Raw genomic sequence first — 72,089 nt, forward strand, 5'->3', positions numbered from 1 at the left:
GTCAGAAAGTAATAAGGGAGAACACTCATAACGTTATCACAGTAAACACGTTTCATCCCCAAAGCAATCGAGAGTAAGGGTCAATTGCGTGATATATATGGCAAGCCATCCAGAATCATATAAGAAACATTTGATGATTACGAGAGCGTTTAGTCTCTTTAGTTAAAGAGTAAAAATATGGAATAACCCAACAGTTATATCTCATGAGAACGTGATCTTATTAGAGAGTTGAACTAACATATCTAGCGTCCATAGTATAAGCACAAAAATCGGCTAACTGCAATAGTCGTAGTGGCTTCTTTATGTACATCTGACAGAACCATATGAGTGAAACAATACTGATATATAAGCACTGAGGTACGAATAGATGTCGGGATGCACCGATCGTAAAATGGCATCAGTTATCCTGAAATGAAATATGTTGTTAACACTATTAATGCTTTATATAAAATTAACATTTAAGTTCTTCGAAGCCCTATTCTATAAAAGAGAACCTGAAGATAGCTCAAGATCGACATACAGTAGTCTATATACAAAAGCAACAGACTCTCGCGATAGTAGAGACTCTTAGAGATTATAAATAGTTAGCAATGTGTGGAAATTTCAGAGTTTACAAAAAAATTCTTTAATATATCGTAAGGTATCTCCCAGAGTGAGAAAAGGTGATTGAATTAACTTTCGACTTTTGCGAGGAGGAATATAGAGTAACGTGACGCTCCACGATTATAATCAAGCTCGAGATCCTTTCGATACAAGATTATACCAATAACCACAATAGCAGAGGATCTATACATATCGCGAATAAACTATTAGTAGTATACCATGCGCTACATACCCTTGCACCTCGAGAAATAGAATTTGATCGATACTAATTCATGTGTCCGATCGTTTGATGGAGAGATATTATTCCAGAGAATATTGACACATGTTTGCAAGCACAACCGTTTTGAGAGCTAGAAAGAAGAATTAAGTTATAAAAGGAAGGGTTCAGATCCTACGACAGAAAGGACAAGTTTTTTTGGAGGAACAAAACGTATCGACTCTGAAGCCTTTGGAGTACACATCATCAGAAAGAGTAAGGTAGGCAACTTGTGGAGTTTATTAAAAGGAGATAATGACCAGTAGATGAGGATGAATACACCAGAAATCTATCAAACCTATAGGACTATTCTAGACCAATTTGTATCGTAAGGAGAGTGGTATAATTGATCTATAAAGGGGTGGAGGTAATTTTTTTTGTAAACTCCGTAATCTCTTTGTGATTATTGCGCGAGGGTTTTTTTCTTTCCTGACTACAGTGCTAGTATAGGAATTGTATTTCAGTTAAAGTATTCGTTCGTAGTGTAATTGCCTATTGTAATTGTTTGAAGAAAATGGCAAAACTTTTTCTGCTATGTGAATGTAGCTATCTGTTCTCTGGTTTCACCTACCTTTATCACACATTGTTCTTAATGGAAATTTCCTGTTGGTTGTATTCGATATAAATTGTTGTTTTTTTGTGTGTATAATATATTGAATAATCAATTTAAACAGAAAAATCTTTAAAACGAGGTAGATGAAGGAAGAAATAGATATCACAATAAGACGACAAAGCAAAGAGAAAAGAAAAGAAGCATGAATAAAAAGAGGAAAAGAAAAGGAAGAAGAAAGGAAAGGAACGGGAAAAAAAAGAAAGAAAGAAAAAAAAAAATTGAAAAAGAAGAAACGAATGGAATAGGAAGGGAATTTATTAGAGAAATAGAGAGAGAAAAAAGTGAAAAGAGAATATGATGAGGAAACGCGCATAGCTGGCAATGCATTATATAAGAGCGTTTTCAAACGTTGATATACCCGACTCTTATTGTTCATGCGCGCACTTCTACTTCTCCAATCATTTTTTCCTCCTCTATTCATATTTCTTTTCTCTTCACTCACGCAACAGTCTATTTATGAATTTGTCTTGAGTATGAAGATTAATTGGTTTTTGGTCTCATGAGATGTGGAAGTATGGAAGAAAAAAAAATTTATTGCTGCACTGTGTAGGTGAGAGGATTCTGAAAAAAAGGGATGTTTGAGAGAGAATTTAGCTCAGATAGCTCTGAATTATTGGATCCTACAAAAATATATATTTTAAATACTACAGTGTTTGAACACAAATATCTCCTTGTGAGTTCATAAAACACACTTTCGGTCTAAGAACCATCTTTTCAATATTTCGTTTTTTTTCTTTGGTTTTTTTTTTTTAAGTTTGTGTGTTTGGAGAGAAACTTTAATGAGGAACAATTACTTACTATTACAAAACGAAAACACAACAAAGCCTTTTATAGAAAGTTTAGAGACTTATGGTTGTAAATAACGTGTGAGAATATCATTGAAACACTTCGTATAATTTATTATCACATATATACAACACATATTTTCTAGAATTAGTAGAAACACAGCTTTGAGCTCATTTAATCGTTAGCAAAATATATAGCTTACATGGTTTGAGAGAGAAAACTAAGCGCACCATTAACTAATTCGTAAGCGAATATTATAGATAGGATCTCTTGTCTGTTTCTTATGTGGATTGTGTTCAAAGAATCAATCTCTCTTAGGGTGTTATTCAGTTTTTTCGATTCACTAAAAGATGATTATTTTCTTATTATAATATAAACCTAATCTGTGAATAGAATGTAATTCACTCATTAATTAATACCCTTATGTTACAAGCCTATGTTCCTAATAAGTACGGTTATTAAGGAATTAGAGAGACTAAATTCGTTCGAGCATCTAGCCCAACAACATGATACATGCACATGGAAAAGACAATAAAGTGAGTATTCAATTTATAAGTGTATGAGAAGTAGAGGGAGGATTCACGCTAGAGGAAAGACACTGATAGCTATCATATCACTAGTTCGAGACGCATACAATCTTTTCTTATGCAAAACTAATCCGTTGCGTGATCTATTCTCGATTTTTTTTCTTTCTCTTCTATTTTATAATGAAAGAATAGGTGTTATAAACTTATAAACGAAATTCATTGCATATAATACTTTGAGCATGATCCTTCCATACTTTTGATACTAAGCAATTAATTTTTTTGTGTGTCAATTCTTTACTGAGGAAGTCCTTATGTTGATGATCTTTGTCAATTTTAGGGTATTGTTATATTCTTGGTGGTATCTTAAATTTCTGTAAAATGTAGAGATCCCATTGTCAAAGTAAATTCGTTTTTGAATTATTATTAGCTTATCATACGAACAATTTAGAACACTTAGATCGTATGTGATAAGAGCCATGAGAGAATAAATGTGTATGAAAATGGCGTTATTATCTACACTAGTTCTTAGTATGATTGCTAAGAGATTTCTGTCTAACTTTAAATTTGATGAAATATAACCTTAGGCAATAGTCCCTAACAGGATTGATTTGTCATGTTAGTTAAAATGTTTTATATACTTGATATGCCTTGCTAGATTTTAATGACGTACTTGCGGAACATTTGAGAAAGCTTTTAGCATTACACATTTATGTTTAACGCTTTGATTGAACAGATTTATACGTTTAAAGGTTTATCACGTGTTCTGATTTGTGGATTTACAGTTTTAAATTTAGTCACTCACTGGGCTTCGTAGCTCACTCTTTCAAAAAAATTTCCCACTTTTCAAGTAGAGATCGAGCTCCCGGTGCTTGATAACTGCCAAAGTCTGTTTTTCTCCTAAAAGCTTCCAGATCAAGCTTCATACGTGTTGGAGTTGTACATTGTGTCTGTTTATATTGTAAATGTCTTTGTAAGAACTGGATAGTTTATGGTTGTGTAAGCAATAGATGTCGTGGTTGTGTAAACCCCAGTTGGATGTGTTTTTGGTTGTGATATCTCTATCAGGTTATTTTCCAAATCGAGTTATGTCAGGATTGCACTTCATGTGTGTTTAAAGGTTTTCAGGGGTTCCGCTGTGTTGTGTTACATGTAAAGTATTTTATATCTAAGATTAGTATGTTTATCAGGTTCAACGATTTAGCAGGATCAATAGGTATCGTTAGAGGAGGACGATGTCGGTTGGCTTCACACTATCTCCCTGACTAAGCTAGCAGGTAGTTATGGAGGGGGTGCGACAACTTGGTATCAGAGCGGATAGCTCCATGGGAAATGAGACAGAGCAGTTAGTGCTTAGAAGATTCTAGGAAGTAAATAGTTAGACGTTCAGTCTGTTCAGATAGAACTTGCATAGTATGGTCCAAGTATGAATAAGAATGAGTCCAATCAGGACTAGAATATGGGTAGAAGTTTAGTATCATGCATCTTAGTTAAGTATCTATAACATGTTTGATGTGTTGATATGTTATAGGAGTCATGCCACCATGTACCAGCAAACGACGTAGGCAGAATCAGGATGGGACGCAGGATCCTGCCCAAGGTCAATCTGAAAGAGGAACCAGTACCTCGAGAGTTCAGACTGGAGTAGGAAACGAGCAGTTTTTTAGATTTGCATAGGAGGTTGGTAGGCCAGAAAGAGCAGGGCCAAGTGATCTGGAAAAGATGTATGGCATATAACGACTGAAGAAATTAGGAGCCACAGTGTTTGAGGGTTCCACAGATCCAGCTGACGCTGAGGTTTGGTTAAATATGCTTGAGAAATGCTTCGATGTGATGAGCCGTCCTGAGGAGCGAAAAGTAAGATTGGCCACATTCCTGCTGCAGAATGAGGCAGAGGGATGGTGGAAATCCATATTAGCCAGGCGCAGTGATGCACGTACGTTAGACTTGCAGACTTTTAGAGGCATATTCAAAGACAAGTATTATCCCAGCACATACTGTGAGACAAAGAGAGATGAGTTCCTGGGGCTGAAGCAAGGGTCACTTTTAGTGGCTGAGTATGAGAGAAAGTATACCGAGCTTTCACGGTATGCTGATGTGATTGTGGCATCTGAGAGTGACAGGTGTCGAATGTTTGAAAGAGGGCTGCGTTTTGAGATATGTACGCTAGTTACAGCTATTGCTAAGTGGACGGATTTTTCTTAGTTAGTAGAGACTACCCTACGTGTGGAGCAGAGTATAATAGAGGAGAAGTCAGTAGTGGAGCCTAGTCGTGGCGCTTCAACAGCTAGTGGTTTCTGAGGTTGTGAGCAGCAGAGGTTCACACCTGGAGTGAATTTTTCAGGCCATCAAGATTTTAAGTGTCGGTCTGGTGGCCAGTCATTGAGGCAGATGAGTTCAGGTAGTGCCTATCAGAGGCAAAGCCAGAGAGCACCCAGTCAGTCTACTAGTTCAATAGCAAGACCGCGGATGGAGTCTTATTGGTGCCGGTGTGTACAGCCAGGGCATTTTTAGAGAGACTGTCCACAGCTGAGAGCAGCAGTTTAGAGGGACCAGGGCATTGAGTCCCACACAATTGAGCAGCCAAGAGTCTTAGCGACTGCAGGAGAGGGCACTAGTGTTACAAAGCAGAAGGGAGTTGTGGGGAGACCTAGGCAGCAGGGAACAGTCTACGCTATGACTCAACAGGAAGCGGAAGATGCACCAGACGTGATTACTCGTACGGTTTTTATTTGTAATGTACCTGCACGTGTTTTATTAGATCCAGGTGCTACACATTCCTTTGTTTCTAGTATGTTTCTAACTAAGCTGAATAGGATGCTAGAGCCTTTATCTGAGGGGTTAGTTATATACACTCCAGTTGGTGACGTTTTACTAGTGGATGAAGTGCTATGTGATTGTGAGGTTTTAGTAGAAGGTCTAGGTATGATAGTTGATCTCTTCCACTAGAGTTGTAGGCGTTGGATGTAATTTTGGGAATGGATTTCTTATTCACTCACTATGCTTCTATTGATTGCCATAGGAAGGAAGTGACTTTTAGGAAACCTGGTTTGGCTGAAGTGGTTTTTAGGGGTGAGAGGAAGATTATTCCTACGAGTTTGATTTCAGCTCTGAAAGCTAAGAAGTTGTTGAAAAAGGGTTGCACAGCGTTTCTTGCACACGTAGTAGAGGTGCAGGAAGAAAAGATGAAACCAGAAGATGTTCCTAGAGTGCACGAATTTCTTGATGTTTTTCTAGCTGATCTATCAGGTTTGCCACTTGATAGAGAGGTGGAGTTCATTATATAATTGTTAACAGGAACAACACCTATTTCACAGTCGCCATACAGAATGGCTCCGAGCAAGCTTGAGGAGCTGAAGATGCAGTTACAATAGTTGACAAGGGATACATCAGGCCTAGTGTATCACCTTGGGGAGCTTCAGTGTTATTCGTGAAGAAGAAAGATGGTACCCTCAGATTATGCACTGATTACAGGTAGTTAAACAAGGTCACGATACGTAACAAGTATCCTCTACCATGCATTGATGACTTGTTTGACCAGTTAAGGGGAGCAACAATGTTCTCTAAGATTGATTTGAGGTCAGGATACCACTAGTTAAAGGTTAGGGAATCAGATATTCCTAAGACAACATTCAGGACGAGGTATGGGCACTATGAGTTTTTAGTGATGCCATTCGGTTTAACGAATGCGCCAGTAGTTTTCATGGACCTCATGAATAGGATATTTCATCAGTACTTAGATCAGTTTGTGATAGTATTCATCGATGAAATACTAGTTTACTCAATTGAAAGGAAAGCCCATAAGGAACATCTGAGGATTGTTCTACAGACATTATGTGATAAACAGTTGTATGCTAAGTTCAGCAAATGTGAGTTCTGGTTGAAACAGGTAGTATTCTTAGGGCATGTAGTTTCAGTGGATAGAGTTAGTGTTGATCCGCAAAAAGTGGAAGCTATTGTCAACTGGGAGAGACCAACTAGTGCAATAGAGGTACGTAGTTTCCTAGGCCTGACCGGATACTACAGACGTTTGTTGAGGATTTCTCATGATTAGCATTACCCTTCACAGCTTTGACAAGGAAGAATGCTAAGTTTGAGTGGTTGGATAAATGCAAACAGAGTTTCCAGGACCTGAAGAAGAGATTAGTGACAACACCTATTCTGACACTTCGTGTAAAAGGGAAGGAGTATGTGATTTATTATGATGCTTCGAGGCAAGGATTAGGTTGCTTGCTTATGCAGGAAGGGAAGGTAATAGCTTATGCTTCAAGGCAGTTGAAGAAGCATGAGTGTAATTACCCTACCCATGATCTTGAGCTAGCAGCAGTTGTTTTAGCACTGAAGATCTGGAGACATTATTTATACGGTGAGAAGTGCCACATTTTTACAGATCATAAGAGCCTGAAGTATATGTTTGATCAGAAAGAGCTGAATCTGAGATAGAGGCCATGGCTAGAATTGATTAAAGACTATGATTGTACCATTGAATACCATCTGGGTAAGGCTAACGTAGTGGCCGATGCATTAAGTTGGAAGTCGAGGCTTCCAAAGAGTGCCTTGTGTGGTATTCGAGCAACCTTGCTAAGTGAGTTAAGAGGTTTCAGGGCGGTTGTGACTGCAGAGAGCTTAGGGAGTCTTTTAGCTCAATTTCAGGTTAGGTGTTCTCTAGTAGCAGAGATTGTGAGAAGACAGCCAGAAGATAGTAACTTATAGAAGATGCTTGCAAAGTCCAAGCAAGGCTCAGAAGCAGAATTTGAGTTGAGAGCAGACGGAGCCATAGTTAAGCAGAGAAGACTATGTGTTCCGAGTATTAGTGAGCTTAAGGGTGCTATACTAGAGGAAGCTCACGGTTCAGCTTACGCTATGCATCCAGGAAGCACCAAGATGTACAGAACTTTGAAGAAAACTTATTGGTGGCCTGGTATGAAGTGAGAGATAGTCGAATATGTTGATAAATGTTTGACCTGCCAACAGGTTAAACCAGTGAAACAGAGGCTAGGAGGACTCCTTAATCCATGCCAGTGCCAGAGTGGAAGTGGGAGCATATTACCATGGATTTTCTGTTTGGATTACCTCGTACAACTGGTGGACATGATAGTATATGGGTAATAGGAGACAGACTCACCAAGACAGCGTGGTTTTTATCGATTAAAGTGACGTCTACACCAGATCAGCTAGCTAAGCTATACGTCAACAGGATTGTGAGTCAGCATGGAGTGCCAGTATCTATAGTTTCAGATAGGGATCCGAGGTTTACTTCTAAATTTTAGCTTAGTGTGCAGAAAGTAATGGGAACAAAGTTGAAGTTCAGTACAACGTTTCATCCCCAGACAGATGGTCAGTCAGAGAGGACCATCCAAACATTAGAAGACATGATGAGAGCACGTATCCTTCAGTTTAAGGGAAATTGGGATACCCACTTATCACTTATGGAGTTTGCTTATAATAACAACTATCAGTCTAGTATTGGCATGGCACCATTCGAGGCTTTGTATGGCAGACCATGCAGAACTTCTGTATGCTGGAACGAAGTGGGAGAGCGAAAGCTAGTTAGTCCTGAGTTGGTACAAGTTATGTTAGATAACATTAAGTCGATTATAGAGAACCTGAAGATAGCTCAAGATCGACATAAGAGCTATGCAGATAAGCGACGAAGAGACTTACAATTCCAAGTTAGAGATCAGGTTTTCTTAAAGTTATCTCCGTGGAGAGGTGTTCTTCGCTTTGGGAGGAAAGGTAAGCTGAGTCCTAGATATATTGGTCCTTATCAGATAACAGAACGAGTTGGACCAACAACCTATAGACTTGAGTTGCTAGCAGAACTTGCCCGAATACATGATGTTTTCCATGTGTCCATTTTGAGGAAATATATTCCAGATCTGTCACATGTGTTGCAAGCACAACCGGTTGAGCTGAAAGAAGACTTAAGTTATAAAAAGGAAGTGGTTCAGATCCTCGACAGAAAGGAGCAAGTTTTGAGGAACAAAACGATCCCACTCGTGAAGGTCCTTTGGAGACATCACGGAGAGGAGGAGGCAACCTGGGAGTTAGAAGACCAGATGAGGAAGAGTTACCCGAAACTCTTCACCTAAGGACTTCTAAATTTCGAGGATGAAATTTCATAAGGGGGAGGTAAGTTGTAAACCCGAAACTCTTCTTGGATTATTCGCTCTTGTCACACATTGTAGGATGTTGGATTTAAGTTATTGTTGTTCCATTGTTGAAGAAAATGGCAAAACTTTTGGTTGAAGTAGTCTTTAATAATTTTGGAATTTATAAATAAAGAAAAGAAAAGAAAGAGAATAAAGAAAAAGAAAAGAAAAGGAAAGGAAAGGAACGGGAAAAGGGAAAAGGGAAAAGGGAAAAAAAAAAGAAAATGAAAGAAATTGGAAACCCATTCGGTGCTTAGGGTTTAAAGTGAGAACCCACTCATTTCAGCCCATTTCTCCATCATTTCCCATTATATTTTCAGAGCATTTCGAGAGAGAGAGTGAAGGAAGAGGAAGAAGAAGTTGCTGCAGGTTGGAGGTTGAAGAAGGGAGGAAAAGCTCATGCAAGTGCAACCATGGAAGAATTTGAGTTCAACCTACCTATCTCTGGTTTTTAAGTCGGTTTGAGCTACACAAGAAGAACTAAGAGGTGAGGCCTGTCTTTCTTGAAATTTAATCTACTTTCTAACAAATTTTAGGAAGGAAGCTTGAGCTAAATCTGATGTTAAGTTAATGGTTTTTGAAAAGGAAAACAGAGCACAAAATTTTCGTGCAAATCAGAAGGATCTCTGCTTTTCTTTGGTTTTTCGAACATTCTAGGGTGTACAGGTTGGATTATAAGCTCATTTTAGTATGGTTGGAAATATTATTCAATTTTCTATAACTTTTATGAAGAATTCGTGAACCAAAAATGACTAGAAGTAGGATTAATTTTAGGAGAAAGGTAGAGGGTAGCAGAGAAGCACGAATCTGTATTCACTGAGTTCGAGGGATTTCTAGAAAAATCCGTTGGGAATCTCGTTTTTCTTCCTTCATGTAAGTTGTAGAGGGTTCCAAAATTAAGAGTTTGATATATAGTAAATTATTTTTGGTCAATTATTGAGGAAGTTATGAGTGTTGGAATTTAGGGTATTGAATCTGAAAAATCTGGGAAGAAAATGTAAAGTGTGATTTTATATCTAGAATTTAGAATTCATGAGCATGGAAAGGAAAGACGATTTATAGTTCTGATGATTGGTTTCGGTTTTTTGATAGGCCAAGAGGAAATAGGCCGAGTCTACAGACCAGGGAACTAGCTAAGACTGTGAGTGACAAAACAAATTTCAAAAATGATTTCTAAATTGTAATTTATGCGTAAATGGTTTACATGCTTGAATATCAACTTATGAATGATACATTATTTATATGAATGGTTTCAAGCATAAGTTTTGAGCTTAGATCTTCTAATGAGGTTTATATACGAGCACATGATTATTGGCTTCCTGAAAAGTAGTTGAAACGATACCATTTAAGGTAAAGTATGTATTAGCGAGTACTGTTTAAAGATTTTTAGTTTTTCATGAGCAAGCCGAGTAAGCTTGAGTTTTACAAAACATAAAGATAAGCAGGCATGATTTAATGTTTTCATGTGGTTTTCTGAGACTTTTATTGACTACATGACTGAGATATTGAGCCGAGGCTATATGATACCGTGTGCACACAGGTTATATTCCGCTGTCGACGTTGAGTGTACTCCGTGACAACGATGGTGTCGGGAGTTCTGGGCGGGCCCCACTACGACAAAGACGATGGGAGTGCTGGGTAGGCCCTACTACATCGTAGAGCTAGTAAACATTGGTTATACTGGGCGTGCCCTACACAACGTTGATTTGTCATGTTAGTTAAAATGTTTTATATACTTGATATGCCTTGCTAGATTTTAATGACGTACTTGCGGAACATTTAAGAAAGCTTTTAGCGTTACACGTTTATGTTTAACGCTTTGATTGAACAGATTTATACGTTTAAAGGTTTATCACGTGTTCTGATTTGTGGATTTACATTTTTAAATTTAGTCACTCACTGGGCTTCGTAGCTCACTCTTTCAAAAAATTTTCCCACTTTTCAGGTAGAGATCGAGCTCCCGGTGCTTGATAACTGCCAAAGTCTGTTTTTCTCCTAAAAGCTTCCAGATCAAGCTTCATACGTGGTTGGAGTTGTACATTGTGTCTGTTTATATTGTAAATGTCTTTGTAAGAACTGGATAGTTTATGGTTGTGTAAGCAATAGATGTCATGGTTGTGTAAACCCCAGTTGGATGTGTTTTTGGTTGTGATATCTCTATCAGGTTATTTTCCAAACCGAGTTATGTCAGGACTGCACTTCATGTGTGTCTAAAGGTTTTCAGGGATTCCGCTGTGTTGTGTTACATGTAAAGTATTTTATATCTAAGATTAGTATGTTTATCAGGTTCAACGATTTAGCATGGTCAATAGGTATCGTTAGAGGAGGACGATGTCGGTTGGCTTCACAATATCTCCCTGACTAAGCTAGCAGGTAGTCTGGGAGAGGGTGTGACAGCAGTTACCTCTATACTCTAATCGATGGCAATCAATCAAGGAGCCATCCCCCAACAATCAGTGCAACTCACTGCGTCGGCTCAAGTGGCCGCAATCAGTTGTGTTAATTGTGGAGGGGCTCATGTAGCGAAAATGTGCCTATCGAATATCCAGTAAGTATGCGCCATCCAGAACAACCCCTTCAGCAACACATATAATCCAGGTTGGAGGAACCATCCTAACTTCCGTTGGGGAGGGAATCCTAACCAAGGAGGGCAAGCAACCATCAGGGAGGCAATTCAGGGAATCAGGGAAACCCTCCTCCCTTTCCCCATAATTCTAATCAAGGGCAACAAAGGCAATCACACAATTAGCAACCCTCATCTTCAAACACCTATGGAAGCTCATTGGACCCCTGCTCAAACAGTACATAGATAAAAATGACACAGTGATGCAGGCGCAGGCGTCTTCAATTCGAAATTTGGAGAAGCAAGTGGGGCAGCTGGCTTCTGAACTTAGAAATAGAGCACTTGGAATGTTGCCCAGCAACTCTGAAGCCTCTGGATCTCATGGAAAGGAGCAATGTCCCTGAAGACATTGAGCAGGCAAGCTGGACCGCCTACAGAGATGTGATTGCGCTCATTTAAAGAAAGTCATCTTCCGGTCCATATCTCACATCTATGTTTAAATGCTTTCTTTAATTTCTGTCTTTATGGATTTCTAAACTTTGTCTTTTACTAATTCATTTAATTTGTTTCATGACTTTATGCATTTATTCTTCAATTAACTCTCTTGAATTTATTTCTATGTTTTCTTTAATTCCTTTAACTTTTCTGTATTTAATGCGTTATTCTTTAACCTGGTGAATGATTGAGTAATGAGAAGAAATTTATTACCGCAAGTCATAGCAACTTGCGTTGATGAAAAAAGAAATTATATAATGAAATAAAACACATTCAGTGTGCATGGCGATAATGGACGCATCTTGAACCAACAAGATACACTTTGTGTTCACCCAACCCTAATGCATTGCGCTGAGGGGTGTGTTACACGCGTGTGTGTCCTTTGTCCATCCTTAGTGAAAATGCACTATGTTGAGGTAGTGTTTCGATGGTATAGTAATACCGTGCACCCGATCCTCCAGAAATGCATTTAGTTAAAGGGTGTGTTGTGGGGATGCATGCATTGTTGCCCGTCCTCTACAAAGATGCATTTGCATTGGTGAACTCATTGCGTTAAATCTTTACCTTCCATCCATTTGAATAAAACATTAAGGAGAATTCTTTTAGCAAAATTGAGAAGTCCAATCGTTCCGTATTCCAAAGAAATGATGAGTCTGCAGACGAAAGGATGTTTACTCTAAAACCTCATAAATGAGGGGAGTTCAAATGGCGGGCCTTTTGAGTGCCTCAAGGCCTGCCACCGCAACAATAGCATTGGGCCACTAAGGCCCAACCTATAAAAAAAGGACATCCCCTCGTCTGTGAGCACACTTTGCCTCATTTGCAATCTGAAACCCTAACGTCGCGCATACCGAGCTTTCTTCTTCCCTGAAACCCTAACGTTTTCCAGCTTTCTTTCACCCAGCATCCATGGCTGACCAAACTTCCAATCTTCCGCTTCACCCTCAACACCTTCGATAGACCAACCTCCATGCGAGAGGCAGCATTCCTTGCTACTAGTCGTCGTCTTACTGCTCAACCTCACACTGTTCCTAGAATCGCCAGAAGACCCCGACGAAACCCATTAGCCGTCAGACCATTTCAATTCAAGAGGGGGTAAAGCACTGAAAGCACCTCACTCCTAACTCCAGCAGTCTCCACTGAAAGCGAAAGGAAGAGACGGGATGACAAGGAGGTATTCAGAAACATTCTGAGTAACCTGGAGAAAGAAGGAGGACTGCCTGAGGTTCGGGTTGTAAACAAAGCACTACTTACGGAGGAGGTCACAGTGGCGATGACGGAGGAAGTGGTAATGATGGAGGAAGTGGCGGTGTCAGAGGAAGTGGTGGAAGAGGAGACAAGAAGAAGCACTCTAGCCATAAGAGATCCTGAGGAAACTACGCAAGTAGAATCTTATGAACAACCCATCAGAGTCGCATTGGACAAAGTCGCGGCAGAGAAGCAACCAGAGGTGGAAGAGGAGAAAAAGAAGAAAAAGAAGAGCAAGGGAAAAAAGGTTGGAGAAGGTGAGCCATTGATAACTTGTAGAAATACCAGTTATTTATGCTGCCTTATTCAGATATTGCAGCCAAAAGAGAAGAAATATGTGTCGATTGTATGAAAATTAGCTCATAAATACAATAAATATAAATTAACGCAATTACACCCACTAACATCATCAAGATGGTAGAAGAGGATATTTTTACTTTGTTTTGCAGAAAACCAAGTCACCGCTTGAGATCAAGGCTCAACGAGAAACTGAACAACGGATCTCTATCACATTGCGTCCATCAATCCACAATGAAAACGATTAACGCAATGATGGTGCAATGTGACAGTCGATCTAGAGCTGAATATCAACCACATACGGTAATAAAAACAACACCGCATGCGAGCAACCGATCGAAAGATGCACTTGAGCAACGCAAACACAAAGGATTGTGACACGTGTCCAACTAACCGTTGTGCAGATTTGACGGTCAGATTGCATAACAAAAAGAATATGTATTCCTCCATCTTCGAAATTTCCATAACAAGAAGTGGGGTCTACAATCCAAGAGTCGATGCTTTTCACCTATAAATACCCCCATGGAATATTGGATACGGGAATACTTGGTACAAGGGCTAATTTCTGCTTGATTTTTGAGAGAGAGGCTAAGCTGAGTATTGATCGGAAGAAATTCGGAAAGAGAAGAGACAAGGCCGAGAGGTGAGTCTCAGTGCGAATCTACCAGATCCCCACCGTGAAGCTCTGTGCTTAGATCCCTACTACCGATTGAGCAAGCCTGAGAGGGAAGCTCATCCTTCCGCACGATCCATCCACGTCGGCAAGCAACTTTCCATCTAAATCGGCGTCAAGACGTTGGCGTTTATTTGTATTTGTTTCTAACTCTATTTCATCAATTGTATTTCATTCTCTTAATCTCTTCATTCACAAATCATGTATTAGACATTAAATAGTGTTATTGAATGTCTCGATCATTTTCATTTCCACTTCTCTGTCTATTTCTGTTCCTCTATTAATCGATTTCTCCATGAAGTTTTCTTAATACCTTGGTAATTAATATGGATTAAACGAGTATCTTAATTTGTGCTAAAGAGATAAATTCATTTAGCTAAGGCATGCTAGACAACATCTTCACCTGTGAGAGCAGAAGTGAAGATGTCATTCTGATATGTTGAGAGAATGTTAGGAGAATGCGTTAACTAAAGCGAGTAGTACTTCCAGAGATGGAAACAACCTTGCGTTCATTACGTTCATCCATGTTTCACCACAGAGATGTGGGAACGTGGCCGATCACCGAGAGGTGTACGCCAAGGGAAAAGTGGAACAGTACTTATATCTTTAATGCAATTAGGAACTTGCACTGTTTATATTATCTTTTCTGATTCTGCTTCGCACATAAGACTTGTCACCGCATTACACGATATTTGCATAATCTTCATAGCCAGCCTTGACCTCAGTATCTTGTATCATGAAACTTGTATCTCATATCATCTTAGATTAGATTTACTTTATCGAAATTTACTTTAACGCAATTTATGTTATTATCTCATTTTTACAACTTTACTTTACTTTATCGCATGTTTAATTACTTGTACATAAATTCTTTTATAAATTGAAAAACCTCTGGTCGCATGTATCATAAACATAACACAATAACCTCAAACAGTCCCTGTGTTCGACCTCGGATCACATCGAGAAACTTGCGGTGAAATTATACTTGGTTTCAATGCAAGGAAACTTGTGACAACGCACAACATACTACAAAAACATTCGTTAATAACGCATATCTAGAAGTAGTATCACATATCATTGCATAAAATCTATGTCATCAAGCTTATGGCATGGACTTGCATCATGCTAAAAATACGCATGAACAACGATCCCATCATTGCAAAGAGAAAAAGAATATAGAAAAGAGAGAGGATGAAGAAGATGAGGAGGCCAAGCTAAGGAAGAGGAAAGAGAAGGAAGAAAGGAAAGAGCGCAGGCGTGAGGAAAGGCGCTTGAAGAAGGAAGGAGAAAAGAAGAAGAGGGTTGCAAGCCCAGAGATGGATGGTGAATCCACCTTCGTGAGGGAAGACATGGGGTAACCAGTGCAACTTAAGGAGCCGGCGCAACCTGAAACAACGCAATTGATTGTGACTGATAAAGGCGAAGAAGGAGAAAATACCCCCCTAATGCGGTGTCGCAAGAAGAATGCGCTGCAAGGGTCTACTGTTGACCCTTAAATTTTGATTAACGCATTAGAATAAGAGGAAATGAGGAGAAAGGAAGAGGAAGAGAGGCAGGATAAAATGGAGCGGGTGAAATTCATCATCGCAGAAGGTAATGGAAGAAGAAGACTGCATGATGAGGAGGTACACCGCAATAATGAGATTTCAAGACTCAAAGAAATAAGGCGGCTCTAAGAGGAACAACGCCTTTTGTTGGCCTCTGAGCAGTTTACAGAAGAGTTTGAAAAAGAAGAGAAAGAAGAGAAAGAAGAAGAAAAGAAAAATAAGGTAGAAGAAGAAAGGAGAACGAGAGAAGAGAAGGAAAGGAAGCACGAAGCCAACAGGTAGCGGTTAAGTAAGAATAAGGGCAAGGAACTTGCTGAACGTGAGAAGAAGGAACAATGCAAGGAACGGGAAAGAAAACAAAGGCAACAATCCCGCCTTGCGTTGGCCAAGGGAAAAGGCAAAGCAGTCGCAGAGAGCAGTAAGCCCGCGTTGGCAAAGGTGCGTCCATCAAGAAAAAAGAGAACGATGATTTGTTATGGAGATGGGTTTTTTCCCTGCGGCAACACCACTACCAGATCTGATCACGAGCATGATCGTAGAACATGGATGGGACACATTTTGCCAGTGGCAAACCATTGTTATTCCAAAGGTAGTGTGTGACTTCTACCATGGACGGCTACATGGCACCAAGGATGTGGTGAGCATAAAAGGGTGAACGGTGTCTTTTAGCGCAACGGACATGAATGAACTATACTAGATGAATGATAACTCGGATGCAATGGGAAACAAAATCATTGATGATCCCACTGAAGAGCAGATGGAAGATGCACTGTGAGTATTAACGCAACCAGGCACTAAGTGGTCGGTTTCTTTAAAAGGCATCAAGACCCTGGTGTCCAAGACTCTGCTTCCGGAGGGACGGCTTTGGGTTTATTTGGTAAAACGACAGTCGATCCCAACTTCCTATGACAAGACAATTTCAAGGGATCGAGTTATGGCCGCATATTGCATTGCGTGCGGCATTCCATCGATTGTAGGCCGATTGATCGAAGACAAATCAGGGGTTTTGTGGGGCAATAAGAAGGCTGTACTTTCTTCCCATGGACAGTTTCAAGTTTATGCCTATTACTAGGTGTGGGCATTGATGACGAGGCCAATGGCAGAAGTTCACGGCCTAATAAACGTCAAGATTTTGAGGTTGCTCCTCAAAGATTCCCCACACTGCCCTGAACTCCCTTTAAAGAAGCCTAACATAGATTTGAATGCGCCGCAGGAGCCCAGCTGAAGAAACAGTTCAGAGATGATAAGGGAAAAGGGAAAAATCCAAGAAGAAACAATGCAAGATCCAGAACCCTTAGACCTTTTACCCTTGATAATTCGCCCCTAAGCCCTCCCACATAAATTCTTCTTCCCTTCCTGAGCACTTTAACCAATCTTCTCTTTCCCCCAAATTCTCCAACTGAATACCAGCGCCCATCCTCACCTTTAGCATCATCCCGCAACTTCCCCTTTCCACCACTGCATATTTGATGACCACACGATTTGGGTGAAGGCACCTCTGCCCACCCAAAATGTTGTGGCGAGACATCGCAGGCACAACCCACTGTCGCCTCCTTAGTGCTGAGTTAGCAGAAATGCGGTCTCTCCTCTTCCCAACAGCAGCAACTTTTCCCAACAGCAGGACCTCTCTTCAAGCAACAAGCCTTCTTCCAACCAGAGAATTTATTGTGGTAATGGAGCAAGTCGAAAGATATATAGCGTAGTTGCTGCCACGTCAAGGGAGGCGTTGATTTATTTTCAATTGTAACATTTATACGATCATCACCAGCAAAGACCAGCATGCAGAGAGCAACCATTGAGTAACTTTATTTTCTAACATCATATCTTCCATTGGTGCCCACAATGGTGCTCCACATCTTGGCAGTGACTAGTTTTCGAAGAGGACTCCACCCGTACCGCATCCAGGCCCTCCTCCAGACCTTTCTGCTCCTCAAACAATAATCTTTACGTTTATTTTTTTATGCGGCCTTCTTTTATCTCTAATTCAATCATTGTTTAATTAATTTTTTTTGATTCTTTGTACAGGCCAAAATTTTTGTATTGCGTTATTTGTAATTTATTGTATAACTTTAAGTTAATTCTTCATTACAATAAGTAGTAGTTCTCTCTATATGCTTTGTACCTCTTCTTTTATTCATTCTTTTGTCAACTTTGCGATATTTTTAATCTTTCTTTTTGCGTTATTTCATTGCGTGCCATGATGTATAATATGTATTCCACATAGAAACATTTTCCCACACTCAGTATTTTCTCTAACTTAACCCTCTAGTTAATTCAGTAGCTTAGCAATGCTTTACCTTTTACCCTTCAAAATTCTGGCTCAAAACCTCTTTTTGAATTTTTTCTAAGTGTTTGTCTATTATGTCCAAACAACCAATGAGGACCTTGCGCATTTCTAAATTTGGGGGTGGAAGGTCTGAGCAGATGAGATCAAGGTGTATGCGGTCATTAAGAAAAATGCGTTCATTTATCCATCTCCAAAAAAAAAAAACATTTTCATATCAACTCCAATGTTAGCTAAGGGAAACCTCAAAACAATCCCAACCTGGATAGGAGTTAATTTTTAAAAAGGAGCCTGCTCGTAGTTGGATGTTCGCATGACACCCGTGGGAGCAAGCCAAAACGAAGATGGGGTTTTTCCAAAGAACAACGCAATATGAAAACAGAAAAAATGCAAAAGAAAAAATAAGAGATGCAAGAGAGAAGATGAAGGATTGGATAGTAAAGGACGGCATTCTGATCTATCGAGAGAAGGTTAGAAGAATGCATTAACTAAAGCGAGAAGTACTTCCAGAGATGGAAGTAACCTTGCGTTCATTACGTTCATCCCTGTTTCACCACAGAGATGTGGGAACACAGTCAATCATCGAGAGGTGTACGCTAAGGGAAAGCAGAGCCGTAGTTATATCTTTAACGCAATCAATGAACTTGCGATGTTTGTACTAATTATCTTTTCTCTTTCTGCTTCGTAAATAAAGCCTTGCCACCACATAACATGGTTCCTTGTATATTCTTCACAGTCAGTCTCAAACTTTGTATCATGTAACCTATATCTTGTATCATCATAGCTTAGGTTTACTTTTATCGCATTTTATTTTATTACCGCAATTTTACATTAACGCAATTTTTAAATACCTGCATAAACCAATCTTTTATTAAATTGAAAAACCCCCAGTCGCATATATCACGAACGTAACACAATTAACCTAAAACAATCTCTGTGTTTGACCTCGGATCACTCCGAGAAACATGCGGTGGAATTATACTTAGTTTCAACACAAGGAAACTTGTGACAACGCATAGCATACTACAAGAATTTCGTTAATAATGCATACATCTAGAAGTAGTATCGCATATCATTGCATCATCGCATTATGCACTTACAAGTTGTATCTTAGATTATAATCATCCATGCATTGTATGACATAAGAAGATAAATTATATGCGTTACAAGTTTATGTCATCACCTCGCTGTGCGACGGTTCCAGTCGCTTAGCCCTATGCGCCGTCTGCCCAACCTCGACCTACGCACTAGATCTAACGCTTAGCCCTTCGTGTACCGTCCCAACCTCGTCTAGTTTGACAGTCGTGTTGGGGTTGATACCCTAAAGTCTCGTGTCCTGTAGTATGTAAATAGTATATACGCACACCAGTGATTATTAATATATGATATTTACTTCACATCTTGTTGTTTTGCTCGGTTATTTGTTTTATTTGCTTTACCACAAACCAATAAACATAAAATCCCCAGTTATCTGTATGTGACTCAAGCATGTATGTGGTGACATACAAGTGGATCATGTCTTGAGTGATAACCAAAATGGTCTGTAGTAAATGGATAAAGTAGGGAAAGCTTATCCTAGTAACGCTACGGACATGACCCGCTTTGTGGAATGGTTATAAGTGTTGTGACTTTCCACATATGGTCTGATTCTGATCATTCGTGTTGGGGATGCGAGCGGGGGCATCCTATACAAAGAGTTTGTATAAGACCTGACCACGAAGTGTTAATGTCTCGTTATTTAACACCGTTCATAACAGAGACTTCACTTCACTAGGATGACCATGGTTAACATGACCTCAATCCTGAGTGAGTTGGGAACTCCTGCCATTGAGGGCGGTTCTTTGATTTGTATAGGTGCGAGTGGCCAGGTCGCCAATTCAAGCCTACCATTTTGGGGATTCGTCTAATTTGGGAGCTAGGAACTCAGCTACACAAGATGGAATTCACTCTTTCCCCGAGGCAGGGGTAAGTAGATAGATGGCTCCCTTAAGGGCTGATTCCAAGGCTTGAACGATGTCGTGCCACACACCTTCTCTTGACCCGAGAGGTGTTCACACATAGTTGGACCATGTTATATTGTTCATTAGAGGAATCAATGGTACTTAAGGAGTGAGATGTAACTACAGGGGCAAAACGATAAATTTGCCCAGCTGTATTTACGAGCATCTGTGAAGGGTCATTGTACTCATGATTGCTTATATCCGATGGACACAGAAATATATGTGTGGTAAGAAGAGTTCAACTATTGGTCTTTAGTGGAATCACTGACAGTTAATGGATGGTGGATCTCGTGGCTAAAGAGTTTAGTCAACTATTCACGTACTGTTGAAGCTTCGAGCCACAAGTCCATTAGGTCACCTAGATAGCTTGGATAAAGTCGAGAACCAGTGTTTGGGTTAATTTGAAATGTTCAAATTGACAAGAGGAAGTTCAGTTATATATGATCTAATTGGACAAGTTAATTATATATGATATAATTGACTAAATGGATGAGGTACATTATTTTGGAGGAAATTAGATATAAATATAATTTATATCAAGTAGAGGAGAAAATACTATAGTAGATATTTGATATCAAATTATAGGATATAAATATAATATGATTATATGTATTAATTAAATTAATTGATTAATTATTTGATAATTAACCAATTTAACGTGGGAAGTGAGGTTGCGATGGTTATGGTAACCGGTGGATTAAAACAATGAAAATAATTTTCATTTAATTCAATCGTGCATTCGTATTCGCCTGCGCCTAAAAGAATCCATGAAAGCGACCCTGAGAGCCTATACGATAGAAGCTCGTTCGTCTAAACGATCATCTACCTCACGCGTTCTCTAAACGATCGTATACAGTTTTCCTAAACGATCGTTCAGTTTTTCCTACAGGATCGTGTAGCTCTACTATACGATAAGCATTTCTGCTATACGATAGCAAAGTTTCATCTCCCACTTGCTTATCGTCTACACGACGCCTTCTCCTCCGTTCTCTACTAAACTCACCAAAGCCCACTCTTTTTGTTTTTGATGCCGAGGATATCCGAGTTTCTTTTGTGGTGGTGTCGTCCCTGCTGCATTGTTTGTGTATGTTCGGATCATGTTGTTGCAATCGACATACTAGCCGGGTGCCAGTAGATCGGTGGGAGGTTTTCTACTACTGAGGGTTCAGACATACAAAGAGAGTGTTCATCCTGTATGAACCCTTTCCTTGTGTTTTATTGTATTCAGAGCATGCCAAAATTTCATGTTGTTGAAGTCACTATGAAATCGGAGCGATCTAAACTCGCTCATAGAACTCTCGGTATGAGATCCTTCAAGTCGGCCATCACTGCTTTGGTCTTCGTCGAAATATTTCGTTAAGGGTAAGTTTAAATTGTTTTTTATTGGGTTTCTTGAGGATTTTGAGTAGTCATTAAAGTTTGGCCCTGATTTGTTGGTACTCATCATATTTTGGATGTTAGAGCCAAATTTCATGTTGTTGAAGTTGTCGTCCAGCCGATTAAAGGTGTAGTCGACGAATTTTGATGAAGGGTAAGGCTCTAAACTCGTTTGGGTTGTAAAGTATGTTGTATGTTTATGGATTACTTGATTTATGTTTGACTGAACCATGGATTGCGGCCTAAAATAATTTGCCATGATGTTTGGGTGTTAGATTTGGATCTTCAGGTTTCCTAGTGTCTTTGTTTTGGGTGATTTAAGTTTGATCCTGTGGGTTTTCGGTAAGTTGCTGAGAAGCTTTAGGTTTAGGATTGGTTGTTTTGAAACTGTGCTTAGAGATTGAAATTTCATATTTTTCTTGTTTGTTACTTTTGTTTGATTCAAGGTTTCGTGGGGCAAGGACGAGGTCAAACTTGCTACTTTCTAGAGTTTACGATTAGAGGTAAGTAATTTTACTACTTGAACTGTACTAGTGCCAGGCTATGATAATTATAATTTATAGAGGATTGTTAGTTAGCATGGTATTTATGTATGCCTTCATTGAGTGAGGTTTGGAAGGACTAGAGCCAGGTATTGATAATTATGATTTACTGAGGATATATTGATGGTTTGATGTTTATGTATGCCTTGCTATCATGAGGATTTAAAAGACTAGATGCACATAAAGATTTTTGAATGCTAGGATGATTTGAGTATATTATTATTTTGGAGATCCTGCTGAATCTGAAGATGATGAGATGCATATGTATGTTATAGAACTATGATGACGAAAACTATATGTATGTTATAGAAGCATGATGATGAGATGTATATGTCTATTGTAGAACCATGATGATGAGATGTATATGTATGTTACAGGACCATGTTATGATACTTGTGAGGTTGGGATCGTGATAGTGTCTTCACTGATTAGTTAGATGCCCACTAGAGGTTGTGTGTCCTTCAGGATTCACTAGAGGTAGTGTTTTCCTTCGGGATCCACCAGAGGTTATGTTTCCTTTGGGATTCACTACAGATAGTGTTTTCCTTTGAGATTCACCAGAGGTTGTGTGTCTTTCGAGATTCACTAAAGGTGATAGTTTCCTTCGGGATCCACAAGAGGTTGTGTTTCCTTTGGGATTCACTAGAGGTGGTGCATTCCTTCGAGATTCACCAGACGTTATATTTCCCTCGGGATTCAATAGAGGTGGTGCTTTCCTTTGGGATTCACTAGAGGTTGTGTTTCCTTCGGGGTTCACTAGAGTGGTGTCTCCTTCATGTTGGAATGTACCATCACACAGCAAAGGAGACCAGGATCCATAAGCACTCTAATTCATTAATTTTGGCAGAAATGAAAGCATGCTTCAGCATAAATAAATGAGTTTCATGACATACCTTTGTAAAACTTCCTCAAAGCTTGAATTCCAATTGCAAATCTCCTCTAAATCTTGTTGTAAACCACCCCAAGATCTTCCCTACTATCCTTTTGATGCTCTAGATTGAGTTGTGGGACTCAAAATAACCCTGAATTAACAGAATTTGGAGACAAACTCATAGCAACAACCCAAAAATGAAGAACACCCTTCTTCTCATGAATGTTTCAGAAAAATTCTTTCGGTTGCATTGTGTCAAAATCACTTTAATCTCATCAATATATTGCAGATGATCATGCAAAGAGATTAGCTACATGAGATGCAGCTCGTGCTTGGATTAAATGAAGACTTAAGAAGTGGGTTGTTAGTGAACTACTTGAAGAAGACAATGAAGAATGCTATTTTTCCATTATGTGTATTTCTTTCTTTTTCAACTTCTCATAAATTGATTTCATAAATCAATTCATTTTAAAAATTGAAAATATTATTAATTTACAAAATTAATTTCATAAATTAATTTTCTTAATAAAATTTAAATAATTATTTAAACAATTTAAATAATTCTAATTAATTTAATATCAAATATTAAATTAATTTTTACACAATTCCATCTTCAAATATTTAAATCATATTTAAATATTATTTCTCAAATTTCATTTAATTCTAATTTAAACGTTTCAAATTAACTTATCACCTACTCTAAAGCTAGTCCATTTACGAGCTAGTAGGGCGACCTTGTGGACCTATAGATCATGGGCTCCAACGATCCGAGATTAATCAGCTAAACTCATTAGACTGATCTAACCCCCATTAGTTAACTAATGGGTGATTCCACTAAAGCCCATAGCTGAACTCCCCTCACTGTAGATATATTATGCCCACTCGATATAACCATGATTAGTAAGTTAACCCTTCATGGATTGCTCGTAATAACGGTTGGGTCGAATCTCTGTTTTACCCCCGTAATGACCTCTTGTTCCTTAAGTTCCACTGATCTTCTAATGAACAATTGATTTGTGATCCAATCAACAAATTGAATCCCTCTCAGGCCAATGAGAGGGTGAGGCCTCTTGTTCAAGACCTAGAATCAGCACTTAAAGGGAACAACCTCTCTACTAACCCTAATCGGGTAGGAGTGAATTTCGTTTTGCACCCTATGTTCTCAGCTATCTATGTGCTCATATCCCCAACATGGGAGTTCAAAGTTAGCTCAGGATTAAGGTCAAGTTACCTAGGTCATCGCTTTGAAATAGTCAATCTTAAATAATAAACAACATTATAAAGTAAGAGTGACTGGTTTCGTGTTCTGATCTTGTACAAAACTATTTGCACAGGGCGCCACCACTACTTATGTCCCAACATGAACGAATTAGGTTCACTTCGTTTGTAGCACTTTACAACTCTTTGTAACAACTACAGAGTAGGCCACTTCCAATAGTGTTACCAGAATAAGGCACCCAACCTTATTCATATACTATAAAACATTTTGACTATTTACTCGAACTTGATCCAGTTGTATGTTTCCACATAAAAATCAAGTACTCATGTAATAGTTAAGGACTTTTCGGTTTATTGGATTTCGAAAAAACAATATATTCAATAACAACTTATTGAATTTTCAAAATAAGTTCTATTGTTTACAAACAACGAGTTTTAGGACATAAAACCCAACAAACTCTCACTTGGACTAAAACTCCAGTGGTAACTTATATATCTGATGATTGAAATTTATGAAGTGGAAATATGGATGATATGCGTTGATGGAATTGCGTTGTGCACTCAAGTTTCCCCAGTGGAATCCAAGTGTAAATTCTTCTGAGTTTCCTAGTAAGTCTAGGGTCGAACACAGGGACTTGTGAAAATAGATTACATTGGCGATTTTTATGAAGAGTTTGCAGTAACCGGTTAAATAAATAAATTGTTAGGTTTATTGTTTGTGTTTGATGAAAAAAATAAATAACAAATGCGGCAGAATTTGAAAAAGTTGATAAACGGGAAATGCGATGAATATGCGGTGAATGGGTTGAGAAGGGTTTTGGCTAACATTCCCTAGAATGCATTCATGCTTTGCGATCATGCAACATACATACAATAGTAAACCATCTCTCGATGTAAATGCTACGGCTTCTAATACTAGAACGCATGCGATATCTGCGCTAAGTTTATAGGACCTACACATAAGCCTCTATTCTTATTTATGCGATGACAGGATAACACACACAAATAAGGCGACCACATAATATCATTCCTATCTCTAGGATGCATGCGATGCAAGTCGACAAACAGAGCTTATCTCTAAGTCCCTATCTCTTGTTTATGCAAGTCTAATCTTGCTCTTTGGAGTCCAGATTCTAACCTAGCTCTCTCGAGTTGTTAGGTTATTTCTTTAGACTCTCTCTCGAGTAACTCTAAAGGGTATTTTACACAGCATAAAACAAGACAACCGCAAGCAATGAACTTCCTAGGTCGTGTTAGCTTAGTTCTTCTCAACCCATTCGACTAGTTTAGCTACTCATGCATGTTAAGAGAGTGAATAGATGTAGAAATAGAACTTCCATTGTGTAGATATGAAGATGAAGTACAAAATAACAATGCAAGTATATAATAAAGAGCCCAGTAGCAATCTCTTACTGCCATGCGTTTACACTGTTTCTACTCGTGCTCAAAATATAATCTCGCTCTCGTGAGAGTCGGCCTGCTCTCTCCTCTTATGCCCCAAGGTTCTCTCTTGAGTTTGCCCTAAGTGATCTCTGCGGCCACCACTTTTCTCTTGCTCCACCTTAAAATTGAAAGGAAATTATGAACAGAAGCGTGAACTAAACGGTGAACTGCATCAACTGGTTAACCCTTCTCTAAAGAATGCCCTTGGTATTTATAGACCATCCATGCTGAAGAGCGCTTCTCTCCCTAGTTGTACAGATGGGACAGCTTTAATTCCTGACTGATGCGTTGATGCTTGAAATTATGTGGTGGAAATATGGATGATATGCGTTGATGGATTTGCGTTGTGCACTCAAGTTTCCCCAGCGGAATTCAAGTGTAAATTCCTCTGAGTTTCCTTGTAAGTCCAGGGTCGAACACAGGGATTTGTGAAAATAGTTTGCGTTGGTGATTTTTATGAAGATTTGTGGTAACAGTTAAATAATAAATCGTTGGGTTTTTGTTTGCATTAATGAAAAAATAAATAACAAATGCGGTGAGTTTTAAAGAGTTGTAAACCGGAGATGCGATGAATATGTCGTGAATGGGTTGAGAAGGCTTCGGCTAACACACTCCCTAGAATGCGTTCATGCAACATGCATACGATAGTAAAACCACCTCTTGGTGTGAATTGCTACGACTTCTAATACTAGAACGCATGTGATGTATGTGCAAAGGTGTCTATAGGGCCTACAAACATAACCTCTAATTATTGTTTATGTATGATACACAACAAGGCGACCACATATCATCATACCTATTCTTAGGATGCATGCGATGCAAGTTGACAACAAAGCTTATTTCTAAGTCCCTATCTCTTGTTTATGCAAGTCTAATCTTGCTCTTTCGAGTCAGATTCTAACCTTAGCTCTCTCGAGGACATTAGGTTATTTCTTTAGACTCTTTCTCGAGTAACTCTAAAGGGTATTTTACACAGCATAAAACAAGACAATCGCAAGCAATAAACTTCGTAGGTCATGTTAGCTTAGTTCTTCTAACCCATTCGATTAGCTTAGCTACTCATCGTATTAAGAGAGTGAGTAGATGTAGAAATAGAACTTCCATCAAATAGATATGAAGATGAAGTACAAATAACAATGCAAGTTTAATAAAGAGCCTGGTAGCAATTTCTTGCTGCTAGGCGTTTACACTGTTTCTACTCGTGCTCTAAAGATAATCTCGCTCTCGCGAGAGTTGGCCCGCTCTCTACTCTTACGCCCCAAGGTTCTCTCTCGAGGTTCCCTAGGCAATCTCTAGTGCCACTACTCGTCTCTTGCTTCGCCTTAAAATGGAAAGGAAATTATGCACAGAAGCAACTGGTTAACTCATCAACCAATCAACCCCTTCTCTGAAGAATGCACTTGGTATTTATAGAGCATCCATGGTGAAATGTGGCTTCTCTCTCCTGGTTGTACAGATGGGACAGCTTTAATTCTTGACTGATGCATCAGAAAATTTTCACCGATAAAGCTTAATGTACTTTGAGAATGTTATCGGCCGTCAACTTAATTCGGATCCGACTGTCATCAGCTTTTTGTCCCATCGCTCTTAATTATCCTTTCACCCGGATGCGCCCACCATGTTGCGCTGACCAAGTTGCAATGATCCTTCTCGGGTGAATGTTTGCGAGCACAATCAATGCAGAGCCTTGAGGTGAAGTTACGCTCGACCAGTGAATTCTTATTATCGCAATCTTTACATTGCATTAACGCATATTCTGCACAAAAATATAAAGATCAACTGTTCTAATGCGTTGGACACATGCGACCGCAATATTATAGAATTTATGCTTAATGGATGTAATTTAACATATTTCATCAATGCATTCCAACATTGTTTAAGAACTTAGCACTATGATAATGTGCATTTCTACCCATTATCAATGCGTCGAATAATTGTCACTTGTACGGTGAAAATTAATCTTTAAGCATATGGACAATGATGAATATGAATCATACAAGCTCATGTCCCCGACAACGGCGCCATAAACTTGTAAGGATAAGAGTGAAGTGTTATCTGTGTTATGTTTTGTATCGCTTATACATATTACTGATGGATGAATGTAATACAAGCTCATGTTGCCATAAACTTGTAATGGTAAAAGTGAATCTATCTTTATCTATTGCGCTGATGAATGAATGAATGATGCTCTATATGCACTCAAGTGCTTTGCGATAAAGATAATTTATGCGATACTACGTTATAAGTGTATGCATTGATAGTGATATGCTCGTAGTATGCGATGAAGTAGTGCGTGTCACAAGTTTCCTTACGCTGAAAAAAAGTATAATTCCAACGCAAGTTTCTCAGAATGATCCAAGGTTAAACACGGGAATTGTTGTCGTAAAATGCGATACTAATGTGATACATGTAACCAGTTAGAATAATGAATAAAGAATTTTGGTTTGTACAGAAATATAAATTGCGCTGAAAGTAAAAATGCGTTGATAAAGTAAATTCCTGAACTACTATGATACATGATACAGGGGTCGAGGACTGGCTGTACAAAAGAATCGATGAATATGATGGTAAGTCTTATGAATGAAGCAGAAAGAGAAAGAGTAAAGAGTAAAAACATCGCAAGTTCGTCAATTGCGTTAAGGACGCAACTAAGGTTCCACTTTCTCTTGGTGTACACCTTTTAGTGATCGACCACATTCCCATACGTCTATGGTGAAACAGAGATGAACGTGATGATGAACGCAAGGTTGTTTCCATCTCTAGAAATACTTCTTGCTTTAGTTAATGCATTCTTCCAACCTTTTCTCGATAGGCGAAATAACATCTTCACTCCTGCTCTCACAGGTGAAGATGCCATCGAGCATGCTTTAGCTAAACTTAATTGATTCCTTGACACAGATTGACTCACTCGCTTAATTCTTGATGTTTATTCCGGGGATTAAGAACACATCATGGAGAAAATGGATGATAAATGTATGGAAAGAGACAGAGAGATGATAACGATGACGATGATAACATTTAATTCTAAAATTAAGCGTTTGATACATGTTTGTGAATGAGGGATTAAAGAAGATGAACACAGAAGATGAATTAGAGAATAGAAACAAATACAGAAAGAGGGTCAACATCTTGACACATATCCCGATCAGAGACTTGTTCTTGTCGGCGTATGAATGTGGTGGAGAGGAAAGCTTCCCTCTCAGGCTTGCTTTCCTGGTAGAATTGACCTTTTGCAAAGAGCTTCAGCTTCGGGAATCGAAATAATTCTTTGCTCAGAGACTCACTTTTCAGCCTTGTCTCGTAGTTCTCCCAAATTTACTCTGTAAAGTCTCTTTAGACTAGCCTCTCTCTCCTCGTTTCAGTATGTTTTTCAGCGAATTTGAGGAAGCTACTTATAGGCAAGACCTTGGCTCTTTGAATTTGTGGTCCCCACTGTATAATTATAGTAATTCCTGAAATGGCGTAATGGAAAATTCCTTTCTGTTCCACGATCAATCCGTCAGAATTGCACAATAAAAAGCTGTACACTTGTCAGAATCGTCCGCGAATGCGTTGCTATTCACATCTTCGATCGATCGCCACATGTGGTGTTGTTTTTTTATTACCGCATGCGGTTGAAATGCATTGATCGCTAAAGCTCTTGATCGATTGTCACATGCGCCGTCATTGCATTGATCATCTTTTCGTTCTTGATTGATGGGCGCATGTGATGTAGATGCGTCGTACATTTTGTCTTCGAGCCATTCACGCATGCGGTGACCTATTTCTTGAGAAACAGAGACTGAAACATTCTATTTCGCCATCGCAATGGTGTTAGTGGGTGCATTTATGACATTTCATAATTTTCGTATTTCTTAGCCAATTCTTATACTACTGACGTAACTTTCCTCTTTTTTTGTCGCAATATCTAAATAAAATATAACTTTTATTTCTACAAGTTATCACACCCCCAAATTTAGATATATGCTTGTCCTCAAGCATATCTTTAACTCAGGAAATTTTGCTCAATTTCTATCCTAACTTTGCGTCGATTGGCTGCTCTGAATGCTCCACCTCTACAATATTACTTAACAACGCAATTTCCTTCTATCCTTTACAATTCATCACATACTCTACTTTATTATTTTATACAACAAACCTCTACCCAAAAATTCCCTTCTTGTTTTGAAATGAATGTTACATCTTCTTGCAAAAACAACTAGGTGCGTCTTTATGTGGTGGTCTGGTTTGCGTCATTTTATTAGAGACTATTGATCATGTCTATACCCTTCGTTTTGGCCCACGGGTGTCATGCGAGCATCCAACTACGGTTGTGTACCAATCTCAACTTCAACTCTTGATTTTCAGTTAAGTTCTACTTTTGCTGATCAGAGGAGTCGTCTCTTCTATTCTTATTTTCTCTTTTTTTTTTCTTTTCATATTGCGTCGATCTTGGAAACCTACCTTCGTTTTGACTTGCTCCCATGGGTGACATGCGAACATCCAACTACGAGTAGATTCCTTTCACGACTTAGCTCTTATCAGGTTGGGATTTTCCCTAGCGCTGACTTTGGAGTTTTTATGAATTTTATTTTTTTATTTTTTTTGATAATGAATGCATTTTCCTGATAATGACCGCATTTGCTTGCTCGCATCTACCCAGACCTTCCCCACCCCCAAATTTAGATATGTGCAAGGTCCTTATTGCGTTGTTTTGGATAGAAAAGACAAAACACTTAGTCAAAATTTTGAAAAAAAGGTTTGAGCAAAGTCTTGAAATAGAAAAGGTAAAGCAATGCTATTGCTATGAATTATCCAAGTGTTAGTCAGAAAGTGCAAAGTGTAAGAAATGTTGCTAAGGGTATGCATACTACTCATCATGGCAGCACAATTAATAACGCAAAATACAAGACAAGGAATATCTCAATAATTGACAAAGGATGATGAGTAAACAGGCTAACACATATGGAAAGAATAGTTACTCAGTTGTATTAAAATTAACTAAGTATTAAAATTAACTAAGTATACAAAGAATTACAATTATCGCAACACAAAATTTAAGCATGTACAAAAAATCAAGGTATAGCTTCTATACATAAGAATAATGAAATGAATAAAATAAAAGAATGACTGTAACGAAAAATTGTAGATTTATTGAGAAGATGGCACATCCCCAAATTTAGAGTTGCGACGGGGGCTCTGGTGGAAGATTTTGCAGAGGAACTCAAGGAGCTTCTTCAAAATGTAGAGGTTGCTGTAAATGCAGATGCACCATGGGACCATGTAAATAGGCCGTTAAAAAGTTAAAGTAATCATGGTTGCGCTCTACCATTTGTCTCTGGTTTAGGTGGATCGTGAAAATATTGTGTTGAATGTTGATCAGCACCTGCTGCGCCATCGCAACACTGCGTTACACCTCTGCGTGGCTCTCTTGTAACTTCGTTATTCGTTGGCAAAAGAATTCTTGTTGTTGAGAGAGAAGAGAACGCATCTCTGCTAGGTCAGCAGTAAGGGTTGCAGTGGTGGGATGCGCCTGCGATGTTTCACCATCAACGGTTTGAGGTTGAGTAGAAGTGCCTTCACCCAAACCGTGTGAGTCATCAACATGCAGCGATGGAGATGGAGGGGAGGAAGATGTTTCTGGGAGTGCGTTGGGTGAATCGGGAGCAAGGAGAAGATTTGTAAAGTGTTCAGAGAGCGGGGAAAGGTGTTCTGTAGGTGGGCTTGGAGGGCGAATAACTAAAGGTAAGGGGTCCAAGGGTATTTGGTCTTGCAAAACCTTGAATTTTCTTTGCGATCAATTGGCCCACGTTGATCGGAATACCGCGCGCTATGAAATATGTGGCCATTACTCGATCCCTTAAAACTGTTTTGTCATGCGATGTAGGGATGAGTCACCGTTTCACTAAGTAAACCCAAAGACGCGCTTCTAGAAGCAGTTTGTTGGATGCAAGGATTTTAATGCCTTTCAAGGATACCGACCACTTAGTGTTCGATTGCGTTAATATTCTCAGCGCATTCTCGATTTGCTCTTCTTGGGGATCATTAATAATTTTGTTACCCAACACATCTGGGATGTCCTTCATCTTATATTACTCGTTGATGTCCCTTGTGCTGAATGGAGTACACCCTTTCATGATCACCGCATCTTTGGTGCCATGAAGTCGTCCATTGTAAAAATCTCTCACTACTGTTGGAATTATGATGGTTGGGCACTGGCAGAATGTCTCCTACCCATGCTCCAGCAGAACACTTGTAATTAAATTCGATAGTGGCATTGACGCAGGAAAGAACACCATTTCCATCATCATGTCATCATTTTCCTTCTTCTTTGATGGGCGCCCTTTGGTCAATACAGGCTCACTGCTTTCAACTTTCACTTTGCCCTTACCTTGTGCCAATGCAAGGCGGGAATTTTGTCTTTGTTTTTGTTCCCATTCCTTGCACTGTTCTTCTTCTTCCCTTCTCCACTTTGCAACTTCTATTCTTTTCTTATCTCTGATGTGCTGCACATTTGCCTTGTGTTATTTCTCCTTCTCTTCCTTCTTCTTCTTTTCTTCCTCTTCTTCTTCTCTCATTTCTTTTTCAAATTGCTCTGAGGCCAGCAATATGCACTATTCATCCTCGAGCCTTTTTCTCTCTCCTTCTGTCGAAATTGCATTGTTACGGTGCACTTCCTTATCTTGGAGTTTTCTTTTCAAATTGCCTGCTGCGATGGTTGTTGCGCTCGTAACATCTTTTCTTCTTTTTCCTCTTCTTCTCTTTTTCTCCTTCCATCTCTTATGCTAGACTTTGGCAAACTTGTGGGTTGCTTATTGACCCTTGCGACGCCACATTAGAGGGGTAATGTCTGAATCCTCTCGGTCTTCAGTCGCAACCGTCCTGATATGCGTTGATGCCTCTTGAGGTTGCACTGATTCTTTTTCTTGCATTGAAACCCCTTCTTCCACACTTATGGTGGTGGATTCTCCGTCGACATCCGGGCTTTCCGCCCTCTTCCTTTTTTCTTCCTTCTTCAGGCGCTTCTCTTCTCGTCTGCGCTCCCTCTTTTCACTCGATTTCTTTTCCTTATTCTCCTTCTTTGACCGAGCCTCTTCATCTCCTTCTGTTCGCTTCTCCTTGCTTTTCCTTTTCTTCTTCCCTTCAGCCGTTTCAACGTCTTCTTTGCTCCCACCTCCTCCAAAGCAACCTTGATGGGTCCCTCATAGGATTCTATTTGAACAGTTTCCTTAGGATTCGCAACGGCCAAGGTGCTTCTCCGTGAAGCTTCTGCCATCTTCTCCTCCGAAAGTAGGGCTGATTAACAACTTCGGCTTCGGGTAGCCCTCCCTCCTTCTCCATGTTGCTCAGGATGCTCCCAAACACTTCTTTGTCATCTCTTATTTTCTTCTCACTTTCTGAAGATAGTGCTGGGAGTGGGGCACTCTCCGTGCTTTACCTCTCTCGGATTTGGAGTGGTTTGGCTACAACAGGTTTTCGCCAAGGTTTTTCGGCGATTCTTTGGATGGGTTTCGGCTGGGCGGCGAGGCGGCAGCTTGCTGCGAGGAATGCCACCTCCATTACGGTGACTTGGGCTGGGGAAGGTGATGAAGGTAGGGAAGATGAACGTGAGGACTGCTCGACCATGGTTTTGGTGAGTGATAGAGTTGGAAAAATTCTTTGGACTTGGGAAGAAATTTCGAAGGTTTGGTATGCAGAGGATTCGCTTAGGGTTTTCTTTTTCACAAAAGATTCAAATAGACTTCCTCAGACGAAAGAGGAGGGAATTTATAGGTTGGGCCTTGATGGGCTCAATGCAAATTCTGCCTGGCAGGCCCCGAGATACTCAAAAAGCCTGCCCACCGCGCTCCTCGCATTTATGAATTAGCAGAAAAGGACGTCCCTTCATCTGCTAAATCATCATTTCCTTGGAAGCCTAAATGATTGGACTACTCTCTTCACAAAAAGAATTTATCTTTTGTATCTTGTTCGGACGGGCGCAAGGTTAAAGATTAACGCAATACATCCGTTACCGCAAATGCATATTTGTAGAGGACGGCCAACAACGCATGCATTAACGTAACACACCCCTCAACTCAGCACATTTCTAGAGGATGGGTGCACGGATTTTACTGGCGAACACTACTTGAACACTTAGTGCGTTTTTGCTAAGAACGAGCGCAGAATACATACGTACGCAACACAACCCTCCACGCAATGCATTTGTGTAAGATGGACACAAAGTGTATCTTATCAGCGCAAGATGCACCCGTCATCGCAATGCATACCGGATGTTTATTAAAGTTTATTATATTTTATTTTTATTTTATTATTGTTTTATTTTTTTTATTTTTTTTTCATCAACAACGCAAGTAGCTAAGACTTTGCGGTGTTCATTTTCTTTTAGTCAGTCATTCACAGAGATTTAAGAACAACGCAACTAATGCAGAAAAGTGAGTAAATTGAACAAGGCATGGAAATAACGCAATTGAATTAAATTGAAAGTAAATTCGTAAAGTAGTAAAGGTTAAATTAAGAAAGCAGTAAACAACGCAATGCAGAAAACAATAAAGGAAAGCTATAAATAAAGCAATTAAACATAGATGTAGGGATGCTAATTAAAAGAAGTTTTTCAGAGTTACCGCAATAGCATCCCCGCAAGCAGTCAATCCTGCTTGCCTAAGTCGATGGTCTCCATGCGTCGTTCCACATTGCCCCCATATTATGGCTTAATTCTTTGACCATTGACTTTGAATGGACTGCTTCCATCTTCAGTTGTTAGCTCCACTGCGCCATGGGGAAAGATAGTATTGATGCAAAATGGCCGAGACCAGCGGGACTTCAACTTTCCTGGAAACAATCGCAAATGCGCGTTAAATAGAAGTACCTGTTGACCCTCGAAGAATGTTCATTTGTTTATGCAGTCGGCATGCCACTTCTTGGTTCGCTCTTTATAAAGCTTGGCATTTTTGTAGGTATTCATTCGCCACTCGACTAGCTCATTCAACTGCAACTTTCGGACTTCCCCCACGCTTGACAGATCAAAGTTTAGCTTTTTACTTGCCCACATTGCTTTGTGTTCAAACTCGAGAGGCAGATGACAAACTTTTCCGAAGACCAGAGCATATGAGGACATGTCAATTGGAGTTTTGAAGGCAGTCATGTATGCCCATAATGCTTCGTCAAGCTTAGGTGAACAATCCTTCCTAGAGGCACTGACTACCTTCTCCAAGATAGTCTTGATCTCTTTGTTAGAAATTTCTGCCTGCCCATTGGTTTGTAGCTGATATGCGGTTGAAACTCTATGGCTGACATTAAATTTGGTCAACAGGTTGGTGATGATGTGGTTGATGAAATTTGAGCCTTCATCACTAATTAAGGCACTGGGCGTTCCATATCGTGTGAAGATATTTTTCTTGAGAAAATTCTCCACCATGGCCGCATCGTTTTTAGTGCATGGGATGGCCTCAACCCACTTTGATACATAATCAACTGTGACCAGAATATATTGATGACCTTCTGAAGGCGGAAATGGGCCCATAAAGTCGATTCCCCATACATCAAACAATTCAATTTCCAAGATTGAAGTCAGAGGCATTTCATCCCTTCTTGACATCTTCCCTGTTCTCTGGCATCTGTCGCATTGCACAACATGGGCATGGGTGTCCTTAAATAGTGTTGGCCAAAAATAGCCACTCTGTAGGACTTTAGCGGCGGTCCGCTGCCCCCTAAAATGTCCTCCATAAGGGGACTCATGACAAAGTTCCAAAATGTGCTTAGTCTCATGCTCAGGAACGCATCGACGCAAAATATGATCAGGTCCAAGTCGATACAAGAAGGGATCATCCCATAAATAAAATTTGACTTCGTGTCTCAGCTTCTTCTTCTACTGGTATGAGTAGTCTTCTGGTACTTGGCCGCAAACTATGAATTGTACAATGTCCGCATACCATGGAACATTAACACATACCGACATAAGTTGCTCGTCAGGGAACCTTTCTTCAATTTCTTTCTTTTTCTTCTGAACCTCGCAATTTTCTTACCGTGATAAATGATCTGCGACTTGGTTCTCAGTGCCCTTCCAATCTTTAATCTCTAGGTCAAATTCTTTAAGGAGTAGTACCCACCTTATCAGTCCTGGTTTCGCATCTTTCTTCGTCATAAGGTATTTGATCGCAGAATGATCAGTATACACCACTACATTTGATCCAATTAAGTACTATCAAAATTTCTCCAGCACAAACACCACTGCGAGCATTTCTTTCTTTGTGGTTGTATAATTTTCCTGTGAATCATTCAACGTCTTGCTGGCATAATAGACAGGATGCAAAATCTTGTCTTTGCGTTGACTCAAGACTACACCCACTGCATATCCACTGGCGTCACACATCAATGCAAATGGTTGCGTCCAATCCGGCGCGATTAGAATAGGTGCAGTGATGAGCGCATTTTTCAGCGTGTGGAATGCTTCGGCGCATGCGTCATTGAAATCATATTCGCGATCAATCTCGAGGAGTGCGCTTAGGGGTCATGCGATCTGAGAAAAGTTGTGGATAAATCTTTGATAGAACCCCGCATGTCCCAGAAAACTCCTAAGTGTTTTCACATTGATTGGTGGTGGTAACTTGGAAATTGTGTCAATTTTTGCTTGATCAACATCCAATCCTGCCTTTGATATCTTGTGACCTAGCACGATTCCTTCTTCAACCATGAAATGGCATTTCTCCCAGTTCAGAACCAGATTTGTTTCAACGCATCTCTTCAAGACTTTTTCCAGATTTGATAAACAGGAGTCATAGGTGTTGCCAAAAACTGAAAAGACATCCATAAACACCTCGACTGACTCCTCCATGAAATCTAAAAATATGGCCATCATACACCTTTGGAAGGTACCTGGTGCATTATAGAGTCCAAATGGCATGCGAAGAAATGCAAATGTGCTAAATGGGCACGTGAAAGTTGTTTTATCCTGATCTTCTGGCGCAATCGCAATTTGGTTATACCCTGAATAGCCGTCAAGAAAGCAAAAGAATTCATTCCCCGCAAGCCGATCTAACATTTGATCAATAAACGGGAGTGGAAAGTGGTCCTTCATTGTGGCCAGATTTAACTTATGGTAATCCATACATATTCTCCACCCTGTGGTTGTCCTTGTAGGAATTAACTCATTTTTGCTGTTGGTGACGACTGTCATACCCTTTTTCTTTGGAACGCATTGCACTTGGCTTACCCAACTGCTATCAGATATGGGGTAAATGACGGCTGCATCAAGCCACTTCACCATCTCTTTCTTCATAACCTCCCTCATGGCAGGGTTCAAACAGTACTGCCTCTCTATAGATCTTGTTTTTCCTTCTTCAAGACGAATCTTCTACATACAATATGAAGGACTGATCCCTCGAATGTCCGCTAAGGTCCATCCCAAGGCTTTTGCGTTGTTCTTAAGGATCTGAATGAGTGTGTCCTCCTTTTCTTTGCTCAGTGAGGCAGAGATTATAACTGGTAAAGTGTTATTGCCTCCTAAATAAACATATTTGAGGTGCACTAGTAATGCCTTCAACTCTAACATGGGTGGTTCTTCTAAAGATAACTTAGTACGTTGCATTGTTCGTTCAGATAACTTGATTGTTTCAAAATCTAACTCAGTTTGTATTGCGGCACAATTTTCCTCCCACATTGCGCCAATCCCAAAGTCCTCTTCCTCTGATTCTTCTTGAGACTCGTGCCAATGTTCTTCCTGCAATTCTCCAACGTATTGACAATTTTCCATATCACCTGGGTATTTCAACGCATTGAGCACGTTGAACTTAACTTGCTGATCTTCGACCCTTATGGTAAGTTCTCTTTTCTGTATATCGATCAGTGCTCGCCCTGTTGCAAGAAACGGGCGACCCAAGATGATAGGCACCTCAATGTCAGATTCATAATCCAATATGATAAGGTCAGAGGGGAAGATGAACTTATCCACTTGCACAAGTACATCCTCTATTTTGCCCTCTGGATGTGTTATTGATCTATCGGCCAACTGCAACGTAACTGTTGTGGGTCTTGCGTTGCTGATATTTAACTTTTTGATGATTGACAAGGGCATCAGGTTTATACTTGCCCCCAAGTCACACAGCGCAATTCCGACTTCTTTTCCCACTATTGAGCATGGCAATGTGAAACTCCCTGGATCTTTCATTTTAGTGGGGATGTTGTTCTAAAAAAGCACACTACACTCATATGTTAATGCGACTGTTTCATTCTCCCTGATCTTCCTCTTGTTGGCAAGTATGTCCTTGAGGAATTTCACATAGTTCGGCATTTGTTCCAACACTTCTATTAAGGGAATGTTGATATGTAATTGTCGAAGAACATCTAGGAACCTCTTGAATTGTTTGTTGCCATCTTTCTTTCTCAGTCTGGACGGGAAAGATGGAGGATCCTGCCGTACTTCCTATTTAATTGGTTGTTCATTGAGGTCCTTTGCTTGCTGTGTTTTAAGAGCTGGAGGTTACGGTGACTTTGAATCTGAGTCTTGTTGAGATTCATTCTTTGTAGAGGTATTTTCTTCCGAACTGGTAGTTCTGTTGTTTGTGGTTGAGTGGTAATCATTAATGATTGAGTCTACTAGCCTTTTCACTGAATCTGGTATTGGTGGCACGGGGACCGTTGTCTTGCCACTTCTCAATGTCACTGCTTGACATTGTTCTTCACCGCGTTGTCCTGGTGCTCCCGAGCTACTGGGCAGCGTACCAGGCGCTCTATTCTTAAGTTCGATCGTAAGCTGTTCAATCTGTACCTCCAAGTTTCTAAGGGAGGAAGCTTGCAATTGCTTGATTGCCTCATTCTTCTCAATATATTGTTTCAATAATGTTTCTAAAGACGAGGTACTAGAAGAGGTGTCAGAAGAGGACGGTTGGTCGTATGGTTGCATACTCTGAAAATTACGTTGGTTGTGATTCTGATTAATGAAAACCGGAGGATTACCACGATTCCAGAGATGACTGTTTTGATGATTACTTTGGCCCTTCTGGTTGTGATTCCCTCCCAACTGAAAGTTGGGTGATTCCACAAATAGGGTTGTAGGTGCTGTCGAATGATTCATTGTGAATAGAGTATACGGATTGTTGATTCAACGAGCAGACTTCCACTGAGTGCCCCTCTCCACATTGAACGCATTTTATTGCGGCCACTTGCTGCAGTGCATTGGCTTGCATTGAAATTTGAGAGAGATGTCCTTGCTGAATAGCCATAGTCTGGAGGAGCGAGGTTACTGTGGCCATCTGGGTGGCTAGAGTGTTCATTATATCAGCTGATACAATGGCACTTCTGCTCTTCTTTGTTCCGAGCCTTTTTCCTTATACTCGTTATCTATCAACTCATTTGTATTACACGAAATGCGATCTAAGATGATCTTTGCTTCTGTATACGTCTTGTCCATTAACCCTCATACCGCTGAGACATCAACAACTGCTTGCGTTGATCGATCCAAGTCGTTATAAAAAGTCCCCCTTAGAATGCAATTGGGAATCCCGATGTGCGGACAGATCTTCACTAATTGTCTGAATCGCACCCAGGCGGTGCTCAAAGTTTCATATCCCTTCTGTTCGAAATTCAACACATCACTTGTCTCCTTCGTGACCGGCTGGAGGCAACATATTATTCATAAACTCTCGACCAACTAGTACCATGCGTTGATTTCATTTGGCTCAAGTGACTAAAAGCCCACCTCTTGCCTCATCCAAGTGTATACGGGAAGAGATACAATCTTAATTCCTTCGAGAGTCACACACAGGTATGGAAATGTGTTGCACATTTCTACGAAGCTGGTCAAATGAGATACGGTTTTTCCCTTGTAGACCTCCAAGTTGTCCCGCATTTTGGATCATTTGAAGCATAACGGCCTTATCTGAAACCTTGCATTCTCCACAACATGGGTCTTGAAATTCTGGGTGAGAAGTTATAAAGATGACACCGCATAGTTCCTCATAAGGATGTTGCGGTCGACAGCAAGAAAACAGGGTCTTGCACTGGCTGATAACTATAGAAATACAATGTATTTATACTGCTTTATTTAGATATTGTGTCCAAAGAAAGGAAGTTGCATCATTATATGAAAATTAGCTAAGGAAATACAATAATTATAAATTATCGCAAATACACCAACTAAGACCATTAAAATGGTAGAAAGGATATTTCAAGTTTGTTTGCAGGAAACCAGTCACCGTATGTGCTCATGGTCAAGAGAGAAAGATTAACGCATCTACATCGCATTGCGCCCATCAGTCAGGAATGAATAGACGATCAACGCAATTGACGAGGCAATGAACAGTTCAATCAGAGCTGAACTTCAACCGCATGGTAATCAAAAAAGCAACACCGCATGCGAACACACGATCGAAGATGAAATGAGCAACGCAAATGCGAAAGATTATGACACGTGTACAACTAACCATTGTGCATATTCGATGGATTCATTGCATAACAGAAGGAATATTTATTACCATTTTCGGACTTTCCATAACAATAAGCGGGGATCACAAGTGTAACACCCCCGGAAGTTTTTTTTTTCAAGATGTAACACCCGCACATTTCTTTAGTATAACGTAATTTTGAGTAACTTTATTATTTGGAATTTCAGTAATTGTTACTAGTTGGAGGGCATTTTTGGAATTTTGGACTTCAAGTATAGTGCGGGAATTTTGTTGGCGTGAATTATTCAATTTTAAATTCATTTTAAAAGTAATGGCAGGAATTATTTTTCTTTTGAAACGGAAAGGAATTTAATAGTATACAACGGAAAGGAATTAAACGTAATTATATTTATTTCCTTTTTTGTTTATTTAATTATTATTATTTTATTATTGTTTTTTTAAATAAAAGTCAAACCACATTTCTTTTTTTCCTCACGCAGCCCGGCACCCCCCCCCCCCCGATTCAATTCTTTCTTTATTCCTCTAGCCGAGACCCTAGCCGTCGTGTCAGTTTCTTCTTCATGACCTTCGTCCACCACTGCTCAAGCATTGTTTGCTTTTGCCATCGCTGGATCTATCGATTTGGGTAAGATTTCTGCCGTTTGGGTTGTTTTCGGTTATGTCTCCTTCAGGATTCACCAGTTTGTGTTTCCTTTGGGATTCACCAGTTCGTGTCTTCTTTGGGATTCACCAGTTTGTGTCTCCTTCAAGATTCACTAGTTTGTGTCTCCTTCGAGATTCACCAGTTTGTATCTCCTTCGGGATTCACCAGAGGTAGCGGGCATACTTAACTACAGTAGGAAATGACTCAGTCTCCTTCTTGTTTCATGTGCATATGTGTCCCATGAGGACTAGAGCAGTTTATATGTTTCACCAGAGGTAAGTATCTAGAAGACATAAATGCCCAGCCTGACCCTAGTAGTGGGATTACTTACTCGGTATTTTATACTCATTCTTTCTCATGTTGTTATTTCAGGTACTGCGATGGACAAGCAAAATTCGTGATCGAACCATGGGACTAGTTTTTACGCTTCCACTCATGAGATTTAGAGTTCTTTTCATGTTTCTCTCAACTTTTAGTTTTGATGTTTAAAACTTATTTTTAAGAATCGTTTTTAAGACTTATTTATTATCCTTTATGATTTATGGGTACCCTACTATTGTTTTAATATTTGAAATTAATGAAAGTCTTTGAACTTACCTTATTTAATTAGCATTTATTTCGCCATAACAGAGTGTCATTTTGAGTTCCATGCATGCATGTATTTAGTAACGGCCTAACTTAAGTCCTAGAGGGTCGAGTCGTTACAGTTGGTATCAGAGCGTATGTTTTGGGTTCTATAGACTGACTTACTATGTAAGTCTAGATTGTCCCTGTGGCCCATGAACGGATTCCTCATCATCGCCAGGTACGTCTTATCAATTACAAGTTTTATGATAATTGTGCATTAAAATATTTGTTTAGCTTAATGCACCAGTTATGTTCTAATGCTAGGTCAGTGACTCGTTAGAAGTTATTATAAGAGGATTATCAGGTACGACACTACAAAAGAAGAAAAATGAAATAGAGTAAATTATGAGGTCATTGGCACTAGTTAATCTCATGGAAATTATGTTAGAAACGAACAAATATATACCTCAGTTCAGCAATGTTAAAGGTTGATGAAACTATGTAGAGTGATGACAATTTAGGAATGAAGATATTTAAATGTTTAAGCCAAAGAATAAAATTGTCGAGACAAAAATTGATCAAGGACTAGTGTTATGTTTTGTGTTGGATAGTGCAATCGATGGTAGTATAAATATATAGGCCAGTGCTCAAGTATAAGGTTAAAAGTTGTTTTATAACTAAGGAGGAAAAGAAGAAGAGTCTATAGATATATTAAAGGTTTTGAGATATTAAAAACCCAACATTTTGAGAAGAATTTTAGAAAGAATTCATAATTTATAATCATTTGGGTAATACTACGACTTGATGGACTAGGTAAAGTATGTGTAGGATTCCTTTGGAATATCAACTACGTTGATGTCATTAAAGGAAGCCAAAATAGTTGGACATGAGTCTAGACATAAAGGGGATAAAGCAAAGTGTTATTTGTTTGGGTTGAAGGATTATTTTAGAGTGCCTAGATTAATTAAATCTATAGCCTTATTGTGATGAGGAGATCAAAGTTGGACAAATACGAACAAACGAAAGTATTTTGGAGTTTAAAAGCATAAAAATTGGGAAAGGAGAATTCTACAAGATGAAAATTCTTAGTGTGAGAGATAAGACTTATAGAGGAGTTAAGTAAAATATACTTTAGTAAAGAGATTATATTCCACTTGAAAAATGGGAAAAAAAAAGTATCCAAGAAAGTTTACTCTTTTGGAAATAGAAAGAAATTTAATGTGTTCAAAACTCCCAGTTAAGTATGGTTTAGAGGTAAGATATGAGGGGTTACAAGGAATTTGTTTTGGTGTAGAAGAAAAATATCTCATTATCATGTGGAATTTTAGGAGAATATGAGATGGATGGAAAAATAGCTTACATAGGTGATCGGTATGGAACTTTGTTTTAACACAAGAATCTGTTACCAAAATAAAAGGTTGAGAAGGGATAAGCTAAAATGGAGTTACTAGTAATAGTAGATGTTCAAGAACTATTGACATGGTATGTTGATGCTTCATTAGTTAAGAGGTTAACCATTGAAGACATTAGTAAGATTTAAGGGATTTTGACGTAGTGTGCAAGTTTGAAACATGAACTGGCAAGACCATCAATTTGATTGAAAAAGGAAATTAATCCAACTTGAGGTAGACAAAAGTGGTATATGCACAAAAGTAAGTAAGTTGGATTTTCCAATATCACCACTGGCATAAGGGATAGACTGGTAATAAAGTTGAGTTGATAACAAGAAGTTGCTATAGGTGGGTTTGGAGCAGTACAGGATAGTATGGTTTCCCTTGCATGGGAAATGAATTAACTAGCTCTAGGGAGTACGAGTGATTCAAGCTATGACTTATGAATCGAGAAGATTTTATCTTAAAAACTAACCACAGGGATCAATTATAGTTATTACGAGGTTATGGAAATGTGTTATCAATTGACTGATGCCTTAGCATCTAGGGACTTCAAAACCTCATTTTTCAAGAGGGAATTTTAGACTCATCCTTAGTAGGATCTAAGTAATGATATGTGATTGTTTTAAGGTTAAAGGATAATATGAGGATTGGCTCAAGCAAGTTTTATAGCCCATGACAGTATAGAGCCTCATGATGAGTTTTTCTTGAATATGAGACCTAATTAGATAGAGTTATTCTCAGACATGTAGACCCTAACAGAGACATCACAATCGACGCTTCTAGAGCAGAAGAAGTATTCGGTTGAGAAAATTTGTTCTGGTACGTATCTTTAGATGACGCATTATATAGCATGACCAGTTTCTCCACTACACATATGAAGTTTTCCCTGTGATAGAATGGTAAGTTCAGATATATGTTTTTAGTGGATAAGTCTTTCTTAAGCTCACGACAGTTTTTATAGTTCTCAACTTGAGCATGTTAAAGTATTGTTGGTTTTCAGCATCTTGAGTTTCATAGTTATATATGGAAGGGGTTGACACACCTCTTTTGATACCAGATTCAGCTATGTCAAACGATGACCCTCGTTTTACATCTAGTTTTTGGAAGAGTCTTCAATTAGCATTAGGTACTCGATTGGATTTTAGTCAGGTTTTCAACCACATATTGTTATTCAAAAAGAACGTTTGAACCAGACATAGGAGGATATGTTATGCACTTATCCATTACAATTTTTAGGGAGTTGAGACTCTCACCTGCATTTGATGGGATTTGCTTACAATAATAGCTACCAGTCTACTATTGGAATGTCACCCTTTGAGGCCCTATATGGGAAGAGTTGTAGGTCCCCTGTGTGTTGGGGTGAGACAGGAGAGAGGAAATTATTAGCACCTGAATTGGAACTAAAGCAGTTTATATGTTTCACCAGAGGTGGGTATCTAGAGGACATAGATGCCCAGCCTGACCCCAGTAATGGGGTTACTTACTGAGTATTTTATACTCATTCTTTCTCATGTTGTTATTTCAGGTAAGGGTAGAGATGCACCGGTGATGGACAAGCAGAATTCGTGATCGAGCAACTAGGACTAGTTTTTATGCTTCCGCTCATGAGATTTAGAGTTCTTTTCATGTTTCTCTCGACTTTTAGTTTTTATGTTTAAAACTTATTTTTAAGGATCGTTTTTCAAACTTATTTATTATCCTTTATGATTTATGGGTACCCTACTATTGTTTTAATATTTGAAATTAATGAAAGTCTTTGAACTTACCTTATTTAATTTGCATTTATTTCGCCATAACAGAGTGTCGTTTTGAGTTCCATGCATGCATGTATTTAGTAAGGGCCTAACTTAAGTCTTAGGGGGTTGAGTCGTTACAATAAGTCAGAAAGTCAAAGCCTTCAGCCTATAAATACCCTTACAGAATTCACTGAAAAATATACTTGAAACGGGGGATAATTGATACAAGGCTATTGAGAGAGAGCTGATCTAAATGCTAATCGGAGGAAATCCGGGAAGAGAAGAGACAAGGCCAAGAGGTGAGTCTCAGTGCACTTCTGCCAAATCCCCGCTGAGAAGCTCTGTACTTAGATCCCTTCTACCAGTTGAACAAGCCTGAGAGGGAAGCTCATCCTTCAATTCACTCCATCAACGCCGGCAAACGATTCTCCATTCCAGATCTATGCCAAGACGTTGGCGCTTATTTTTTTTTGTTTCTATCTCTCATTCATCAATTGTATTTCATCATCTCAATCTCTTCATTCACAACCATGTAGCAGATGCTAAATAGTATTATTCAATGTCTCAATCATTTTCATTCCCACTTCTCTGTTTATTTTCGTTCCTCCATAAATCATTTTCTCTATGATGTTTTCTTAATCGTTCGGTGATTAATATGAATTAAACAAGTAACTTAATCTATACTAACGAAATAAAGATGTTTAGCTAAAGCATGCTAGACGACATCTTCACCTGTGAGAGCAGAAGTGAAGATGCCATTATGATATGTCAAGAGAAGGTTAGAAGAATGCGTTAAATAAAGCAAGAAGTACTTCCAGAGATTGAAGCAACCTTGCGTTCATTACGTTTGTCCCTGTTTCACCAAAGAGATGTGGGAACGCGGCCGATCACCGAGAGGTGTACGCCAAGGGAAAAGAGAAACCGTACTTATGCCTTTAACGCAATTAAGGAACTTGTGATGTTTATACTAATTATCTTTTCTCTTTCTATTCCACACATAAAATTTGCCACCGCATAACACGATCTTTGTATAATCTTCACAGTCAGTCTCACCCGCAGTATCTTGTATCATGAAACCTGTATCTTTTATCATCATAGCTTAGGTTTATTTTATCGCATATTACTTTTATTGCAATTTACTTTATTACCACATTTTTATCGCTTATCTTTACTTTATTGCACAATCTACTTTGTCGCATGTACAAACAACACCTTTATTAATTTGAAAGCATCGAAGGAATTAATCCAATGCTGGTCCGGGTAGGAAGAAAGGAATTGAACCCAGATAAAGCCTGTTACCAGTTGCCAGAAGAATTGTCAACAAAAGAAGAAGCAGTGGTCTTTGACCAGGACCAGGAACCAATTCGAATTTGGATCTGGGGCAAATTTTGGGTGTGGGATGCTCGTTTAACCTATGTATTCATCTCGTTCCTTATTTACCTGGGTGCTCCATTCATCCGACCAGGGGTGTGGATAACGAGGCCACCTTCACAACCTTCTCCCTTCTATCCCTATGGTGTAGTAAGGTAGGGCGGTTCGCTTGAGTAGCTCAACCGCCCATTAGCCCGGTGCAAACCCCCGTTCGCATATATCACAAATATAACGCAATTAACCTAAAATAATCCTTGTGTTTGACCTCGGATCACATCGAGAACTTGCGGTGAAATTATACTTGTTTCAATGCAAGGAAACTTGCGACAATGCACAACATACTACAAGAACATTCATTAATAACGCATATCAAGGAGTAGTGTCACATATCATCGCATAAAATCTATGTCTTCAAGTTTATGGCATGGACTTGTAGCCTGGAATCAATTTTTGCATATCAAATTTATGGCGCCGTTGTCGGGGAACTGGTAATGGGGACATGAGCTTGTATGATGATAAGGACTTAAAAATTTGCATATTAATTTTATGGCGCCGTTGCTGGGGATTGGTTAACGGTTTATTGTTTGGGTGTGTTTATGGTATTTTGCAGGACAGATCTCTTTACACTGGCTGTTCAACGCGGAGAGCAGTCTGACGGCTTATGAGCTTTGGTACCGAACAAGAATTTGTAGCTGACCTAGAGATTGAGCATACCTTTCGCACACGGGCACGCTAGAATCGAGCAAGGCGAAAGAGAGCAGCTGATATGGCAGATCATAACAACAACGCAGTACCCACAGGAAATCAAGGGGCAGTACGGCCAGCGCAGGACCCAGTCTTCCTTGTCGCTGATCGCAAAATTCCCATGAGGAACTACGAGGCACCCAATCTGTACGATTTTTCGCCTGGAATTTTGAGGCCTACAGTAGAGAAGAACGCAAGGTTCGAAATAAAATCGGTCATGCTTCAAATTATCCAGAACATAAGGCAATTTGGGGGTCTGCAAGTTGAAGACCCGCATGCCCACCTGACCAATTTTGTTGAAATGTCCGGCAACTTCTCACTACCTGACATTACCCCTAAGGGTATTAGACTTTATCTGTTCCCTTACACCTTGAGGGACGAAGCCAAGCGGTGGGCTCACTCACTAGAGTCGAACGAGATTACATTATGGGATCAACTGTTTGAGTGATTCATGAAGAAGTTCTTCCCACCGGCCGTCAACACAAGGCGACGAAAGGATGTGCTAAACTTTGAGCAAATGGACAATAAGACTCTGAGCACCGTCTGGTTGCGATTTCGAAGATTGGTGAAAAACTACCCGCATATCGGGATACCCGATTGCGTCCTGATGGAGACGTTTTACAATGGCCTAAATAGATCAATGCAGGCTGTGGCTGACGCCTCCACGGCAGGAGGTTTTATGGACAAGACGTATACAGAGGCCAAGGTTATCCTTGATCGCATATCGCGGAACATGGATGATTGGATTGATGATGGTTATGGCTGTCTCTTATACACATCTAGATGTGTATAAGAGACAGACTCTGAGCACCGTCTGGTTGCGATTTCGAAGATTGGTGAAAAACTACCCGCATATCGGGATACCCGATTGCGTCCTGATGCTGTCTCTTATACACATCTAGATGTGTATAAGAGACAGAGGCAATCCTAACCAAGGGGGCCAAGCAACCATCAAAGTGGCAGTCGAGGGAATCCTCCTTTTCACCATAACTCGAATCAGGGGTAACCAAGGAAATCACATAATCAGCAACCCTCATCTTCGAACACCTCTAGAAGCTCATTGGAGGCCCTGCTAAAATAGTATATGGACAAAAATGACGTAGTGATGCAAGCGTAGGCGTCTTCAATTCGAAGCTTAGAGATCCAAGTGGGTCAGCTGGCAACTGAGCTGAGAAACAGAACACCTGGTACGTTGCCCAGCAACTCTGAAGCCCCAGGATCTAATGGAAAGGAGCAATGTCCTTAGGACATTGGGTAGGCAAGCTGGACCGCCTGCAGAGGTGTGGATTGCGCTCATTCAAGGAAACGAATCTTTCGGTCCATATCTCACATCTATGTTTAAATGCTTTCTTTAATTCTTGTCTTTATGAATTTCTAAATTCTGTCATTTATTGCTTCGATTAATTTGTTTCATGACTTTATGAATTTATTCTTCATTGACTCTCTTGCATTTATTTCTGTGTTTTCTTTAATTCTTTTAGCTTTCCTATATTTAATGTGTTATTCTTTAATTGGTGAATGATTGAGTAATGAGAAGAAAATTTTATTACCACAAGTCATAGCAACTTGTGTTGATGAAAAAAAATATATATAATAAAACAAAACACATTCAATATTCATGGCGATAATGGACGCATCCTAAACCAAAAAGATGCGCCTTGCTTTCATCCAACTCAAATGCATTGAGCTGAGGGGTGTGTTGTGCGCGCGTGTGTCCTTTGCCCGTCCTTAGCAAAATGCACTATGTTGAGGTAGTGTTGCACTGGTAGCAATACCGTGCGCCCGATCCTCCAGAAATGTGTTTAGTTAAGGGGTGTGTTGCGGGGATGCATGCGTTGTTGCCCGTCCTCTGCAAAGATGCATTTGCGTTGGTGAACACATTGCGTCAATCTTTTCCTTGCGTCCATTCGAATAAAATATTAAAGATAATTCTTTTTGCAAAATTGAGAAGTCCAATCGTTCCGTATTCCAACGAAATGATGAAGTCTACAGATGAAAAGACATTTTTCTAAAATTCCATAAATTAAGGAAGTTCAAATAAGGGGCCTTTTGAGTGTCTTGAGGCCTGCCACCACGAAAATCGTACTGGGCCCACTAAGGCCCAACCTATAAATAGGAATATCCCCCATCTGTGAACACTTTACCTCTTTTTGCAATCTGAAAAACCCTAGCACCATTGCATCGAGAGCTTTCTTCTTCCCTGAAACCCTAACGTTTTCCAACTTTCTTCAACTAAGCACCCATGGCCGACCAAGCTTCCCAGCCTTCTGCTTCAACCCCTTCCACTGACCAAATCTCCATGCGAGTGGCAGCATTCCTTGCTGCCAGTTGCCGTCTTGCTGCCCAACCCCACACTGTTTCCAGAATCACCAGTAGACCTCGGAGAAACCCTTTAGCTATCAGGCCTGCTCAGTTCAAGAGGGGACAAAGCATTGAAAGCACCCCACTCCCAACTCCAGTCATCTCAACTGAAAGCGAAAAGAAGAGACAAGATGACAATGAGGTATTCGGAAAAATTCTGAGTAACTTGGAGGTAGAAGGAGATTTGCTCGATGCAGGGGTTGTAAACCAACCATTGTCTACGGAGGAGGTGACGATGGTGGTGACTGAAGAAGTGGTGGTGGTAGAGGAAGTGGCAGTGACGAATGAAGTGGTGGAAGAGGAGACAAGAAGAAGCACTTTGGCTTTAGAGACTTTTGAGGAAACTACGCAAGTAGAATTCTATGACGTACCCATCAAAGTCGTGTTAGAAGAAGTTGCGACAGAGAAGAAACAAGAAGTGGAAGACGAGAAAAAGAAGAAAAAGAAGAAGAAGGAAAAGAAGGTTGGAGAAGGTGAGCCATCCCATCATCGCAAAGAGAAGAAGAATAAAGAAAAGAAGGAGGATGAAAAAGATGAGGAGGCCAAGCTAAGAAAGAAGAAAGAGAAGAAAGAAATGAAGGAGCGCAGGCGTGAGGAAAGGCGCCTAAAGAAGGAAGAAGAAAAGAAGAAGAGGGTTGCAAGTCCAGAGATGGATGGAGAATCAACCTCTGTAAGGGAGGACAGGGGGGAAATAGCGCAATTAATGGAGCCGACGCAACCTGAACCAACGCAATTAGTTTGGACTGACGAAGGCGAAGAAGGAGAAGCTACCCTCCTAATGCGGCGTCACAAGGGTCTATCGTTGACCCTTAAATTTTGATCAACACATTGGAAGAAAAGGAAAGGAAGAGAAAGGAAGAGGAAAAGAGACAAGAGAAAATGGAGCGGGCGAAACTCATCACCACAGAGATGGATGGAGAATCAACCTCTGTAAGGGAGGATAGGGGGGAAACAACGCAATTAATGGAGCCGGTGCAATCTAAAACAAGGCAATTAGTTGCGATCGACGAAGGCGAAGAAGGAGAAGCTACCCTCCTGATGTAGCGTCGCAAGGAGAATGTGCCGCAAGGGTCTATCGTTGACCCTTTAATTTTGATCAACGCATTAGAAGAAAAGGAAAGAAGAAGAAAGGAAAAGGAAGAGAGACAAGAGAAATTGGAGCGGGCGAAACTCATCACTACAAAAGGTGATAGAAGAAGAAGACTGCATGATGAGAAGGTTCGCCGCAATAACGAGATATCGAGGCTTGAAAAAATAAGGTGGATTGAAGAGGAACAATGCCTTTATTACCGCATTTTTATCGCTTATCTTTACTTTATTACACAATTTACTTTATCTCATGTACAAACAACACTTTTATTAATTTGAAAAACCCCCGGTCGCATATACCACAAATATAATGCAATTAACCTAAAACAATCTGTGTTCGACCTCGGATCACACCAAGAAACTTGTGGTGAAATTATACTTGGTTTCAACGCAAGGAAACTTGTTACAACGCACTGCATACTACAAAAACATTCATTAATAACGCATATGAAGAAGTAGTATCGCATATCATCGCATAAAATTTGTCTTCAAGTTTATGGCATGGACTTGTAGCCTAGAATCAATTTTTGCGTGTCATGTTTATGGCGCCGTTGATGGGGAACTGGTAATATGGACATGAGCTTGTATGATTATAAGGACTTAAAAATTTGCGTATCACTAGCCAATTTACCCCTTGATTCCCATCGGGCCTCTCATTATTATTTGCCATGTTTCTTATTCACGTAATTCTGTTCCGATATGTTCTTATGCGAAAAATACACTTGATCTCTGAGTCAGCTTAGAATTTATGGATCAGATCCAATACTCATAAACCGTCAGCTTGCTATTCGCGATAAACAGACAGTACAACAGAGATCTGTCCTGCAAAATACCACAAAGTATTCAACACTAACCATTACAATCCTTGGCAACGACACCATAAACTTGTAACGGTGAAAATTAATCTTTAACAATATGGACAATGATGAACATGAATCATACAAGCTCATGTCCCTGGCAACGGCGTAATAAACTTGTAAGGATAAGAGTGGAGTGTTATCTGTGTTATGTTCTGTATCGCTTATACACACTACTGATGGATGAATGTAATACAAGCTCATGTTGCCATAAACTTATAACGGTAAAAGTGAATCTAACTTTATCTATTGCACTGTTGAATGAATGAATGATGCTCTATATGTGCTCAAGTGCTTTGCGATAAAGATAATTTATGCGATACTACGTTTTAAGTGTATGCGTTGATAGTGATATGCTCATAGTATACGATGAAGTAGTGCGTGTCACAAGTTTCCTTGCGCTGAAACCAAGTATAATTCCAACACAAGTTTCTCAGAATGATCTGAGGTCGAACACGGGGATTGTTGTCGTAAAATGCAATACTAATGTGATACATGCGACCAGTTATAATAATGAATAAAGAATTTTGGTTTGTATAGAAATATAAATTGCGCTGAAAGTAAAAATGTGTTGATAAAGTAAATTCCTAAACTACTATGATCATGATACAGGGGTCGAGGACTAGTTGTGAAGTTGTACAAAAGAATCGATGAATGTGATGGCAAGTCTTATGAATGAAGTAGGAAGAGAAAGAGAAAAGAGTAAAAACATCGCAAGTTCATCAATCGCGTTAAGGACGCAACTAAGGTTCCGCTTTCTCTTAGCGTACACCTTTCAGTGATCAGCTGCGTTCCCATACGTCTTTGGTGAAATAGAGATGAACATGATGAACGCAAAGTTATTTCCATCTCTGGAAATACTTCTCGCTTTAGTTAACGCATTCTTCCAACCTTCTCTCAATAGGTGGAATAACATCTTCACTTCTGCTCTCACAAGTGAAGATGTCGTTGATAACGGGCAGAAATGTACGTTATCATAGTCCTAAGTTCTTAAACAATGTTGGATTGCATTAATAGAATGTGTTAAATTGCGTCCATTAAGCATAAATTCCATAGTATTGCCGTCGCATGCGTCCAACACATTAGAACAGTTGATCTTTATGTTTTTGTGTAGAATATGCGTTAACGCTATGCAGAGATTGCGATCATAGGAATACATTGGTTGAGCGCAACTTCACCGCAAGACTTTACATTGATCGTGCTCGCAAACATTTGCCCAAGAAGAATCACCGCAACTTGGTCAGCGCAACATGCTGGGTGCATCCGGGTGAAAGGAAAATTAAGATCGATGGGACAGAAAGCTGATGGCAGTCGGATCCAAATTAAGTTGACAGCCGATAACGGTCATAAAGTACATCCAGCTTTATCGATGATAATTATCCGACACATCAATCTAGAATTAAAGTTACCCTATAAATACAAGTGCATTCTTCAGAGTACGGTTAAGCAGTCGCTTACTTCATCGCTATTACAAGTTCATGCCTTAGTTTATAGTTTTCTTTTCCATTTTACAGCGGAGCAAGAGAAGAGTGGTGATGCCACAGATCGCCCAGGGAAGCTTGAGAGAGAACCTTGGGGCGTAAGAGCAGAGAGCAGGCCAACTCTCGCGAGAGCGAGAATATCTTTAGAGCACGAGTAGAAACAGTGTAACCACCTGGCAGCAAATGATTGCCCCAGGCCCTTTACTATACTTGCATTGTTATTTTGTACTTCATCTCATATCTATTCAATGGAAGTTCTATTTCTACATATGCTCACTCTCTTAATACGCATGAGTAACTAAACTAGTTGAATGGGTTAAGAAGAACTAGGATAACATGACCTAGGAAGTTCATTGCTTACGATTGTCTTGTTTTATGCTATGCAAAATACCCTTTAGAGTTACTCGAGAGAGAATCTAAAGAAAGAACCTAATGTCTCGAGAGAGCTGGGTTAGAATTTGGACTCGAAAGAGCAAGATTAGGCTTACATAAACAAGAGATAGGGACTTAGAGATAAGCTCTGTTTGTCAACTTGCATCGCATGCATCCTAGGAATTGGAGTGATATTATGTGGTCGCATATTTATGTGAATGTCATGTTGTCATCACATAAATAGAGATAGAGGTTTATGTCTAAACCCTGTAGACTTATCACATATTTATCGCATGCGTTCTAGCCTTAGAAGTCGTAGCATTCATGCCGAGAGGTGGTTTACTATTGTATGCATGTTGCATGATCGCAAAGCATGAACGCATTCTAGGGAGTGTTAGCCGAACCTGTTCACCGCATATTCATCGTATTTCCCGTCTACCAACTCTTTTCAAACTCTGCCCCATTCGTTATTTATTTTCGTCAACGCAAACAATAAACCCCACGATTTATTTATTTAACTGGTTACCACAAGTTTTCATAAAAATCACCAACGCAACTATTTTCACAAGTCCCTGTGTTCGACCCTGGACTTACCAGGAAACTCAGGGGAATTTACACTTGAATTCCGCTGGGGAAACTTGAGTGCACAACGCAATCCATCAATGCATATCATCCATATTTCCACTACATAAAATAATGCATCAGCCATCGAGCATGCTTTAGCTAAACTTAATTGATTCATTGACACAGATTGACTCATTCGCTTAATTCTCGTTGTTTACCCCGGGGAAGAACATATCATGGAAAAAATGGATGATAAATGTATGGAAAGAGACAGAGAGATGATAACGATGACGATGATAACATTTATTTCTAAAATTAAGCGTTCGATACATGTTTGTGAATGAGGGATTAAAGAAGATGAACAGAGAAGATGAATTAGAGAATAGAAACAAATATGGAAAGAGTATCAACGTCTTGACACAAATCCTGATCGGAGACTTGTGCTTGTCGGCGTATGAATGTGGTAGAGAGGAAAGCTTCCCTTTCAGGCTTGCTTTCCTGGTAGAATTGACCTTTTGCACAGACCTTCAGCTTCAGGAATTGGAAGAATTCTTTAATCGGAGACTCACTTTTTCAGCCTTGTCTCGTAGTTCTCCCGGATTTACTCTGTAAAGTCTCTTTAGACCAGCCTCTTTCTCCCCATTTCAGTATGTTTTTCAGCATATTTGAGGAAGTTATTTATAGACAAGACCTTGGCTCTTTGAATTTGTGGTCCCCACTGTATAATTATAGTAATTCCTGAAATGGTGTAATGGAAAATTCCTTTCTGTTCCACGATCAATCCATCAGAATTGCACAACAAAAAGTTGTACACTTGTCAGAATCATCTGTGAATGCATTGCTCTTCACATCTTCGATCGATCGCCGCATGTGGTGTTGATTTTGATTACCACATGCGGTTGAAATGTGTTGTTTTCTAAAGCTCTTGATCGATTGTCGCATGTGCCGTCATTACGTTGATCATCTCTTCATTCTTGATTGATGAGCGCATGCAATGTATATGCGTTGTACATTTTGTCTTCGAGCCATTCACGCATGCGGTGACCTATTTCCTGCAAAACAGAGACTGAAACATTCTATTTTGCCATTGCAATGGTGTTAGTGGGTGCGTTTACGAAATTTCATAATTTTCGTATTTCTCAGCCAATTTTTATACTATCGACGCAAGTTTCCTCTCTTTTTGTAGTAATATCTAAATAAAACAGCATAAATAACTTGTATTTCTACAAGTTATCATCACTGATAAAGCTGAATGTACTTTGTGACCGTTATCGACTGTTAACTTAATTTAGATTATGTACCATTGCTCTTAATTATCCTTTCACCCAGATGCACCTACCATGTTGCACTGACCAAGTTGCGGTTATCCTTCTTAGGCGAATGTTTGGGAGCACGATCAATGCAAAGCCTTGCGGTGAAGTTGCACTCGACCAATGATTCTTATGATCACAATTCTTGCATTGCGTTAACGCATATTCTGCACAAAAATACAAAGATCAACTGTTCTACGCTGAACGCATGCGACCGCAATATTACAGAATTTATGCTTAATGGATGCAAGTTAACATATTTCATCAACGCAATCCAACATTGTTTAAGAACTTAGCACTATGATAACGTGCATTTCTGCCTGTTATCAATATCTGATATATAAGACTGAGTTTCTAAATTTTATAGATAAATACAATAAATTAGGGCATCCTATACCCATGGTTTACCATTCGGTATCTCATACCCGATATTTCTCCCACTTGCCCTAGGTTATTAACCTGATATTTCTAGTATTACTAGGTGATTCTTAAACACTTTAGCCGAGAGAGTCATTGTAAACATGTTAGTGTACAATAGGCTTCTTAATAAACTATATGGGGAATGCATCTAATTCTCAATAATGACCAGGAAGCACACTTTCCTCCCACTACATTGAGGTATGATGCGTGTATTTGTGATGCATTATGATGTGAGTTTACGATGATGTGTGTTATGCGATGAACATGCAAGTTTCCCTAACAATGCCCAAATATAAACCTTCCTAGGTTTCCTGGTAAGTCCAGGATCGAACACAGGGACTACTGAGTAAATATGCGACAGACACTTTGATTCTATTATGGTAGTAAAAGCAAATGAGGTATATAGTTTTTTTATCAAGGTTTTCCTATGCGATGGAGTTAAACGCAGAGTTGATAAAAGCGTAGAGTTACAATGAATATGCGATGGAGAGGTTGAGAAGGGTTTTAGCTAACATTTCCTAAGATTGTGCACAAGTTATGTGATAACTTATAGAAATACAAGTTATTTATACTACTTTATTTAGATATTGCGGCCAAAAGAGAGGAAAATTGCGTCAATTGTATGGAAATTAGCTAAGAAATACAATAATTATAAATTGTCGTCAATACACCCACTAACACCATTGCAATGGTAGAAAAGAATATTTCAAGTCTGTTTTGCAGGAAATCCATTCACCGTATGTGTTCATGGCTCGAGAGGAAAAAAGATTAACGCATCTACGTCACATTGCGCCCATCATTCAGGAATGAATAGACAATCAACGCAATGACGGCGCATGCGACAATCAATCTAGAGCTGAACTTCAACTGCATGCGGTAATAAAAACAGCACCGCATGCGGGCACACGATCGAAGATGCAAATGAGCAACGCAATCACAGAGGATTTTGACACGTGCACAACTAACCGTTGTGCATTTTCGACGGACTGATTGCATAACAGAAGGAATATTTATTCCACCATTCTTAGAATTTCCATAACAATACAGTGGGGACCACAAGTCAGAGAGTCAAAGCTTTCATTTATAAATACCCTCAAACAATTCACTAAAAAGATATACTTGATACAGGATAATTGATACGAGGCTATTGAGCGAGAGGTTGTTCTGAGTGCTGATTGGAGAAGATCCGGGAAGAAAAGAGACAAGGCCGAGAGGTGAGTCTCAGGGCGAATCATTCGAAATCCCCGCCGTGAAGCTCTGTACCTAGATCAACTCTACCGGTTGAGCAAGCCTGAGAGGGAAGCTCATCCTTCCACTCACTCCATCTATGCCGGCAAGCAATCTCTCCATTCAGATCGGTGTCAAGACATTGGCACTCTTCTGTATCCGTTTCTAACTCTTATTCATCAATTGTATTTCATCTTCTTAGTCTAAATCACTCACAACCATGTATCAGATGCTTGATTTTATAATTAAATGTCATGATCACTTTCATTTTCACATTTCTGTCTATTTTTGTTCTTCCATTAATCACTTTCTCCACGATGTTTTCTTAATCCCGTGGTGATTAATATGAATTAAACAAGTAACTTAATCTGTGCTAAAGAAATAAAGATGTTTAGCTAAAGCATGCTAGGCGGCATCTTAACTTGTGAGAGCAGAAGTGAAGATGTCATTCTGATCTATCGAGAGAAGATTAGAAGAATGCGTTAACTAAAGCAAGAAGTACTTCCAGAGATGGAAGCAACCTTGTGTTCACTACGTTCGTCCCTGGTTCACCACAGAGATGTGGGAAACATGGCCAATCACTGAGAGGGGTACGCCAGGGAAAGCGGAACCCTACTTATATCTTTAACGCAATTAAGAAACTTACGCTGTTTATATTAATTACCCTTTCTCTTTCTGCTTCGCACACAAGCCTTTCCACCGCATAACACGATCTTTGTATAATCTTCACAGTCAATCTTAACCTCGGTATCTTGTATCATGTACCCTGTTTCTTGTATCATCATAGCTTAGGTTTATTTTATCGCACTTTACTTTTATCGCAATTTACTTATTAATGCATTTTTATCGCTTTTCTTTACTTTACTGCACAATTTACTTTTCGCATGTACAAACCCATACTTTTATTAAATTGAAAAACCCCCAGCAGCATATATCACGAACGTAACACAATCAACCTAAAACAATCCTTGTGTTCGACCTCGGATCACACCGAGAAACTTGCGGTGAAATTATACTTGGATTCAAAACAAGGAAACTTGTGACAACGCACAGCATACTACAAGAACATTCATTAATAACGCATATCTAGAAGTAGTATTGCATATCATCACAATCATCCATGCATTGTATGACATAAGAAGATTAATTTTATTCATTCATATTCATACATGTCAACATGTTTATGGCATCATCGCATTTTTTGTCATCAAGCTTAGATTAAAATTATGTCATTTGCATTACATTATACGATCATGCTACACACAAATAACAGCACGTCATTTCTCAATGCAAAATGTCATAATTCCTATTTCTAGGACGCATGCGATGTGTATACGAAACAGTTGATAGGACTTATGTCTAAGCCTCTATTCTTGTCTATGCGAAGATGAATGATGAACACATAAAACAAGGTGACCGCATACAATCATTCCTATCTCTAGGGTGCATGTGATTTGTAGATAGCAATAGAACTTATGTCTAAGTTTCTATTTCTTGCTTATGTGATTCTAATCCAACTCTCTCAAGCCTAGATTCTAATATGACTCTCTCAAGTCTATATTCTATCCTTAAACTACTCTCTCAAGTATATCTAAATGGTGAATGATGCATACATAAGATAAGATGATCACATAAAATGTAAATCTTAAGTCATGCTAGCTAAGTACTTCTCAACCCATTCAGAAATTTAGCTACTCATGCGTGATATGGAGAGATTGAACATAGATTGAAATGAGATTTTCATTTTCTGTAAATAAAGTACTGAATACAAAATAACAAATGGAATTGAGAGATAAGAAGCCCAATAAGCAATGTCTTGCTTCCCGTGGCCTTTTACAATGCTCTTTTTCACTCCAACTCTGTTCTAGATGTGTATTCTTACTCTCGCAACTGTTGGCCCTCTCTTCTTTGTAATGCTTTCCAGCAGTCTCTCGATTTGTCAGGGAATGATCTCTCGGCTTCCTCATCTCCTTGCTCTTCTCCGTCCTCTAGGTATGAGTATGTGTGAACATACTAACTAACTCTCTAAAAACACTAACTCCGAGCTCCCTTTTACACTAGTGGCCTTTGGTATTTATAGAGTTCAAGGTGAAGCAGCCTTTCTATCTAATGATTGCAATGATGGGTGGTATTAATTCTCCTGCTCTGATGTGCCGATTAATGGTCACTGAAAGTTGAGTGTACTTGCTATAGTGTGGCTTCTTACGGCTTGTCAACTAAATTCAGATTCAACCGTTATCAGCTTTTCGTCCCATCATGATTTATTATGCTGTCACCTTAATGCGCAGTCCTTATGCGGCCGCATTTTTAAGAAACTTCTCACGATCGCATACGATCGCATGACTTACAATCGCAATCTTCAAGCGCGCTGACGCCTTGTTCCTTTGGTTTGCATTTTCACATGCGCCATCGCATTGTTCCTTTTTAAGAAACTTCTCACGATTACATACGAGCGCAAGGCTTGCGATCGCAATCTTTAAACACACTGATGCCTTGTTCTTTGGATCGCAATTTCACTTCGCCATCGTATTTTTCCTGCACAAAATAAGTAGATTAACTGTTTTTATGCGATGGGTGCTTGCCGATGCGTTGTAAATGGTGATGCGATTATGTTTTGAAGTTACAATGATGTGTTATGCGTTGCACATGCAAGTTTTCCTAATAAGACCCAAGTATAAATCTCACTAGGTTTCCTGGTAAGTCCAAGGTCGAACACGGGGACTACTAATTTAATATGCAACAGTAAATTTGATTCCTTTGTGGTTGTGAAAACAAATAAGTTGGATGGTGTTTTGTTTAAGACTATTTCCTATGCGACGAAGTGCTAATGAACAGTTGATGAAAACGAGAATTACAATGAGTACGCAATGAACGAGTTGAGAAGGAGTTTAGCTAACACTTCCTAAGATTGCATACAAGTTATGCGATCATGCTACACACAAACAACATCATGTCATCTCTCAATGCAAATGCCATAATTCCTATTTCTAAGACCATGCGATGTATACGAAAATGTCGATAGGACTTATGTCTAAGCCTCTATTCTTGTCTATGTGATGATGAATGATGGACACATACACAAGCTGATCGAATACTATCATATTCTATTTCTAGGGTGCATACGATGTGTAATAGCAAACAGAACTTATGTTTAAGTTTCTATCTCTTACTTATGCAGTTCTAATTTGACTCTCTCAAGCCTAGATTCTAATCTGACTCTCTCAAGTCTAGATTCTTTCTTTAGACTACCCTCTCAAGTATCTCTAAAGGGTGAATGACACATACATAAGACAAGATGATTGCATAAAGTGTAAATCATAGGTCATGCTAGCTAAGTACTTCGCAACCCATTCGAAGATTTAGCTAGTCATGCGAAGTAAAAAGAGATTGAACATAAGTTGGAATGAGATTTATATTATCTATAAATTAAATGCAAAATACAAAATAGCAATAGAATGTAGAGATAAGAAGCCAGGTAGCAATGTCATGCTTCCCGTGGCCTTTTACACTGTCTTTTCACTCCAACTATGCCCAGATGAATATCCTTGCTTTCGCAAGTGTTAGCCTTCTCTCCTTTTGTACTGCGTCCCGACAATCTTTCGAGCTGTCTGGGAATGATCTCTCAGCGTCTTCATCTCTTCGCTCGTCATGGAGGTTAGACTTATTACAAACAATTTCAAACAATTTCAGGAAAGAGGCTGAAATACTGGTGAGTTGTCGTAAGGAAAGAGGCTGGGAACGGCTATAAATAGGAGGCCTCAGCATGAAGGTTAAACTTATTACAAACAATTTCAGTAGTAAAAATCCTAAGTAGAGAGTGAGCATTTAGTGGGAAAGCTGCCGTTGGTGGTGGAGGCAAGGAATTCGAAGGAGGTGCTGCACAGATTCATATTCTGTTTGAGTAGGGGAGATACAAACAAATTGCATTAGGAGGATTTGCTGACAGTGAGTGGTTACTATGTGTTGTTTTGATTTATGTATGTATATGTATATATGAGCCTTGTACGTAGAGGGTAATGCCAAATGTGCATGAGTAGGGATGCATGATTTCTGTTGTGATTGTCGTGATATTGCATGTTATATTGTGATGGAAACTAGAATTATACCCGGGATATGGTTAGTATGCTTGAAAAGGTACTTGGCAGAAAAATATGGTTGGCTTCGGTCGGTAGGAAACGATAGTCAGTGACAACCGGTGGGAAAATATGGCCAAGTTACCTAAGCATGACTAGTGGGAAAGAAATGGTCGATGTGCACATTGGCGGGAAAATGGGGTATAGGGAAAGTTTTCATAAAGTTGTTGTTGGGTTGACAGTAGCTGACCGTTAATAGGAAATGACTTTGAAATAGTATTAATGTGTCGTTGATTGCATGTTGTTTTCCCCAAAAGTTTATTTTTGATAAGCCAAGGTTTCGTTTGTAAAAAATATACCACTCACTGGCCTTAGTAGCTCACACTCTTCAAAATGTTTTCTTATATCCCCCCCCCCCTCAAGTAGCGGAAAGGTGAGGAGTTCTTGGATGTTGCTATGGTCAAGGCCTGCCACATGCCACAGTTACACTTCCAGAGGGTTTTACAGTTGTTGTTGTAACTTTGTTGTTAAGTCTTTCAGTTGTATAAACGTTACATTGTTATAATATAAAACAGGTCAACTTAATCAGTTGGTTGTTAAATTTGTACATTGGTATCAGAGTTATTTCCGCAAGAGTTATTAGGCAGTAAATGTCAACCAAAAGGTTGATAACTGCTATCAATCACGCCCTCTCCCAGGCTCGGAGGGTGGTCTAGGGCGGGGTGTGACATTAAATCTCCTGCTCTGATGCGCTGATTAATGGTCACCGAAAGTTGAGTGTACTTGTTACAGTGTGTCTTTAACGGCTTGTCAACTATATTCGGATTCGACCGTCATCAGCTTTTCGTCCCATCATGATTTATTATACTGTCACCTTGATGTGCAGTCTTTATGCAGCCACCTTCTTGAGCAACTTCTCACAATCGCATACGATCGCATGACTTTGCGATCGCAATCTTTCAATGTGCGCGGACGCCTAATTTCTTGGATCGCAATTTTACTTGCGCCAACGCATTTTCCCTGCACAAAATAAGTAAATTAAATGCGATCATGCAATCGCAATTTTCTCAGTTTAGCGCTTTTGGACATGATTTTGTATATTTTTACCATCGCATTCCCTCATTTTTTTACTTATTTGTGCTATAATAACATGCATTTTACCCGTTATCACACCCCTAAATTTAAAACAATGCTTGTCCTCAAGCATAAACTAAAGATTTTCTTTAGAGAGTCAACCACCTTTCCCTACCTAGATTTCTCAAGGTGCCTTATTCAAATTTTATGAACCAAAATCTTCTTAATTTCTATCCTGGTCTCTTCTTAAAATATTTCTAATACTTAGGGATTGCAAGTTTAACCTTCAAAAAGACTTTACTTGTTTCCAGGACATTGCATGATTTATTTCAAAACTTTTTCCAACCGGGATGTTTCCAAATGATTTTTATCCTTGCGTGGTTCAGATATTCTTTTTGTGAACTTGTGGAGATCCAAGTGCCTCGCCTTCATTTTGGCTTGCCCTCACGGGTGTCATGTGAGCATCGAACTATGAGCAAGGCGCTCTTTCTCAGTCTAAACTCATGCCCATTTGGCAGCAGAGATGCGATCACTTGATTTATGTGTTGACCACGATTCCTACCTTCGTTTTGGCTTACCTCCACGGGTGTCATGCGGACATCCAACTACGAGTAGGATCCGATCTCAACGTTATGATTTTTTTTTTCAAAAAAATCTCTAAAAGTAGCAAGGTTGAAAATAAATATTGGCACCTGATAACTTGTAGAAATACAAGTTATTTATGCTACCTTATCTAGATGTTGTGGCCAAAAGAGAAGGAATATGCGTTGATTGTATGAAAATTAGCTCAGAAATATAATAATTATGAATTAATTCAATTACACCCACTAACATCATCAAGATTGTAGAAGATGATATTTTTACTCTGTTTTGCAGGAAACCAAATCACTGCTTGCAATCAAAGTTCAACGAGAAACTAAACAACGCATCTCTGTTACATTGCGCCCATCAATTAACAATAAATAGACGATTAACGCAATGATGGTGCAATGCGACAGTCGATCCAGAGCTGAATTTCAACCACATGCGGTAATAAAAACAACACCGAATACGAGCAACCGATCGAAAGATGTAGCTAAGCAACGCAAAGGCGGAGAATTGCGACACATGTACAACTAACCCCTATGCAAATTTGACGGTCTGATTGCATAACAGAAGGAATATTTATTCCTCCATCTCCAGAATTTCCATAACAAGAAGTGGGGTTCACAAGCCAAGGGTCAAAGCTTTTCACCTATAAATACCCCCATAGAATTCAGAGAAGATATACTTGATATGGGTATTATTGATATGAGGGCTAATTGCTACTGGATTATTGAAAGAGAGGCTGAGCTGAGTAGTGATCGGAAGAAATCCAGGAAGAGAAGAGATAAGGCTGAGAGGTGAGTCTTAGTGCGAATCTGCCAAATCCCCGTCGTAAAGCTCTGTGCTTAGATCCCTGCTACCGGTTGAGCAAGCCTGAGAGGGAAGCTCATCCTTCTGCACGATCCATCACCACCGGCAAGCAAATCTCCATCCAGATCGGTGCTAAGACATTGGCGCTTATTTGTATTTGTTTCTAACCCTATTTCATCATGTGTATTTCATCTTCTTAATCTCTTCATTCACAAATCATGTATGAGACGCTAAATAGTTATATTAAATGTCTCGATCACTTTCATTACTACTTCTTTGTCTATTTCTGTTCCTCCGTTTATCGATTTCTCCATGAAGTTTTCTTAATACCTTAGTAATTAATATGGATTAAACGAGTAACTTAATCTATGTTAAAGAGATGAATGTGTTTAGCTAAGGCATGCTAAACGAAATGTTCACCTACGAGAGTAGAAGTGAAGATGTCATTCTGATCTATCAAAAGAAGGTTAGAAGAATGCGTTAACTAAAGCGAGTAGTACTTCCAGAGATGGAAAAAACCTTGCGTTCATTACGTTCGTCCCTATTTCACCACAGAGATGTGGGAACGTGTCCGATCATCGAGAGGTGTACGCCGAGGGAAAAATGGAATCATACTTATATCCTTAACACAATTAAGAAACTTGCGATGTTCGTATTAATTATCTTTTCTATTTCTGCTTTGTACATAAGACTTGTCACCGTATTACACGATCTTTGCATAATCTTCATAGCCAGCCGTGACCTCAGTTTCTGGTATCATGAAACCTGTATCTTGTATCATCTTAGCTTAGATTTACTTTAACGTAATTTATATTGTTATCACATTTTTACCACTTTACTTTACTTTATCGCATGTTTATATTCTTGTACACAACTTTTATAAATTGAAAAACCCCTAGTTGCATGTATCACAAACATAACGCAATAACCTCAAACAGTCCTTGTGTTCAACCTCAGATCACACCGAGAACTTGCGGTGAAATTATACTTGGTTTCAACGCAAGGAAACTTATGACAACGCACAACATACTACAAGAATAATATTAATAACACATATCTAGAAGTAGTATCACATATCATCGCATAAAATCTATGTCACAACAAGTTTATGGCATTGACTTGTCTCATACATTACTCGTACATTACACATCATCATTCTTATGCGTTTGTCAAGTTTATGATGTTGTTGCTAGGGAACTGGTAATAGGGACATGGACTTGAACCTTGCTTGTATCATAGTACAATTTTTGCGTATGCCATTCTGATCTATCGAGAGAAGATTAGAAGAATACGTTAACTAAAACAAGTAGTACTTCCAGACATGGAAGCAACCTTGCGTTCATTATGTTAGTCTTTGTCTCACCACAGACATGTGGGAGCGCGGCCGATCACTGAAAGGTGTACGCCAAGGGAAGAGCAGAACCATATTAATAGCTTAAGCACAATTGAGGACTTGCATTTTTTATATTATTTATCTTTCTCTTTCTATTCTGTTCATAAGACTTGCCGCCGTATCCCATGTCTTTGCATAACCTTCACAGCCAGCCTTGACCCCAACATCGTGTATCAAGAAGCCTATATCTTGTATCATCTGGCTTAGGTTTACTGTATTTTATTTTCATTATCGCATCTTTATTGCTTTCATTTACTTTAACGAAATTTTATATACTTGTACACAAAACCGATTTTTAAAGATTGAAAAACCTGGTCGCATATATCACGAACATACCACAATAACCTAAAACAATCCCTGTGTTCAACCTCGAATCACACCAAGAAACTTGTGGTGGAATTACACTTGGTTCCATCGTAAGGAAACTTATGAAAACGCATGTCATACTACGTGAAAATCCATAATTAATGCCTATCTAGCAGTAGTATCACATCATTTAATGCATTGCATAGATCATCATCAATCATACACATCAGCGTTCTCAACAACACCGCTAACGATAACAAGTACATTCTGATTTTTGGTGACAAATATTTGGCACATCAGTCAGGGAATTAAAGCCATCCCATCTGTGCAATCATAAGAGAGAAGCCGCCTTCACCCAAAAGCTCTATAAATACCAAAGGCATCCTTCAGAAAAGGGGTTAACGAGTTCACCTGTTTATCGATTTAAGAGCTTTAGCCTTGTCCATAGTTTTCTTTTATTTTTAAGGCAGAGCAAGATAAGAGCCAAGACGTTGGGAGATCGCTCATGACAACTCGAGAGAGAACCTGGAGGCGTAGAAGTAGAGAGCAGGCCGACCCTCGCGAGAGGGAGATTATCTTTTGAACACGAGTAGACAGGACAGTGTAAAAGCATGGGAAGCAAGAGATTGCTACCAGGCTCTTTATTCTATTCTTGCATTGTTATTTTGTACTTCATCTTTATATTTATACAATGGAAGTTCTTATTCTACATCTGTTCACTCTCTTAGCACGCATGAGTAGCTAAACTTGCCGAATGGGTTGAGAAAAACTACGCTAACATGACCTAGGATGTTCATTGCTTGCGATTATCTTGTGTTATGCTGTGCCAAACATTCCTTTTGAGCTACTCGAGAGAGAGTCTAAAGAAAGAACCTAAGACTTGAGAGAGCTAGGTTAGAGATAAGCTCTATTTGCCAACTTGCATTGCATGCATCCTAGAGATAGGTATGATATTATGTGGTCGCCTTATTTATGTATGTGTCATTTTCTCAACGCATAAATAAGAATAGAGGCTTATGTGTAGGTCCTATAGACTTATCGCATTTATCGCATGCGTTCTAGCCTTAGAAGTCGTGGTATTCGCACCGAGAGGTGGTTTACTGTTGTATGCATGTTGCATGATCGCATAGCATGAACGCATCCAAGGGAATGTTAGCCGAAACTTTTCTCAACCCATTCACCGCATAATCATCGCGTCTTCCAGTTTATCAACTCTTTTTGAACTCCACCACATTTGTTTATTTTCATTACCGCAACAAACAAAACCAACACTTGTTTGAGTTAGCGGTTAGCGCAAAGGTTTCCTAAAAATTACCACCGCAACCTATTTTCCCAAGTCCCTGAGTTCGACCCTTGACTTACCAGGAAACTCTGTGGGATTTACACTTGGATTCCACTGAGAAAAATTGAGTGCTCAACGCATTTTCATCATCACTTTTCATCCACAATTCAACATCTTAAAATAACGCATCAAGTTGGCGCCATTGCCGAGGAATTCAGCAAAATAGTGTGGTAACAGTAATTTTCCTGATTTCTTTGCAGACACTGAATCTCTGGAAAATTACGACCTAATGATTGAGAAGACGTTCAGAAGAAGATTAAGAGACCGACAACAACAATAGTCAGTTAAAGAAGAGATGGTAGAACAAAAGAAACGGAGAACCAAACGAAAACAACGTCATGGAGAATCAAATCCTTCTGGCTAATGATCGTAATAGGCCCAATAAGGAATATGCATTGCCAAACCTCTATGATTTCTCTCCAGGAATCATGAGGTTTGCCCTCAATGGAAGTAGTTTTGGAATGAAGCCGGTGATGTTGCAGATGATGCAGACTGCAGGACAATTTAGAGGACGGCGTGGCGAGGACTCACACGCCCACCTTTGTAACTTTATAGAAATCTGCAATACTTTTGTGTTCCCAAAAATCTCTACCAAAGAAGTTTGAATAACTTTGTTTCCATTTTCTCTGTGTGATCAGGAAAGAAAATGGGCGTATTCCCTCGAGCCGGGAGAGATCACTTCATGGGAATTGGTCGTAGAGAAATTTACGAAGAAAATTTTCCACCTACTGAGAATGCTAGAAGAAGGAAACTCATAACTAATTTTGAACAAAACAAGGACGAATCGCTCAGCGATACTAGGGCAACGTTTAAGAGGTTGGTCCGAAACTGTCCACACAACGAATTGCCAGACTACCTTCAGATGGAAATATTTTATCATGGTTTAAATCATGCTTCGCAGACCACTGCCAATGTAGCAGCCGCTGGTGATCTGCTTGACAAAACGTATGACGAGGCTAAGAATATCTTGGATCGGATCTCTAAAATCCACGAGGATTGGAGAGAGAGTGATCAGTGACTGAAAATCAAGGATAACGATGCAAGTAATAGTGCTATTGCTTCACTACAGAATCAGATGATCGCAATGATGAACTTAATTCAGGGAATTGCAATCAGTAGCCCAACACTGCAAAATGGGCAAGTAAGCGTAATTAGTCAAAACACCGCAAGGTGTACGACTTGCAGTGATGAGCATGCAATGGAAGAATGCCCACAGAATCCACAGTTTATTTACTTTGTAAAAAATATTCCCTTTTCGAATACCTACAACCACGGGTGGAGAAACCTCCCCAATTCTGCATGGAAGAATCAACATCAGAATTTCCAATCTGTGGCGTAGAAAGAAGGGCCACCTAGATTCTTCCCACGGAACAATGGTCAGACAAGCAATCAAGCTAGTAGCTCGCAACCGCCGTAATCATCCTCCTTGGAAAGCCTATTGAAACAGTATAGAGAGAAAAACTAAATTGTGCTTGAAAGTCAGGCTACGTCCATCCGCAATCTAGAATTACAGATGGGCCAGATTGTAAGTGAGCTAAAGAACATACCGCAAGGGGCTCTGCTGAGTTCAACAGAATTCCCACGCAACCTGGGGGATTAGATAAAGAGTAATGTCAAGTTGTGACATTGCGGAGTGGAAAAACTGTGGAGGGAGAAAGAAAGAAGCCCAGCCGGACTCCTCCCATTGTGTCGAAACCTGAAATTGCAGTGACACAAAAGAAGAAGGAGAAAAATAAGCAATAGAGCTAGAAGTTGCGTCCACCTCAAGGCCAATAGAGAAGGGGACCGTGAGAGTGCAGTTACCACCTTTCCTGTAGAGACTCGAAACGAAAAAGAATGAAGAGGTACATTACCAATGCTTCGTGTCTATGTTAAAACAATTACATATTAATATTCCATTCAGTGAAGCGATTGAGGAGATGCCTGCCTACACGAAGTTTCTAAAGGATATGGTAACCAAGAAGAGAGGAGCTGGTAAGTTTGCCACGGTGGCTTTAACACAGAGTTCAAAATCAATAATTCCATCGAAGATGAGCGATCCTGAGAGCTTTACTATACCTTGCTCCATAGGAGGACTGTACATCGGGCAAGCCTTGTATGACCTTGGAGCCAGCATCAATTTGATGCCTTTGTCGATCTTTAAGCAGCTGAATGTAGGGCAACTTGCGCCCACGACTGTGACTCTCCAACTCGTAGATAGATCTCTGGTGCATCTAGAGCGGAAGGTGAAGGATGTGCTGATCACCATCAACAAATTTATCCTACTAGCTGACTTATATCACATCTTGGATTATGAACCCGACAAAGATGTGCTCTATCATCTTGGGGCGACCATTTTTATCAACAGGACATGCCAGATTGATGTGCATAAAAGGGAGATCACTTTGAGCACAAAATGGATAGAAGCTCAAGTTCAATATCATTATGTCATGAAGTTTCCTGACGAAGAAGACCTACCTGACTCAGACAAGACCAGAATTTCATTGAAAAAGAAAAGCTTGTGAAGAGAACGAAGAAGAGGATGCAAGGCGCAATCCATTGCTGCCTATAATGCAATCATAAAAAGAACAAAAGGAAGTTGAAACGATCGCATTCTAAGAAGAAGAGCCAACAGAAAAGAAAGAACGAAACACACAACCGTTTTTAGTATAACCACAGAATGGAATTAAAGACCTTGCCGAACCACCTAAAGTACGCATTTTTGGGGCAGAATGAGAAGCTGCCAGTAATAATTTCTCTCAGAACTTAATGAAGACAGGAGAATGCGTTGATGAGCATTCTAAAGGAAACATGTGCGAGCAATTGGCTGGACACTCGCCGACATCCGAGGAATTAGCCCACATATACTGTTGACACGAGATTTGTCTGAAGAAGAGCCAAAGCAACGAGTCGAACATCACGCACGATCCACCCTGCGATGAAAGAGGTCATTAAAAAGGAGATCATTAAATGGTTAGATGCGGGCATTATTTATTCGATAGCAGATAGCATGTAGGTCAGCCCCATGCAGTGTGTGCTTAAAAAGGGTGGCATGAAGGTAGTCTCGAACGAAAATAATGAGCTGATATTGCAAAGAACTGTCATCGAGTGGCGTATTTTCATGGACTACCGCAAGCTGAATGTGGCAATGAAGAAAGATCATTTCTCCCTACCGTTCATTGATCAAATGCTAGACCGTCTAGCAGGAAATGACTTCTACTACTTTTTGGATGGCTATGCCGGCTATAAACAGATTATGATTGCTCCAGAAGATCAATACAAGACCACATTCACCTACCCATATGGGACTTTTGCTTTTTGCTGCATGCAATTCGGCCTCTACAATGCACCGAGCATGTTCCAAAGGTGCATGATGGCCATCTTTTCATACTATCTTGAGGACTCTATTGAAATCTTCATAGATGACTTCTCTGTTTATGGGCACACATACGAAGTTGGTCTTGCCAACCTGGAGAAGATACTGAAAAGATGCAAGGAGATGAATCTCGTTCTTAACTGGGAAAAATGTTATTTTATGGTGAAGGAGGACATCATGTTGGTGCACAAAGTTTCTCAGGACAGGTTGGAGGTGGATAAAGCGAAAATAGAAGCAATTGAAAAGCTTCCACCTCCAACAAGCGTGAAGGTTGTACGAAGTTTCTTGGGGCATGCTGGATTCAATAGATGCGTTGTCAATGACTTTTTCGAAAATAGCATGACCACTGAGTGCGTTGTTGGAGGCTAACAAAATTTGATTTTGACAACAATTTCCTCAACGCATTCGGGATTTTGAAGAATGCGCTGACGACCACACCCATGTTAATCGCACTTGATTGGACACTTCCTTTGGAATTGATGAGTGATGCAAGCGGGTATGCGATGGGTGCAGCTTTGGCACAGAAGAGAAAAATAATCTTACATCCCATCGCATATGCGAGTAAGACATTAAATCCTGCACAGACCAATTATACCACCACAGAGAAAGAGCTACTTGCAGTAATTTTTGCTTTGAAAAAATTTAGAGTATATCTGCTGGGAACAAAGATACTCATCCATACTGATCATTCGGCGATAAAGTATTTAATGACAAAGAAGGACGCAAATTCGAGGTTGATCAGATGGGTTCTCTTCCTTCATGAATTTGACATAGAGATAATTGATCGAAAGGGGACGGAGAACCAAGATGCAGATCACTTGTCTAGATTGGAAAACCCGAAGGTTAACTGCAATGAGTCAGAGGTAAGTGTGGTGTTCCCAGATGAGCAGCTATTCCATATTGAAGAATTGCCTTGGTATGCTGACATAGTCAACTATCTGGTTTGCGAGCGATTTCCAGATTATTATACTAACCACCAGAAGAGGAAGCTCAAACATGAATGCAGATATTATTATTGGGATGAGCCGAATCTGTATAAAAAGGGGGCAGATTAGATTCTACGACTATCGATGCTCGGTTTTATGAAGTGGAAATGTGGGTGATATGCGTTGATGGAAGTTCGTTGTGCACTCAAGTTTCCAGCGGAATCGAAGTGTAAATTCCTCTGAGTTTCTTATTAAGTCTAGGGTTGAACACAAGGACTTCTGAAAACAGATTGCGTTGGAAATTTTTATGAAGAACTTTGCGATAACAGGATAAATAAATTAATTGTTGGGTTTGTTGTTTACGTTGATGAAAAATAAATAAATGTGGCGGAGTTTGAAAAGAGTTGGTAAACGGAAGATGGGATGAGTATGTGGTGAACAGGTTGAGAAGGGTTTAATTAACATTTCCTAGGATGCGTTCATACTTTGCGATCATGCAACATGCATACAATAGTAAACCACCTCTCAATGCGAATGCTATGGCTTCTAATGCTAGAACGCATGTGATATATGCGTTAAGTCTATACGACCTACACATAAGCCTCTATTCTTATTTATGCGATGACAGGATAGCACACACACAAATAAGGCGACCACATAATATCATTCCCATCTCTAGGATGCATGCGATGCAAGTTGACAAACAGAGCTTATCGCTAAGTCCCTATCTCTTGTTTATGCAAGTCACACCCCGCCCCAGACCACCCTCTTAGCCTAGAGAAGGGCATGACTGCAGCAGTTATCAACCCTTTGGCTAACACTTACTGCCTAATACGGAATACTCTGATACCAAATTATAACTTATATACAGCGGAATGTCTTTAGGCCAAAATTTATTAATTTAGAAACATAACATATTTAAAGTCATTACAACACTAGATTCACAAATCCCAAAACCCAAAAACTCCAGTCCCTATATGAACAACAGTAACATGTCTACAATATTAACAATAACCACCTAAACAGACGGGTTACAAATCTCTTTATCCTTTAGTGGCAGAGTGGATGCAGAGCTATCTTCAGAGGATTTGACCGCTACCTGTGGAGGGGAGAAAACATTTGAAAACGGGGTGAGCTTACGCCCAGTGAGTGACTTAAGAAAGATAATTGATTCTCATGCAAAATCTCAATAAAGAGTTTAACTGAAATATAAGCTTCTACAATACTTGTACTGCAGTATAAACATTTTCCAAGCATAAAACATATAAAGTTGTTTTCATCATAAAAACAGTAAAACTATTTCTCAGTTGAGAATAACCCTTACTGTGGATAAAACAATCCCAACACCACCTTCTAGTCAAGAGAGAACCCTTTTGCTCAATCTCTAACTCTAACTACCTATGCGCACGTGGCCATACTAAGTACCATCATACCTTAGGTTCTTCTGTTCAGATACCTTCTCAAACGTCCTTCAATATCTGGTTGGTTTGGTACCTTGTCAAACGTCCATCAGTACCAATAGATAACTTCTCAAACATCCTTCAGTACCAATAGATACCTTCTCAAATATCCTTCAGTATCTAGTTGGGCGGATACCTTCTCAAATGTCCTTCGGTATCGCATTTTAAGTAAAACTAGTCATAAATGAATTTCTCTTTAAAGTATGTAAAGTATAACACATATTAAAACATGGCTTTAAAGGTACTAATGCATGCTGAGTAAATTTAACACATATAAATCAATTTTCAACAATTACTCACACATGCATGCGTTTAAAACATAACTCATTGTTTGCTTGGAATTCACTTTGTAAAACTAACTGGCATGAGAATAATCCTCTTTAAAACATGCTTTCTATAACACGTTGTAATCAAACATTTGAGAAGGTATAACACATTGTAATCAAATGTTATAATCTTCTTTAAGCAAATGTTTTAGTCAAAACGTTTCAGCCACTCACCTTGATTGCTTAGGAGCTTTTCACTCTAGTAGTTCCCTTTTCTACCTCGGGCTCCCTTTTCACCCCTAGAATTCAGATTCAAATTTTAGCTCAAACTACTCATAGTTCTAAATCTTATTTTCAGCTACTTCCTTCTAAACACATATTCTAAAATATCTCAGGAAGCTTACCCTAAACTTTGAGCTCCGAACTCTTCGTGGTTTGGCCGAAATCAAAGAATCTTCAAGACTGGCCCAAACTGATCTGACAGCCTGACCCT

General features: G+C 39.5%; 2 protein-coding genes across 2 annotated transcripts; one reads left to right on the top strand and one right to left on the bottom strand.

The window, feature by feature from the left end:
• Nucleotides 1-34,358: 34,358 nt before the first annotated feature.
• Nucleotides 34,359-34,886, bottom strand: LOC120067503. The gene has a single exon (XM_039019053.1). The coding sequence runs from the start codon at nucleotides 34,884-34,886 to the stop codon at nucleotides 34,359-34,361; it is 528 nt and encodes a 175-aa protein (XP_038874981.1).
• A 13,681-nt stretch (nucleotides 34,887-48,567) lies between these two features.
• Nucleotides 48,568-49,506, top strand: LOC120067505 (vicilin-like seed storage protein At2g18540). Its single transcript, XM_039019054.1, has one exon. The coding sequence runs from the start codon at nucleotides 48,568-48,570 to the stop codon at nucleotides 49,504-49,506; it is 939 nt and encodes a 312-aa protein (XP_038874982.1).
• The last annotated feature ends 22,583 nt before the right edge of the window (nucleotides 49,507-72,089 follow it).

Source organism: Benincasa hispida, chromosome 12, assembly GCF_009727055.1.
Source record: "Benincasa hispida cultivar B227 chromosome 12, ASM972705v1, whole genome shotgun sequence".
In the NCBI taxonomy this organism is placed as follows: Eukaryota; Viridiplantae; Streptophyta; class Magnoliopsida; order Cucurbitales; family Cucurbitaceae; genus Benincasa; species Benincasa hispida.

Bases quoted from the DNA above. Each gene is read 5' to 3' on its own strand.
- LOC120067503 (XM_039019053.1), bottom strand. From the start codon at position 34,886: ATGGTGGAGAATTTTCTCAAGAAAAATATCTTCACACGATATGGAACG.
- LOC120067505 (XM_039019054.1), top strand. From the start codon at position 48,568: ATGGCCGACCAAGCTTCCCAGCCTTCTGCTTCAACCCCTTCCACTGAC.